Below are 60,948 nucleotides of genomic sequence, written 5' to 3'. Positions count from 1 at the left end.
CTCTACTTCTCTCTTCTATTCTAATCATCTTCTGTCTTGATCTTCTTCTTCTTCTTCTTCTTCTTCTTCTTCTTCTTCTTCTTCTATACTTCTTCTTCTTCTTCTATTATCTGTCTTCATTAGACAATTATCTGCAGAGGTCCAGCACCCTGCAACATTGGTATTAGAGCCAAAATCTGATCACATTCGATTGATTGTAGTCTAGTGTGATCTATTGAGAAAAAAATTAGCAGTTCGATTGAATTTTGGGAAAATACTGATTGATTGCAACTCAATCTGGCTCCTGCAACTAGACGAGCAATGGATGATCACTTGAAACAATTGGAGGAAAAGATGCTTGAGCAATCAAGAAGGGTAGAGAGTCAATCTGCTCAGATTGAAGATGAATCAAAGAAGCTGGATGGATTGATGAATTTGCTGCTGGAGATGAAGAATCAAATGAGGGATTCTAGTTCTGAAAACAGCAAATACAATGAAACTCCAAAAGATGGTAATGCTTCTAAGACTTTTGGGTATAATCCAAAGATTTCATTTCCAAAATTTGATGGCTCTAATAGTAGAGTTTGGATTAAGAAGTGCAGTAGATACTTTAGCCTATGTAATGTTAGTGATGAACATAAGGTGGATTTAGCCTCATTGAACATGATAGACAAGGCAGAAAATGGGTGACAAGTTATCTTTCAGTCAAAAGAAATGTGGATTGGGGTGAATTCTGTCTTGATTTGTCTGCAAGATTTAAAGATGTAAGGGGTACCTGTGAGGGGGGTCGAAAAAGCACGAGGCTAATGCGTGACCTCGTCCCTCGTGGGTGTGACGCTTCTTTTTGTCAAATAAAGTGTAATTGGATTTCCTGTGAGTTTACACCCAATTGACTAGTAATATAGGAGTCGCCATTCAGTTTTTAACGACAATGAGAAAAACTGACAAAACCCGGTCATCGTGACATAAAGGGAGTGCAATTATGTTTGACCACGACGGCCGTAGGTTCCCTTGTGATCCCTGGTGGTGGGGATCGCTCAACGTACACTCGCAGGGTAGAGATTGAGGGTTCGGGGGACTGTAACTACCGAGAGGAGTACTCGCTCTTCGATAACTCCAGAGGCAGGATATCCTTACTAGCTCAGCATAAATAATTGAAGGGACATGCGTTAACTATTAAACTAATCTGAGTTGATTTTATCAATATGCAACATATAGTACTAGATCGAACGCGATTATCTGATTTAAATTGTTTTAAGGAACCTAGCATGATAATCCAATTTCCCAAAAATATCATATTTATTAAGCGTGATCGAACAATCAGATTTTAGTTAGTTTAACAGTTCATAAAAGGGCGAGGAAAACAATTAAACCATGGAAAATGGACACATTACGACGCACCCTTGAGAGGTGCGTCACGGTTCTCAGAAAACTAACCACTTTGACTTTGCTATTTCTCCTTTTATTTAACGAATCTCAAATTATGGGACGGGATACGTTCTGTTCGATTTATGGATAGATTGCGACAGAATGCGTGATCAGTTGTGCAGCGTGAGGCTTAGGCTTAGGGGTTTAGAGTCAATACTCAGAATATAATTGTGTGTTGTGTGTTCTTTTCACGTCGAACTTAAGGGTCTATTTATAGGAAAGAGTTCGTGGAAAGATAGAATTGCAGAACTCTAATCCACGAGGAATTAGGAAAAAACACGTACCAGGTATTTTCAGCGCCCAGGCTTGGGCGCCGAAGATATCGGCGCCCAGAGCCAGGCGTTGAAAATAGGGTCTGGGCTGTTTTTCTTAGTCAGATTCGGATTCCTAGAATCCGGAGTATTTGAGATTTAATTGAGTCCTTTAGTGCGTATTAACCTTGTGACGGGATGCGTCTGGGCCCGTTACGAACTCTAGGCTCGTTAGGATTTTAATTAATACGTGACTCTTACTTTCGAATCATATTAGGAATAGGATTATCTCGCAATTTCTATCTCATTTAGGATTTATGTTGGAGTGCAACACCTAATTCTGACAGGTTTCTATCTTTTATGACTTGCCACTTTTAACAACCACCCATTACGGCAGTTACTATTTCTAGCAGGTTTCCATAAATAGCAGGTTTCGGGTGAAATGAAAAGGGGAATTGAGATTCGTTATTTTATAGGAGATGCGTTGTCAAGTGGAGATTTATGTTCTCATCATCGAACCTTCCCTTTCGGGAATGGGGACAAAAGTAGGTGTCTACAGTTAGCCCCCACTTTGACTGAGTCTTGGAATAAGACGATGGTCAAAGTATTAGACGGAGTGCGTCACACAAGCCATGGTGACCTGCTTTTGCGAGGGTCTCACGAGCCCCCGAGTGATAACATTTGACTTAAGGCTCATCACTTGGAGTGTCGACATATCCCTCACGTGTCATTGGGATTTGTCAACGGATAGTATAGAAACTTCCTCACTTTGTCATTGGAAGGATCTAAAGAAGTGTAGAAACTCCCTCACTTTGTCATTGGGAATAGCTACAGATGTTTTCGAAATCAAAGCTATAAAGTGTAATTGGGCCTGGCCAAGCCCAACCACGAGGTAAAAATGTTTTTAAAGATTCTCATTTTCAAGGCTAGTTAAACGAGAAAACCCCCTTGTTTTTATGGGACATAAAACGAAGGAAAATTCAGCACATCGCTCTTTTTTGGAAAAAACGGAAAACCAATCACATCGTTCTTTTTTGGAAAAACGGAAAACCAATCCTTTAATTTTTGGAAAAAGGGAAAACCGATCCTTTAATTTTTGGAAAAAGGGAAAACCGATCCTTTAATTTTTGGAAAAAGGGAAAACCGATCCTTTAATTTTTGGAAAAAGGGAAAACCGATCCTTTAATTTTTGGAAAAAGGGAAAACCGAAAAAGTTATCGCTGCAGCGACTAAGGACCTACGCAGCTTATGACGTAGACCCCGCCGGCTAAAGGTGGCGAGCATGTCCGCTAAGGGTGGACGCCCCGTCCGAAAAAGTGGACGAATCTTGTTTTTGAAATTTGAAAATAAGGACCTACGCGGCTTGTGACGTAGACCCCGCTGGCTAAAGATGGCGAACCTGTCCGCTAAGGGTGGACACCCCGTCCGAAAAAGTGGACGAATCTTGTTTTTGAAATTTGAAAATAAGGACCTACGCGGCTTGTGACGTAGACCCCGCCGGCTAAAGATGGCGAGCCTGTTTTATTTTGAACTTTGAAAATTTCATTTTTGGAAAACTGAGGACCTGCGCGACTAGTGACGCAGACCCCGCCCGCTGAAGGTGGGCGAGCCCTTTCCGCTAAGGGTGGACATCCCTGAATTCGTTTTTTCGATTTGGGAACTCGCGTGGTTTGTGACGCGATCTTGCCAACTGAAGATGGGCAAGTTCCTATTTCTTTTGTTCTTTGTGATTTCTTTTGAGAATTTCTTTTTATTCATTCTTGCAAGAGCGAATTCTTTCGAGGGATGCTCGAATTCAGTTGTAACCTGAACGTGGGCTGACAACGTGTTCAGACGGACCTTTGTCTTGCGACCGTCCGCTTTCGTGGTTTTGAGCTAGTCTTTATGGCTCGATTTTTGCCACTACTTGGTCTTTGATCAGAGGACCATGTACAAATGTCAATGACGACCCTTTTCTGAGGTCGAACCTGTTCTTTTGAGATCATCCAAACATGGGGCGGCGTATAGCGCAGCCCGGGAATGTGATTTTGATTGCGCGCTCTCTGTTGGAGTATAATTTTCGCGAGCCCCCAAGCACTCGGGCTTTGGTGGTCATTTTTCGCATACTTCATAATGTCTTTTAATCATGTTTGGGGTCGAGCTCGTATGTGCGAGCGACCTTTCATAGTGGTGTGCTACTTTGGCGAAGTCATGGGGTGCGACTTCAGTCTTCGGGCGACAAGGTTTAATATCATTCGGTTTAGCTTGGCCCGATTTAATCCTTTGACAGACAAACATTTTTTATTTGAGAAACCAACGACTTAACAACGTTTTTTGGTGTTTCGAAGAATGACCTTGATATTTCATATTTGTTTTGAAAAGTGTACATATATGTTTCTTGAGACAAGTCTAAGTTTCAACCAAGTTTTACCATTCATTTTTGCTAGTTGGGAGCTTAAAGGTGCTTTTGGGCTTGATCTTAATTGTACATAGGGCCTCGTGTCTAGCAACACGGTTTTAAGTCTTTTCCTGCTCCGCGTTTTGTGAAATCTGGGCCTTGGGCTGCATTTTCGGCGCCCAAGGCTGGGCGTTAAATATTTCGGCGCCCAGCTTCGGGCGCTGAAAGTCATTTCCTGGCGAATTTTGACTTTCGGATTTCTTAACGCGTTTCCGAATGGGATCAGGATGTCACTTGATGCGTTCAGCTATATATAGGGGCTAGATACGTCCCTATTTTCCATCACTCTCAATTTCCTTCTTTCTTTGCTGTGTTTTAATTAGTCCTTGCTTTTGTCATGTCGATTCCCACTTTCTCACTCCAACGGGCTGTTAGGCGTTGGCTACGGGCCCTTAATCCTACAGAAAAGGCTTTGTTGAAAGAATACCACTTAGAGGCACTTTTAGGCTTACAACAAATTAACATTGACTATAATTTTCTGCACGCAGCCCTAAGCTTTTGGGATTCCGATCATCATGTTTTTGTCTTTTGGGGCAACGAAATATGTCCTTTGCCAGATGAATTTGTTGCGATCCTTGGTTATCCTACTAATGCTACCCCTGCCACTCCTGGCACTATTGAAGAGAGTAAAACAACCATAGGGGCTTTCCTAGGACTAGATGCTAATATGCTTGCTGAAGTTGTTGTAGGTGATGAGGTTAATTTGGCAAAACTTGTAAAACGCCACTTTAGGCCTAGTAAGAATATGAACGAACAAAAATTGAATATTCGAGCCCTTGTATTTTGCTTGTTGAAACATTATTTGCTGTCGAATAACAATGGTGAGTTCGGTGACATAAGGTTGATCCCCTTGATTAGCCAGATGGAAAGTTGCTATTCTATTATGCCGTTGGTTGTTGCCGAGACTTTGCTGAGTGCGGATGAGCTGAAGAAGGATGCCAAATCTGAATATTTTAAGGGAAGCCCCCTATTACTGCAGGTAATCGATTTTTTTTCTTGCGCACGTACACATTTTTTGCATACACATTTTTTATTCGTCCTGCCTTGGGGCTGAGTTTCAGCGCCTAGGGCTGGGCGCAGGAATTTTCGGCGCTTGGTCCTGGGCGTTGAAACTGCGCCCCAGGAACCATTTTCTTTTTATTATTATTTTTTGATCGTACCCGTTTTTTGCAGATTTGGCTCGTGGAACGGCTTAGACTCTTGGAAGCTCCTGTCGATCCTAAACATTATCGCCCTATAGCCTTGGGTAACCGGAAATACTTGCACCAAGGCCAGGACGAGGCCGAATGGGCCTCCCTTTTTACTTACGGCATTTGTTCTATTAAGTGGGTGGTACCATGGTGGGGTTTGACTACTATGACGGGGGTTCTGATGTATCGTTTTATGTTTCTTTGTTGGGGCTATCTCGGCCCATTTATATTTTTCCTTACCGAGTCATGCGTCAATAGGGTTTAAGGCAGACTATCCCCTTTTCTGATACGGTACCACCTAAGGTAGCGGCCTTTTCACAAGCACGGGTCCTAGCGTGGGCTAAGTATTATGATGGTCTCCCGCGTTGGGCCGTAGCTACAAATGGCTTTGTGGGTCTTTCTGAAAACTACAAGTTGTGGATGAGCTCCGATGATAAAGCTGTGAGGACCGAGGCTTGAAATGGGGAGCCGGCTGAGCTTTTGATACCTCGTATTTGTTAGGTTATGATTCATATGACAGTTCATAAATCATGCGGAAAAACCATAAAGCCAGGAAACATATTATTTACACATAATCATTTAGCATAGTTTAGATGCATACTCTTTGTTGCGTGCCTTCCCTAGCTGCGCCCGAACCGAACAAGAACAAGTCTTTAGGACTCCAAGTGTCGTCCCTCCGTAGATAGTCCACAGCACGTCCGGATCCGCCTTAAGATTGACCAACTAGAATCGCCCTTAAGGTTCTAATATTTTCGGTTAGGTAGGCAAGAATATTGGCTGATTTTTCTGCTTAAAAATCTTAGTTTTGAATACTTAAAACTTGTTGTATAAATAATGACCCCTAGGCCTTTATTTATAGAGTTATGGAAAAGGAATCGTAATCCTAGTAGGATACGAATTAATTTGAAATTAGAATCCTACATGAATTCTATTTAATTAATTTATCCAATTAGGAATAGAAATTTAATCATACACTGACTCTTGTAGATTTAGGAATCACGCATGAGCACAAACTCACACACACACGGCAGCCACAAGGGCTGCCCATGCGCGTGCGAGCAGCAGCCCACGCAGCGCGGCCCACGCATCCGTGGCCTTGGCGCGCGCTGGGCCTGCCTTGGCTGGGCTTGTGGCGTGCGTGCTTGCTGGGCGATGGCCCGGCTTCGTGCTGGGCCTTCGTCCGGCAGGCCTCGTCCGATGCTAATTCGTACGATACGCTTCCGATTAAATTTCCAGTTCCGGAATTTATTTCCGATACGAACAATATTTAATATTTCCGATTCCGGAATTAATTTCCGTTTCGAACAAATATTTAATATTTCCGTTTCCGGAATTATTTTCCGATTCCGGTAATATTTCCGATTCTGACAATATTTCCGTTTCCGGCAATATTTCCGATTCTGGTAATATTTCCATTTCCAATAATATTTTCCGATACGTACCATGTTTCCGTTTCCGGCAACATCTACGACTTGGATAATATTCATATTTCCGATACGATCCATATTTCCGTTTCCGGCAATATCATCGTTTCCGGAGTATTCATTTCTTGCCTGTGACGATCTTAGCTCCCACTGAAACCAAGATCCGTCGGTTCCGAATATTCATAGATGGAGTATTTAATGCCATTAAATACTTGATCCGTTTACGTACTATTTGTGTGACCCTACGGGTTCAGTCAAGAGTAAGCTGTGGATTAATATCATTAATTCCACTTGAACTGAAGCGGCCTCTAGCTAGGCATTCAGCTCACTTGATCTCACTGAATTATTAACTTGTTAATTAATACTGAACCGCATTTATTAGACTTAACATAGAATGCATACTTGGACCAAGGGCATTATTTCCTTCAGTCTCCCACTTGTCCTTAGGGACAAGTGTGCATTTCCTAATTCCTTTGTCGCTCGATGCTTGCTCTTGAACATAAGGTAAGAGTTGTCATCCTTATTATGTCCAGAGGTGTTCCTCGGTTTCAGAGTTCAACTGATCAAATAAACAGATAATCATAGCCTATGATTCATCCGAGCACGGCCATGCATTTCACAGTTTCTAGCTCTCCGAGTGGCCTTGTACAACTTTTAAGCATCTCATCCCGATTTATGGGAGGACAATCCCAATCTTGCGATCTTGAGATTAGACTTCGTTTGATAGGTGATTACCTGAGCGTTGCCTTTATAGCCTCCTTTTACGGTGCGACGGTTGGTCAACGTCAAAGCAACCAGTTCTCAAACAAGTAATCTCAAATCACTCAGGTATTGAGGATTTAGTGTCTAATAATTTAATGAAATTTACTTATGACAGACTTTCATCTCTTACAGTAAAGTTTCATAGGTCTTGTCCGATACTAGTCTTCCCAAAGTAAGTATCTATGCAAATGATTATGACATTGCCATGTCCACATAGTTCAAGAAACAGAACTACTAGTCATCTTGCATTCTAATCGTCTAACGTTTTCTATGCGTCCAATTTTATAGAAAACTCCGATTAGGGACCATTTTCAACCTTTGACATTCAAGTTCACTTGATAGACATTTCTTAGTCACAGGACTGGTCCTGACAGTCTATCTTGAATATATCGTCAAGTTGAAGGGACTCATCATTTAATAAACCACAAATTAAATGGAAAAATGAATTCCTTTCATTTATTGTGAATGATTAACCAATAATGTTTTACAAAGATTTAAACTCTAAAACTTTAAAACATTAAACAGAGACATCAAAGCCATTCTCCAATATGCTTGATTCCCATAGCTGCAGTGTGCGAGTTGTGCTTCGCTTGCGGGAGAGGTTTAGTTAATGGATCTGATATGTTGTCATCAGTTCCAATTTTGCTTATCTCGACTTCTTTTCTTTCAACGAACTCTCGTAGAAGGTGAAATCTACGAAGTACATGCTTGACTCTCTGGTGGTGTCTAGGCTCTTTTGCCTGTGCAATAGCTCCGTTATTATCACAATACAGGGCTATTGGTCCTTTAATGGAGGGGACTACACCAAGTTCTCCTATGAACTTCCTTATCCATATAGCTTCCTTTGCTGCTTCATGTGCAGCAATGTACTCCGCTTCAGTTGTAGAATCCGCAATGGTGCTTTGCTTAGCACTTTTCCAGCTTACTGCTCCTCCGTTGAGGCAGAAGACAAACCCAGACTGTGATCTGAAATCATCTTTGTCGGTTTGGAAACTTGCGTCCGTATAGCCTTTAACAATTAATTCATCATCTCCACCATAGACCAGGAAGTCATCTTTGTGCCTTTTCAGGTACTTCAGAATATTCTTGGCAGCAGTCCAATGCGCCTCTCCTGGGTCTGACTGGTATCTGCTCGTAGCACTGAGTGCGTACGCAACATCCGGGCGTGTACATATCATAGCATACATTATTGAACCAATCAATGATGCATATGGAATCCCATTCATTCGTCTACGCTCATCAAGTGTTTTTGGGCACTGAGTCTTGCTTAGAGTCATTCCATGAGACATGGGTAGGTAGCCTCGCTTGGAGTCCGCCATCTTGAACCTATCAAGCACCTTATTGATATAAGTGCTTTGACTAAGTCCAATCATCCTTTTAGATCTATCTCTGTAAATCTTGATGCCCAATATGTACTGTGCTTCTCCTAGATCCTTCATCGAAAAACATTTCCCAAGCCAAATCTTGACAGAGTTCAACATAGGAATGTCATTTCCGATAAGCAATATGTCGTCGACATATAATACTAGGAAAGCAATTTTGCTCCCACTGACCTTCTTGTATACACAAGATTCGTCCGCGTTCTTGATGAAACCAAAGTCACTGACTGCTTCATCAAAACGTATATTCCAGCTCCTGGATGCCTGCTTCAATCCGTAGATTGACTTCTTTAGCTTGCATACCTTTTTAGCATTCTTTGGATCCTCAAAACCTTCAGGCTGTGTCATAAACACAGTTTCTGTTAAAACGCCGTTTAAGAAAGCAGTTTTGACATCCATCTGCCATATTTCGTAATCGTAATATGCAGCGATTGCTAACATTATTCGAATAGACTTTAGCATTGCAACTGGTGAAAAGGTTTCATCGTAATCCACACCGTGGACTTGCCTGTAACCTTTTGCAACCAATCTAGCTTTGAAAACTTCAAGTTTCCCATCCTTGTCCTTTTTCAGTTTGAAAACCCATTTGCTTCCAATGGCTTGGTAGCCATCTGGCAAATCGACCAAATCCCATACTTGGTTTTCAGACATGGAGTCTAATTCAGATTGCATGGCTTCTTGCCATTGCTTGGAGCTAGGGCTCGTCATAGCTTGCTTGTAAGTCGCAGGTTCATCACTTTCAAGTAATAGAACGTCATAGCTCTCGTTCGTCAAAATACCTAAGTACCTTTCCGGTTGAGATCTATATCTTTGCGATCTACGCGGGGTAACATTTCTAGATTGACCATGATTCTCACCAGATTCTTCTAAAGATCTCTGAGTTTCATCTTGAATGTCATCTTGAGCATTCTCTAGAGTTTGTTGTTCGACTCGAATTTCTTCGAGGTCTACTTTTCTCCCACTTGTCATTTTGGAAATGTGATTTTTCTCCAAAAAGACACCATCTCGAGCAACAAACACTTTGTTCTCAGATGTATTGTAGAAGTAATACCCCTTTGTTTCCTTTGGATAGCCCACAAGGATACATTTGTCAGATTTTGGATGAAGTTTGTCTGAAATTAATCGTTTGACGTATACTTCACATCCCCAAATCTTAAGAAAAGACACATTTGGAGGCTTTCCAAACCATAATTCGTATGGAGTCTTTTCGACAGCTTTAGACGGAGCTCTATTTATAGTGAGTGCAGCTGTATTTAGTGCATGTCCCCAAAATTCTAATGGAAGTTCGGCCTGACCCATCATTGACCTGACCATGTCTAGCAAGGTTCTGTTCCTCCGTTCTGACACACCGTTCCATTGTGGTGTTCCAGGAGGAGTCAATTCTGATAGAATTCCACATTCTTTCAGATGGTCATCAAATTCATAGCTCAGATATTCACCGCCTCTATCAGACCGCAGTGCCTTGATCTTCTTGCCTAATTGATTCTCTACTTCACTCTGAAATTCCTTGAATTTGTCAAAGGATTCAGACTTATGCTTCATTAGGTAGACATAACCATACCTACTGAAGTCATCAGTGAAAGTGATAAAGTAGCTGAAACCACCTCTAGCATTTGTACTCATTGGTCCACATACATCTGTATGGATTAAACCCAATAGTTCATTTGCTCTTTCTCCAACTTTAGAGAAAGGTTGCTTTGTCATTTTGCCAAGTAAACATGATTCTCATTTACCATAATCCTCTAAGTCAAATGGTTCTAGAATTCCTTCCCTTTGAAGTCTTTCTAAGCGTTTCAAGTTTATATGGCCTAATCGACAATGCCACAGATAGGTGAGATCTGAATCATCCTTTTTGGCCTTTTTGGTATTTATGTTATATACTTGTTTGTCGTGATCTAATAAATAAAGTCCATTGACTAATCTAGCAGATCCATAAAACATCTCTTTAAAATAAAACGAACAACTATTGTCTTTTATTATAAAGGAAAATCCCTTAGCATCTAAGCAAGAAACTGAAATGATGTTTTTAGTAAGACTTGGAACATGGAAACATTCTTCCAGTTCCAAAACTAGCCCGGAGGGCAACGACAAATAGTAAGTTCCTACAGCTAATGCTGCAATCCGTGCTCCATTTCCCACTCGTAGGTCGACTTCACCCTTGCTTAACTTTCTACTTCTTCTTAGTCCCTGTGGATTGGAACATAAGTGTGAGCCACAACCTGTATCTAATACCCAAGAAGTTGAATTAGCAAGTATACAGTCTATAACGAAAATACCTGAAGATGGAACGACTGTTCCGTTCTTCTGATCTTCCTTTAGCTTTGGACATTCTCTTTTGTAATGGCCTATTCCATCACAATAAAGACAGTTTGATGTGGACTTGTCGTGCTTTGATCTAGCATTGCCCTTGGACTTTCCACCTTTCTTGAATGGTCTCTTTCTAGCCTTGAGTAAATCTTTGGCTTCACAGTCCAGTACTATTTCAGCCTTTCTGACAAGGTGAATAAATTCTGCAACTGTTTCTTCTCTTGGTTCACTTAGGTATTGTTGCTTGAAGCGACCAAACCCACTGTGTAGTGAATTGAGCAAGACAGAGACTGCCATCCTTTCGCTTATTGGTGTTCCTAGTAGACTTAGGCGATCAAAATATGAACACATAAGATCCACATGGAACCTCAGTGGGACGCCTACCCTCTGTTTAGTGCGAAGGAGCTGAACATGTGTTTCTTGGACCTCCATCCTATAACACCTGTTGGGAGAACTAACCTTTAGACCAGACATTGATTCAATCAACTCATGGACGTTCAGGTCCCTGTCCTCCGTACTTCCACGACAGATATCCCTCAGATTTTTGATGAGCGTAAAAGGTTCATAGGCTACAAACCTTTTAGCCCAATCATCAGGGATATTGTTCAGCATGAGACTCATAACCTTTTTGAGATCCGCATCCCAGGCGTAAAATCTCTCAGGGGTCATGTCTCTGGCATAGTAGCTTGGCATGGGATGTGATAGTACATACTCAAGTCCATTGAGTTTGACTATTTCAACTAGCTTAGCTTCCCATTCAAGAAAATTTGTCAGGTTCAGCTTGACCATAAGCTCAGAACCCATGATGATGTTTTGATTGTTGTTTGCCATATTAAAAAACTACAATTGAAAAGAATAAACAAATAAATAACCATTCACAGTTTCTCTTAATAAACTTAAATTCTAGCATACATGCATAATTCAATGTTTATTAAGCATTTTATTCAAGTTATGTGTTCCGGCAGGTGTGAATAAAATGATTCCAAGATCCTAAAATCATTGAAGAACTAAGCACGGTTTGTCGACTTAATCCTAGAACATCTTAGGTAAGCAAAAGCCTTTTGCTAATAGTCTAGAAACTATTCTTGGTTGATAGGTACGTCTAAGAGCTTATTAGGAAAACCTATCGAATTTGCCACGACATAAAAGGACTCCTTACTTATATCGTTGAGTTTCACCAAAACTAACATGTACTCACAATTATTTGTGTACCTTGCCCCTTTAGGACCAATAAGTAACACCTCGCTGAGCGAAAACTATTACTAGATTGATGTAAAGGATATCCAAGCAAGTGTATATTTTGGCATGGCACCTTTTAACTCAATTTTTAAGTTTGGAACTTAAGGCTCTTACTATGTTGGTTAGATTTTAAGTGAACTAAAATCCTTAATCATGCAACATAATCAAGCTTTTGATCTCATGCATTTTAAGACATATTTAAAGCAATAAATAACTTAAAACATGCATAAGATATTTGTGATCTAGTATGGCCCGACTTCATCTTGAAGCTTTGACTTCAAAGTCCGTCTTGAAAATCTCCTTGGGAGGCACCATTTTCTTCAAATAGGATAAGCTATAACTAATTACAACTATTTGATGGTTCGCAGACCATATTTGAATTGAAAAATAACTTTGGTACTTTAGACCAATTACATTCAAATTAATGGTACGCAGACCATATTTTCTATCCTATTTGGGCCATACTAGTCACTTCATAACCTGCAAAACAGTACATATACAATATATACCATTCACCCATTCATTATCATGAATGGCCCACATAGCTGGTTAGTAAAACACATTATGCATCACGTAAACATTTGCAGCAATTAATCAAGGGCACCAATAATCTACCAATTATTCAGTCCTTATTAATTCTAATCAAGTTGTTTTAACCTTAAGGATTTGTAGACCTAATCAAGAGTTTATGACTAAAAAGCGCTCCCACTTAAACCAATAAATTCATATGCTTTACCAATTTTAAACATAAAAATGTATTTCTAGTCTAACCGGAAACATACAAATTTAATTAAAATTTAAAGCTCATATCAATTTATAATTGAATCCAAAAATTTAATTCAATTTCAGTCGTATTTAAATTAATTCATGATTTTAATTTTAGTAAAATAATTAGAATAAATAACATTTATTATAATTATAATATTCAAAATTAAAATCCAAGAAAATAATTCAAATTATTAATTTTAAAATTAATTAAAATTACGTGAACTGAAATTTTCAAATTAAACATAAAAAACGATCTAATCGTGACGCAAACACCCTACGCGTTGCACGCCCATGGGCCGTACGCACACAGCCATTGCTGGCCATGTGCGCGCAGCCCATGCGCTCGTCGCATAGCTGCTGCTTCCCTATCGCAAGCCTCCGCACGCATTGGTGCTCGCTGCGCGCGCCAGCGCTCATCGCACGCGAGCTATCGCTCGCAGTGCGCGCGCGCGACATCGCTCGCTGGGCGCGCGAGCCATCGCTCGCTGCGCGCGCGACATCGCTCGCTGGGCGCGCGACATCGCTCGCTACGCGCGCGAGCCATCGCTCGCTGGGGCGCGACATCGCTCGCTGGGCGGGCGACATCGCGCGCTGTGCGCGCGAGTAATGCTGGGCGCAGCGCTCGTGGCACGCGAGCTTGCGCTCGCTGCGCGCGAGGCTGCGCGCTCTTGTGCGAGGCAGCGCGCGTTGTGGCGCAGCTCGCTTGCTGCCCACACGCGACTGCCTTGGCTCGCCCTTCGCCCATGCCCATTCGTTCATTGCTCGTGGCACACGACACAAGGCAGGGCTGCTGCCTTGTGCTCGTGCACTACGCCCTTGCTCATTGCATTCGTGCCGCACGGGCGACGAGCTCCCTTGCTCGTCGTCGCATGCCCGCATTATACAACACCCCTTAAGGGTAACACGAAGCGTCCATTGCTTCGTGCGTGCAAGTTTTATGAACGAATCGCATAAAATTTTAAAATTTATATTTAAAATTAATGACAAATTAATAAATAATATTAATTTCATAATTTTAGGGCGAAAAAATCGAAAATTTATTATCCAATTGATTTCCGATTGTTATGGATTCAAGTCTAGGTCATAAAAATTTAAAATTTATCGTAAATTTACAATTTTTATGGTGGTTTTTAATCATAGGTTTCTAATTAAATTACAATTAATTATGAAAATCAAATTAATTCTAAATTATTCTAATTTTCAACAAATTAATCATAATTACAAATTAGATTGCATAATTAACAAGACTAGGCATTCAAACTTGTTAAACATATGCAGTAGGTCAATCAAAAATTCAAGATTTATCAACAAGAATCGCAAATATTTAATTTAACATCTTAAATTTACGAAATTTTGCATTCGAAAAAACTAAAACCTTCGAAAAGTCATAGTTAGGCTTCGAATTTGAGAATTCTGGGTTCGGCAGAAAAATGCTATTTTTGTCAAAATTTTAGAATGCCTTTTACATGCGGAATTGACACAAAAATCACTCAATTCGGATGAGTAACGAAGAAACTGCCGAAAAACTGCGTACGTATAATTAAATAAACGCAATTTGCAATTAATTAACAATTACGAAAATTAATCACCCCTTTTAATTCTTGCAAATTTGTAATTTTTAACCATGTTCATGCAATTTAGATTATGAAAATAATAAGGGGCTCTGATACCACTGTTAGGTTATGATTCATATGACAGTTCATAAATCATGCGGAAAAACCATAAAGCCAGGAAACATATTATTTACACATAATCATTTAGCATAGTTTAGATGCATACTCTTTGTTGCGTGCCTTCCCTAGCTGCGCCCGAACCGAACAAGAACAAGTCTTTAGGACTCCAAGTGTCGTCCCTCCGTAGATAGTCCACAGCACGTCCGGATCCGCCTTAAGATTGACCAACTAGAATCGCCCTTAAGGTTCTAATATTTTCGGTTAGGTAGGCAAGAATATTGGCTGATTTTTCTGCTTAAAAATCTTAGTTTTGAATACTTAAAACTTGTTGTATAAATAATGACCCCTAGGCCTTTATTTATAGAGTTATGGAAAAGGAATCGTAATCCTAGTAGGATACGAATTAATTTGAAATTAGAATCCTACATGAATTCTATTTAATTAATTTATCCAATTAGGAATAGAAATTTAATCATACACTGACTCTTGTAGATTTAGGAATCACGCATGAGCACAAACTCACACACACACGGCAGCCACAAGGGCTGCCCATGCGCGTGCGAGCAGCAGCCCACGCAGCGCGGCCCACGCATCCGTGGCCTTGGCGCGCGCTGGGCCTGCCTTGCGGTAGGCCTGGGCGCTGCCTTGGCTGGGCTTGTGGCGTGCGTGCTTGCTGGGCGATGGCCCGGCTTCGTGCTGGGCCTTCGTCCGGCAGGCCTCGTCCGATGCTAATTCGTACGATACGCTTCCGATTAAATTTCCAGTTCCGGAATTTATTTCCGATACGAACAATATTTAATATTTCCGATTCCGGAATTAATTTCCGTTTCGAACAAATATTTAATATTTCCGTTTCCGGAATTATTTTCCGATTCCGGTAATATTTCCGATTCTGACAATATTTCCGTTTCCGGCAATATTTCCGATTCTGGTAATATTTCCATTTCCAATAATATTTTCCGATACGTACCATGTTTCCGTTTCCGGCAACATCTACGACTTGGATAATATTCATATTTCCGATACGATCCATATTTCCGTTTCCGGCAATATCATCGTTTCCGGAGTATTCATTTCTTGCCTGTGACGATCTTAGCTCCCACTGAAACCAAGATCCGTCGGTTCCGAATATTCATAGATGGAGTATTTAATGCCATTAAATACTTGATCCGTTTACGTACTATTTGTGTGACCCTACGGGTTCAGTCAAGAGTAAGCTGTGGATTAATATCATTAATTCCACTTGAACTGAAGCGGCCTCTAGCTAGGCATTCAGCTCACTTGATCTCACTGAATTATTAACTTGTTAATTAATACTGAACCGCATTTATTAGACTTAACATAGAATGCATACTTGGACCAAGGGCATTATTTCCTTCAGTATTCGTGTTAAGTATGAGGGTCCTGATTCTGCCAAACCTCGTACCTATGGTATTAAGATTGTGAAAGCTCGTCCTGATCGAAAGCGAAAGGAAGTTCCTCCCCGTTCCAGTTTCAGGCCTAAAAAGATGCCTAACATGAAGGGGCCTGCTGTTGTTAAAAGAAATGCAAGCTCTCGCGGAGATCATCGCCGGAACAATGTATGGGTTAGGAAGGCTCAGCCGCCTGTAGAAACAGTGGCTAGTCTAGTTGATGATAATAATCCTTCTCCCACCATTGTCTGTGCCCTTGAGGCTGAGCGGGCTATAACTGAGAATGTTTCTGAAGCCTTGGCGTCTTTGGAAGTTAGTGTCCAGGAGCCGGTTCTTATGGAAATTGATACTGGGGCAGCGCAGAAGACTGTGGGGGTGGATCCTGCGAACATTGCCCTCTACAAGACTTTATTTGATGATCCGGAAGAACTAGAGTAGTGTAGTTCTTGCTAGGGTGTAGGTGCCCTTTATTTATTTCAGTTGTGTTTGTTTTTTCATTTCTTAGCACTTTGTTTTCCTTCTTATTATTTTTTAATAAAGGCGTATTCTATTTTTCATTTTTTGTTTCTCCCTCTTTTTTTTATATTTTTATATGTCTAACACTTTTTGCACAATTTATATATGTTTTTTTTTATTGGACCGAATTCTTGGTAAGGATTGCCTACGTATCTTGTCGGAATCAGGTCGCGAGTAGTTCTAGCTAGAATAAGTTCTAGGATGCCGGATTTTAATAGATATGCCCTGAGGTGGTAGCATATTACTTAATCGGTCAAATGAGTGAAGTATTATCATTATTTTCGCCTCGTCTACCGTTTTTTGCCGTAAGTATTTATGTAATAACGAAATTTGACTTTTTTGTATGGCTATATTTTTTTGGTAAGCTTGTTTGGATACGTGCTGTACCCCCCAAGTGTTCGTTATTTTTTCCGTTATGTGCGGATAAAATGACGAGCACTTCTAAAAATTAGGCAGGCAGAGAGTTTCAACGCCCAGGCTGGGGCGTCAAAGATTTCGGCGCCCAGCCCTGGGCGCTGAAAATGATTTGGGCGGTCAATTTTGACACTTTGCTTCACGTGTTCTTGCATTTTTTTTTCTTTTTTTGTTTTAGTGCTTTGATTTTTACTCGTATTTAAAATCAATTTTGAGGCTACTTCGGAGACTTTTTTGACTGTTAGCGTGAGATGCATTTTTGTCCGGATTATTTTTTTTCTTTTCGTGACTCGAAACAGTTTTGAGAATGGGGTTAGTGTGTGGAAGATATGAAGATTCTTGTATAGGCTTTTGGATGGGCTGAGGTGCGTGTTGATGCGGGGGGCGGTGTCTATTTTTTATGAGTTTTTTTTTTCTTGAGCAAACTTTGTATTGTTTGAATTTGATTTCTTTTTTATTTCTTTGGGTTGCGTGGGTTAAACCCTCATGTTTTGGTAATATGATAATGTGGTTTTCTTTTGGGGTTTGATGAATTTCGATGTCACGATTCAAGGCCGAGTGGGCCTTGTTTTATTGGGCCTAGAGTGGGCCACCTCTTTGCAAGTACGTTTGGTGATTTTTTTGTGTTAGAAATAAAGTTTTTTAGGAGGAATATTACGCCTTTGAAAAGTAAGGAAAACACACTGAAATAAACTTGACCTATATTCTAAGGGGTCTTAGGACCATCTAAAGTCTTTATTATTTTTCTACCAATCTAAAGAACTACTAGGCGCTTTTTATCAAGGTGCTCTAGGTGGCTCAAGCCTTGAGTTTAGTCTCGTAAAACTTTGGTCCTTCACCGGTACTCATCTTGAATTCTATTCCTTTTGCATTGACCCACTGATATGTCTTCACCCATCCGTTCTCGATCTCTCCCAGTGTTGATGCAGGAGCGATTAACAGGGTTGGATCAAAACCTTCATCTTGTAAAGCTAGGGTAGTCATCACAGTCTCGTCCTCCATAGGCCTCGATTCGTTAAACAATGTCCATAAAGCCTGGTTGTCCAATATTTCAGCTGTTTTGGTCTTGGTGAGGTGAGGTGCCTCATCCAAAGTATGACAATCATGGGAAATTTCAGATCTAGGCCAAGTCTCAGTAAAGAGGCCCTGGCCCGATATTTGAGACAGGTAGACATCTTCAGCATTATCATCCCACACACTGCACACTTCTCTCTCGATTTGATCCATAGGGACCACAGCGAGTGGTGCACCTTGAGGTGTAATGTACACCGTAGGGTCGAAGTTCTCATTTTCTGGTAGGTCGAGAGAGATGTGACAAGAGTCGAGTGGGCTCTTGTTGTTGTTGGGTTTGCCAACGTTGGGGAGAGGTGTTATTTCATCCTCTATCATATCCTGGATTGTGTTTTTTAGATTCCAGCAGTTTTCAGTATCATGCCCATTCCCTTGATAGAACTCGCAGCGAGCGCCCTCGACCCAGTACTTATTTTTGACTGGAGGGTCGGGTGTGGGGCCTATGGGCCTTAGTTTTCCCTGATTGGTTAGTCTTTGGAAAGCTTTTACTAGAGTTGACCCGAGTGGGGCAAACTTTCGACTTCGGGTCCACCTTCCCGGGCTCCTTCGGGTTACAGCATGGACCTTTTGGGCTTGGGGCATGGGGCCCTTGCGGTAGGTGCTACTCTTGTATGCAGGTTTGCTTTGTACTATTTTTGTGGGGTCATCCTTGATCTTTATTCCCATATCATAAATTATCTTGAAGGTATCAAGGCTCAAGTATCTAAGATGTTGTTTGTAAGTTGGATCCAGATTGTCAATGAATTTTTGGGCTAATTCGGTTTCAGGAGGCCAAATGACCAGTAATGCAAAATGTTTGGCTTGCGCAGCCGCTAAGGATTCGTTTTCCATTTTTAGTTGGTTCACGAGCAGGGTCATTTGGGTTATTTGGTTCTGTAGCTCTTCTATAGACATGTTTGAGGGTGCGAATCGAGTTTGGGGGAGCGGAGGTTCTTGAAATGGGGAATGACGGACGGAGCTTGGAGTCACTAAACCTGGTGTTGGCGATATATCTTCGAGACGTACTAACCTTTGATTTCCCGATCGGCATCAAGTGGCAGGACCAGTCCTATGCATAAGATAAGCTAAAGTTTAGGCCCCAAAGTTTCAAGTATTACTTAGTCTAGACTTCGACTCTCTCTATTGGTTTTTCACTCTTTCTTTTATTGGTACACTTTTTTAGTTCTTTCTTTGGTCATTCTTTGGATTTTCGAAACACTTGCCCGTGTGAAATTCATAATTATTAGCATGTTCGGTTTTTGTGCCGAACCTTGTCGTTGTAGGAGGCCTAACAACGACGCAAAGAGTTATTCTTTTTTTTGAGTCGCTTTTAGAATCGAGTGCTTTTCTTACGCCCTCGTAGCAATTCTTTTTACGAACGGTTTTTTTTGCTACGTATTTTCCTTTTGCTCGGGCACCGAGGCTGCTGCGCCTGACCAGAAGGCCAAGCCGCAACTTCAGCGCCCAGCGTAGGGCATGAGAAATTCTGGCGCCCAGCCAGGGGCGTTGAAAATGCGTCCCTGGCTGGTTCTCGTTTTCTGTTTGCGTCTACTTTGTTTATGCGACTTCGATTTAGCGTGCTTGCCTAGTAACGTCCTTACGCGTTGTGCAGCGTTTGTGGGATTCGTTACAGGCCATCCCGAGCGTCGCTTATTTTTGTGGCGATCGTTCGGGTTTGCGGAACACGTATTTCGGTATAACTCTTTGGCAAATTGGTTTATGAATGTTTGGGCAATTTTTAAGGTCGTTGGTTTTTCTAGGATAGTTTGTCACACATAATCATATATTTCGCTACACATAACTAACATTCCATCATGAGGCAATAATAACATGTCATGTAGTTTATGATAGGCTTATATGGGTAGTTATTTGCGCCTAGCTTGGTACCGCTTCTATCGTAGATCCAACACATGCCCCGGTCGAGGTAGTGTCTTCAGCAGACAAATTTCGCTCAAGAGGCCAACCCGCAAGTGCAAGCCAAGGGGGCATGCAGGCGAGAGGGACCTAATGAGCGAGCGATTGGGTTTGGGACGGGTGTACTACTAGGGAAAGTGCCGAGTGGACAACATTCGAAGCGTATGCACCCCCCGGTTGGCGATGGGTATCCTTAGTCCAACCTCCCAAGATGAAACACCAAGGGAGCTAAGATTCGTTATGCGGTTCTGTCCGTTCACATTAATATGTTGATTTTCAGGTCGTCCCAACTTGATTGGGAAATAAACGCAGGGTAGGATCGTTTAACCCTTCGGATATTTTGATTACCTACAAGCACGAGTATTTCCTTCACTTTCCCCAGTGGAGTCGCCACTGTGAGGGGGGTCGAAAAAGCACGAGGCTAATGCGTGACCTCGTCCCTCGTGGGTGTGACGCTTCTTTTTGTCAAATCAAGTGTAATTGGATTCCCTGTGAGTTTACACCCAATTGACTAGTAATATAGGAGTCGCCATTCAGTTTTTAACGACAATGAGAAAAACTGACAAAACCCGGTTATCGTGAGATAAAGGGAGTGCAATTATGTTTGACCACGACGGCCGTAGGTTCCCTTGTGATCCCTGGTGGTGGGGATCGCTCAACGTACACCCGCAGGGTAGAGATTGAGGGTTCGGGGGACTGTAACTACCGAGAGGAGTACTCGCTCTTCGATAACTCCAGAGGCAGGATATCCTTACTAGCTCAGCATAAATAATTGAAGGGACATGCGTTAACTATTAAACTAATCTGAGTTGATTTTATCAATATGCAACATATAGTACTAGATCGAACGCGATTATCTGATTTAAATTGTTTTAAGGGACCTAGCATGATAATCCAATTTCCCAAAAATATCATATTTATTAAGCGTGATCGAACAATCAGATTTTAGTTAGTTTAACAGTTCATAAAAGGGCGAGGAAAGCAATTAAACCATGGAAAAGGGACACATTACGACGCACCCTTGAGAGGTGCGTCACGGTTCTCAGAAAACTAACCACTTTGACTTTGCTATTTCTCCTTTTATTTAACGAATCTCAAATTATGGTACGGGATACGTTCTGTTCGATTTATGGATCGATTGCGACAGAACGCGTGATCAGTTTTGCAGCGTGAGGCTTAGGCTTAGGGGTTTAGAGTCAATACTCAGAATATAATTGTGTGTTGTGTGTTCTTTTCACGTCGAACTTAAGGGTCTATTTATAGGAAAGAGTTCGTGGAAAGATAGAATTGCAGAACTCTAATCCACGAGGAATTAGGAAAAAACACGTACCAGGTATTTTCAGCGCCCAGGCCTGGGCGCCGAAGATATCGGCGCCCAGAGCCAGGCGTTGAAAATAGGGTCTGGGCTGTTTTTCTTAGTCAGATTCGGATTCCTAGAATCCGGAGTATTTGAGATTTAATTGAGTCCTTTAGTGCGTATTAACCTTGTGACGGGATGCGTCTGGGCCCGTTACGAACTCTAGGCTCGTTAGGATTTTAATTAATACGTGACTCTTACTTTCGAATCATATTAGGAATAGGATTCTCTCGCAATTTCTATCTCAGTTAGGATTTATGTTGGAGTGCAACACCTAATTCTGACAGGTTTCTATCTTTTATGACTTGCCACTTTTAACAACCACCCATTACGGCAGTTACTATTTCTAGCAGGTTTCCATAAATAGTAGGTTTCGGTTGAAATGAAAAGGGGGATTGAGATTCGTTATTTTATAGGAGATGCGTTGTCAAGTGGAGATTTACGTTCTCATCATCGAACCTTCCCTTTCGGGAATGGGGACAAAAGTAGGTGTCTACAGTACCAAAACTGTAGAACAATTTAATAAGCTTCAGCAAACTGATTCTATAGAATCCTACTTAGATAATTTTGAAGATCTTAAGTTTGATGTCTTGAATACTCATCATGGCTTGCCTGAGGAGTTTGTATTAGAAAGCTTTATTGGTGGTTTGAACCCTACTGTAAAACCCCTTGTAAGAGCTTTTAAACCCACTACTATAGCTGAAGCTGTTGAGTTTGCTAGACTCCAAGAAGAACAAATAGTAGCATTCACACAAAGACCATACACAACCAAACACATTCCTTACTCACAAAAAGCTATTCAAGCTGTGCCAGTAAACACAAACAAACCCTTCAATTCTGGTTTACCTGCTTTATTACCCACCCCTAGCACAAAACCCACCAGTAGTCAACTTACTAAATTTAACCCAAGGTATATATGCTAGGAATTTTAAGCATATCCCAACAAATGTGAGAGCTGAAAAAATTGCCAAAGGGCTTTGTTATTACTTTGATGCTCCATTAACAGAACCCATAAATGTCAATTTAGGGAACCCCAACTGTTTACTGTGGAAATTTCCAGTAGTAATGAGGATAAAGACTCAACTGAAAGTGAGGATGAAGGGGATGAGCTAGATAGTACTGGAGTTGCTGAGCCTATTCTATCTCTCAATGCACTTTCTGGAAATCAAAATTTTCAGACTATGAGAGTCACAGGCACTAGGAATAACAAGATGTTTCATGTGTTAGTGGATTCTGGAAGTACTCATAACTTCCTTGGTCTTGAACTAGCTAAAAAGTTAGGCTGTGAAATTGAATCCATACCTTCTCAAGTTGTCACAGTAGCAGATGGAAATCACCTAGCATGCCAACATGTTTGTAAAGGATTTACCTGGACTATGTAGGGTAAAACTTTTACAGCTGACATGATGCTCATTGTGTTGGGGGGTTGTGACATGGTTTTAGGTGTTCAATGGTTAGCTACACTAGGTCCTATATGTTGGGATTTTAAGGCTCTATTAATGGAGTTCACAATTGATGGAGGGCAGTTTGTATTGAAAGGTGATATCCACAAAAAGTGAAAGTTGTTGAGGGAACACCATAAGCAAAACTGATTGATAATGAAGTTCAGTTATGTCTCTTGCAAGTAAGGGATGTTTCTTTCATGTCTTTGCACAAGGCAGAATTCCAGCAACCTAGTTCAGATGAGTTAGAAACTCTAAAATACAAGCATAGTGATATTTTTGCAGATCCTATAGAGTTGCCACCTCATAGGGGGGTGTTTGACCATACTATACCCCTGGAACCTAATGCTAGACCAGTTAACATTAGACCTTATAGATATCCATTGAAGAAAAGGGATGTAATTGAGCAGTTGGTTCAAGATATGCTTGAGAGAGGAGTAATACAGAACAGTGCTAGTCCATTTGCTTCACCAGTTGTTTTGGTAGGAAAGAAGGATGGTACTTGGAGGCTTTGTGTGGATTATAGAGAACTGAACAATAGGACTATTAAGAACAAATTTCCTATACCAGTGATTGATGAGTTGATAGATGAATTGGTTGGTGCTGCAGTTTTTAGTAAGCTGGATCTAAGGGCAGGGTACCATTAGTTAAGGGTGCATGACAGTGATGTATACAAAACTGCATTCAAGACACACTCAGGGCATTTTGAGTTCCTTGTGATGCCTTTTGGGCTCACTAATGCCCCTGCTTCTTTTCAAAATTGGATGTATAGTGTATTCAAACCATTACTCAGGAAGTGTGTTCTGGTTTTCTTTGATGATATTCTTGTATACAGCAGAGATAAAGAACAGCATTGGGGACATCTGGCTCGGGTTTTTGAATTGATGAGGATGCATCACATGTATGCTAAGGCCAGCAAATGCAGCTTTGCTATTCATAAATTAGAGTATTTAGGCCATTTCATCTCTGCCAATGGGATAGAAACTGATCCAAATAAGATTGCTGCTGTGGAAAGTTGGCCAGTACCTAAATCAGTTAAAGAATTAAGATTTTTTTTGGGGTTAGCTGGGTATTATAGAAAATTTGTTATGCATTACTCTTTGATTAGAAAGCCTCTCACTGATCTTCTTAAAAAAGGGGCATTTTCTTGGTCTGATGAAGCTCAAACTGCTTTTCTTTCCCTTAAGAAAGCTTTGATCACTGCTCCTGTACTAGCAGTGCCGGACTTTGCAAAGCCATTTATAGTAGAAACAAATGCATCCAATACTGGTATTGGTGCAGTGTTGATGCAGGAGAATCAACCAATTGCTTTCATCAGTAGAGCATTGGGACCAAAGTGGCAAAGACTGTCTGTCTATGAAAAAGAATTGTTAGCCATAGTGTTTGCTGTTCAAAAATGGGAACAATACCTGTTGAGTTCCCACTTCACTATCAGAACTGATCAAAGAAGTTTAAAGTGGTTGTTGCAGCAAAAAGTTTCCACTCCTTTCCAACAATTCTGGTTGTCAAAATTAATGGGTTTTGACTATGATATTCAGTATAAATCTGGAAAAGAGAACCTGGCAGCTGATGCTCTTTCAAGGGTGCCTGGAGCTTCTATTCTCTGTATTGCAATCTCTTTAGTTCAATCTGATCTAACTTCTTTAATCAAAGCTAGTTATCTCTTGGATGATGCTTTGATGAGTATTTTACATAGGTTGTAATCTGATGAGTTGGTGGAAGGGTACACTATCCAAGATGAGATGTTAAGAAAGAAAGGGAAACTGGTTTTAGGACCTAATATGGTTTTGAAGACCAAAATCATTACTTGGTTACACTCTTCTCCTGAAAGTGGTCACTCAGGGAGATAACTAACTATCAAAAGGGTACAAATCTTGTTTTATTGGAAGGGATTGACTACTGATGTTAGGAGATTTGTCAGACAATGTACTCAATGCCAATCTGCTAAGTATGATGCTGCTGCAAGTCCTGGTTTATTACAACCACTTCCAATTCCTGGAGCTGTCTAGTTTGATATCTCCATGGATTTCATTACTGGTCTTCCCAAATCTGCAGGCAAATATGTTATCTTTGTAGTGGTGGACAGACTTAGCAAATACAGTCACTTTATGGCCCTTTCCCATCCTTATACTGCCATTCAGGTAGCTCAAGTTTATCTTGATCATGTATTCAAGTTGCATGGCTGGCCAAGGAGCATTGTAAGTGATAGAGATCCAGTTTTTCTTAGCCAGTTCTGGAAAGGCTTATTTAGTCTACATGGTACTGAGTTCAAGCTATCCTCTTCATATCATCCAGAAACTGATGGACAAACAAAAGTAGTAAACAGGTGTTTGGAGACTTATTTGAGATGCATGTGTAGTGATCAACCCAAGGAGTGGTCTGCTTGGTTACCCTTGGATGAGTGGTGGTATAACACTCATTTTCACTCATCAACTCACCTCACTCCTTATGAAATTGTGTATGGGCAACCACCCCTTTACATCTTCCTTATCTTCCTGGTGAGTCATCTGTTGATGCAGTAGATAGAAGTCTCCAAAGAAGGGAAGCCATGGTCAGTTTGGTTAAGTTTCATCTACAGAGGGCTTAAGTTCGGATGAAACAACAGTCTGATAAACAAAGATCAGATAGAACATTTGTGATTGGTGACTGGGTTTGGCTCAAACTCCAGCCTTATAGGCAAACTACAGTTCAGCACAGGCATAACCAGAAACTATCACCTAAATACTATGGTCCTTTTCAAGTAGCTGCTATAATTGGTAAAGTTGCTTATAAGTTAAAGTTGTCAAATTCAGCTCAGATTCATAATGTCTTTCATGTCTCTCAGCTGAAGAAATTCCATGGCACTTTACCACTAGCTACTCATATTCCCCACTGGCTACATGGTCAGCAATCTTCTGAGCTTCCAATACCTATTGCTGTACTTGATAAACGCATTGTGAAGTTTCAGAATCATGCCCAAGTTTAGTTTTTGGTGCACTGGGAAGGAACATCACCACATGATGCTACTTGGGAGGTGGCTGATGATTTTGAAGCTAAATACCCTACTTTTGTGATGCCTTAAAACTCGAGGACAAGTTTTGTTAAGGGGGAAGGATTGTTAGGGGGAACTTATAATCAAAAGTCAACATTATTGACTTTCTATTTTGATGATCTGACAAAATTCTGTTGTGTTAGTTAGTTAGTTGATAGGCTAACTGTGGTTAAATTTGTAGTTAAAGCAAAGATGATTTGTATTATAAATAGAGAATTGTAATTACAAAGCTGATCATCGAATAAAATTACAATTTCCTATCTCTCTTCTTCTCTCTTCTATTCTAATCATCTTCTGTCTTGATCTTCTTCTTCTTCTTCTTCTATACTTCTTCTTCTTCTATTATCTGTCTTCATTAGACAATTATCTGTAGAGGTCCAGCACCCTGCAACATCTTGTCTCTTAATTGTTCGTCTCTTATGTAAGGAAGTGTTGGTGGGTTGTGAACCTTTGTATGTCTGATTTGAGTTCTTTTGCTCTCAATTTTATCATAATAAGAGAAGGTGACAAGCAGTGGCGGAGCCAGGAATTTCAGGTTGGGGGGGGGGGGGGGGGGGGGGGGGGGGGGGGCGAGAAATTTATGTCAGCTAAAGAAAAGCCAAGAAAAAAATGTATCAATTTGTCATTGTAGGGATTCGACCTTGGGTTGTTTGTGTGAAACATTGATCACTCCACCATTGGGGCAAGACAAGTTTGACAATATATATAGGCATTTAATACTAAATATATCAATATTTTTTTTCTTTGGGGGGGCGGCCGCCCCCACCCGCCCCCCTGTCTCCGCTACTGGTGACAAGGGTGGACTCCTCACAAGTCCGTGGATTTTACTCTTCACATCGAAGGGGTTTTCCACGTGTAATTCTTGTGTGTTGATTGATTTTTGTTTTTCCACATTTGATTTTAGTTGCTGCCCATTATTGGTTGATTGTTAGGTTATTTGGTTGTTGGATTATTTGTGGTGTATTGGAGTTGTATTGTGTGGTTGATTGTCTTGGAGGTGATCCTTGTGATTAGTTGATATTCTACTAGGGTCCTATCAGTTGGTATCAAGAGCAAGGTTTTAATTTGATCATTGTTATGGAGTCTACTAGTGGTAGTGGAGGTAGTTCAATGGTTAAATTGACATCAACCACTTATTCCATCTGGAGACCGATGATGGAGGATTTGTATGATCCAATTGAAACAACCACAAAAGCCGATGGCACCATTTCTAAACCTGAAAAACCAGAGAAAATGGAAGAGAAAGATTGGGGAAAGTTAAAGAGGAACACTTTGGGGACTATTAGGCAGTGGGTTGATATTAGCATTTTCAACCATGTGTCTCAGAAGTCCGACCCATATGATTTGTGGAAGAAACTGGAAGGTCTTTATGAAAGGAAGACCGCACATAACAAAACTTCATTAATCAAGAGACTTGTTAATTTGAAATTGAAAGGTGAAAAGTCTGTTTCCGAGCATTTGAGTGACTTTCGGGATATTATTAACAAGCTAACTATTATGAAGATTGTTCTTGATGATGAATTGCAGGCTTTGTTCTTGTTGAGTTCTTTGCCAGATAGTTGGGAAACCTTGGTTGTGATTATTAGTAACTATGCTCCAGAGGGTGATCTATCTTTGATGTGATCAAAGAAAGCATGTTCAATGAAGAGATTAGAAGAAAGGAGATGGGAGTTGATAATTCATATGCTCTTGTTGTTGAGATCGTGAAATAAGCAAGAGTAAGGGTCCCAAAGGTCGTGATAACTCAAAGGGGAGGTCCAAGTCTAGAGACAAACAGACTAGGACATGTCAATACCGCAACAAGCCTGGCCATATCAAAAAGTTTTGCTACCGTTAGTAGAAAGAACAAGGTAAGAAGCAAGGCTCACAAAAGCAGGGAGATGATAAAAATATTCGCAATCGCTTCTAAGAGTGATGATGAAGTCGCTTTGATTTTTGCAACTAGTGAGTGTCATCATGTAGGGAGTTCAGACACAGAGTGGCTTGTAGATTCAGGTGCTTCATATCATTGTGTTCCTAAAAGGGAGTATTTCACAAACTATCAATATGGTGATTTTGGTAGTGTGAAGATGGGAAACAAGAGCTCGGCTAGCATTGTTGGGTTAGGTGATATTCGTATGAAGACAAGTGTTGGGTGCATGCTTACATTGAAGAATGTGCGCCATATTCCTGATTTACGCCTTAACTTGTTGTCTGCAAATGTCCTTGATCTAGAAGGGTTTCGGCATACCTTTGGTGACGGTAAGTGGAAATTGTCTAAGGGCTCGATGACAGTTGTGTTAGGTTATGATACATATGAATAAACATAAATCATGCGGAAAAACCATAAAGCCAGGAAACATATTATTTACACATAATCATTTAGCATAATTCAGATGCATACACTTTGTAGCGTGCCCTCCCTAGCTGCGCCCGAACCGAACAAGAACAAGTCTTTAGGACTCCAAGTGTCGTCCCTCCGTAGATAGTCCACAGCACGTCCGGATCCGCCTTAAGATTGACCAACTAGAATCGCCCTTAAGGTACTACAAATTTCGGTTAATAGGGCAAGTGTTTGTGGCTGATTTTTGCTTGAAAATTTTACCTTTGAATACTTCAATTCTCGATGTAAATATGTGACCCTAGGCACCTATTTATAGAGTTATGGAAAAGGTCTTGTAATCCTACTAGGATACGAATTAATTAACTTAGAATCCTAGTAGAACTCTAAATCAATTAATTTATCTTTTAGGATTAGGATTTAATCATATGTAGAATCCCGATAGCTTTAGGATTCACAAACACTCACGCACGCACGAGCCGCACGCCCATGCGCAAGCCTCACGGCCCACGCACGGCGCACAACCCCGCAGCCCATTATGCGCGCGCGCCAAGGCTTGGCTGGGCCTGGCCTTGCGCTGGGCCTGGTCGAGCTTGGCGTGTGTTTTGTTGCGTGTTTGCTTGCTGGGCGATGGCCCAGCTTCGTGCTGGGCCTTCGTCTGGCAGGCCTCGTCTGATGCTAATTCGTACGATACGCTTCCGATTAAATTCTCGATTCCGGAATTTATTTCCGATACGAACAATATTTAATATTTCCGATTCCAGAATTAATTTCCGTTTCGAAAAAATATTTAATATGTCCGTTTCCGGAATTATTTTCCGATTTCGATAATATTTCCGATTCTGACAATATTTCCGTTTCCGATAATATTTCCGATTCCGGCAATATTTCCATTTCCAATAATATTTTCCGATACGTACCATGTTTCCGTTTCCGGCAACATCTACGACTTGGATAATATTTATATTTCCGATACGATCCATATTTCCGTTTCCGGCAATATCATCGTTTCCGGAGTATTCATTTCTTGCCTTTGACGATCTCAGCTCCCACTGAAACCAAGACCCGTCGATTCCGATTATCCATAGATGGAGTATTTAATGACATTAAATACTTGATCCGTTTATGTACTATTTGTGTGACCCTACGGGTTCAGTCAAGAGTAAGCTGTGGATTAATATCATTAATTCCGCTTGAACTGAAGCGGCCTCTAGCTAGGCATTCAGCTCACTTGATCTCACTGAATTATTAACTTGTTAATTAATACTGAACCGCATTTATTAGACTTAACATTAAATGCATACTTGGACCAAGGGCATTATTTCCTTCAAGTTGCTCGTGGCGAGTTGTATTGCTCTTTGTATAAGACATACTTGAGTGTATGTTCTGGTGAGCTGAATGCAGTTGAAGAAAAGAATTCTCAAAATTTGTGGCATCGAAGGCTAGGGCATATGAGTGACAAGGGGATCAAACTGTGTAGCAGGTAAATCTCTTATTCCTGTTGATGAATCAGTTTCCCTTGACCAAGGTTATTAAAATCGCGATTTAAATCGCTAAATCGTACGTTTTTACGATCCTACTCGGCCCAAAATATCTAAATCGTACCTAGAATCGGAATAAAAAAAAGCGCTCATAGAATCGTACGATTTAGCATGATTCTACCGATTTTGTTTGTAGGTGCTTTTTACTCAACTTTGGGCCATGCCCACAATCTATCGTCCATTTGTTAACCCTAGGAACTCATTTGTTTACCCTAACCCTCATTTTCACACTCTACACACTCTCACTCCTTCCTCTCACGCACTCCTTCCTCTCGTTTATGTCGCATTCTCACTTCTCCATTAACAATTTGCAAAAACCATTAATTTGTTCATCGATTTTGTGTTGTCTCCTCCATTAACAACCTGCACGTTGTTCATAGACGAGTATAACCTTTGTTTGAAAGTGTGTCGTCTTGTATTGTTCATATGCTTATTATGTATTATCTACCCAAAAATGATTGAATTTTCCATTAGTTTTGTTATTTAATATGAACGTTTTTTCCTTCTATAAAAATATCGTAAAAAAGTTAGAATATCATTTATCGCCTACTAGATGAGGAATTAACTAAATAGTTTAATTTTTGGTGTTATTTATTTAAAAATGGATAAATAAATTACACATTTGGTAATAGAATGTCATTTCCGCAAAGTTTGTAGAATCTTATGATTTTACGATTCGATTTTGACAGGCCATTCCGATTTAAAGTAGAATCACGATTTTGATAACCTTGCTCTTGACCCTTGTGATCATTGTTTGGCAGGTAAGCAGCATAGAGCTTCCTTTTCTAGGAAGTCACCAGAAGGCAAGAAAAGTTGGAGTTAGTGCACTCCGATGTTTGTGGTCCTATTGAGGTGGAGTCTCTTGGTGGCAATAGATATTTTGTCACTTTCATTGATGATGCTACTCGAAGAACTTGGGTGTATATGTTGAAGACAAAAAGCCAAGTGTTCGAGATTTTCAGAAAATTTCATGCAATGGTAGAAAGGGAGACCGAAAGAAAGTTGAAGTGTCTTCGATCTGAAAATGGTGGAGAGTATACTTCGAATGAGTTCAAGTATTATTGCTCACAACATGGCATTAGACATGAGAAGATAGAGCCCGGAACACTACAACACAATGGAGTTGCTGAGAGGATGAACAGAACCATTGTTGAGAAGGTGAGATGCATGCTTAGAATGTTTGATCTTCCTAAGACATTCTAGGCCGAAACAGTGCAATGTGCCGTGTATTTGACTAATCGATCTCCATCGATTCCTCTTGGTCTTGACATTCCAGAGAGAGCATGGAAGGGACGTGATCCCACTTATTCACATTTGAGAGTCTTTGGCAGCAAGGCATACATGCATATGCCTAAAGAGAAGAGGTCAAAGCTTGATTCGAAATCCAATCCATGTGTATTAGTTGGGTATGGGGATGAAGAATATGGTTTTAGACTCTACGATCCAGAGAAGAAGAAGGTAGTGAGAAGCAGAGATGTAGTACTTTTTGAGCACGAGAAGGGTGCAGATCTTCTGAGTACAAGGTACACTTCTACTTCAGATTTGTCTTATGATACTACTAATGGCTCTACTTCTACTCCTCTTGTTATTCATCCAACAAATGGGAATGTTGAGGATGTACTTGATGATGTACATGATGATGTTGGTGAGGTACAACCTGATGATAATGTACCAGATCATGTTGATGATGATAATGATCTTGATGAGTCTTCATCTGATGAAAAAATCCATGAGGAAGATGCGAATGAGAAAGTGGTTCATGAAGAGGTTCATGAGCAGGGGGAGCAACCTACCCCTCAAGTGGAGGATACACATGTTCGAAGGTCCACTAGAGAGTGCAAACCTTCAACAAAGTATCCAATCTCAGAGTTCATTCTAGTTAGTAAAGATGGAGAGCTAGAGAACTATCAAGAGGTGTTGTCTCATGATGAGAAAAACCAGTGGCTTGATGCAATGAAGGAGGAGATGGATTCCTTGAAAAAGAATGGCACCTATGAGCTAGTGAAGCCTCCCAAGGGCAAAGAAAGTCTTGAAAAACAGATGGGTTTTCAAGAACAAGAAAGATGGTGAGAAGATAGTGAAGTGCAAAGTCAAATTGGTGGTAAAGGGATGCAACCAGAAAAAGGGCATTGACTTTGATGAGAACTTCTCTCCGGTGATCAAAATGACATTTATCAGAACTGTGTTGGGTTTAGCAGCAAGTCTTGATCTTGAGTTGGAGAAACTTGATGCAAATACTGCATTTTTACATGGTGACTTGCATGAAGAGATCTACATGGAGCAACCTGAAGGTTTTGATAAAAAAAAGGGAAAGATAAACTTGTTTGCAAGTTGAAGAAGAGTCTTTATGGGCTTAAACAGGCACCAAGGCAGTGGTACCAGAAATTTGATTCGTTTATGACAAGCAATGGTTATAAATGTACTACAACCGATCCTTGTGTGTATTTCAGAAAGTTCTCTGGAGGTAATTTCATCATCCTTCTTTTATATGTAGATGATATGCTGATAGTTGGACAAGATGCAGATATGATACAAAGTTTGAAGAAAGCATTGTCCAATTCATTTGACATGAAAGACTTGGGTCCTGCAAAGCAAATCTTAGGCATGGAGATTGCTCATGACAGAAAAGCTGAGAACTTGTGGTTATCCCAAGAGAAGTATATTGAACGGGTGCTTGAAAGGATCACTATGAAGCATGCTAAGCCTGTTAGTACACCACTAGATACTCACTTCAACCTAAGTAAGAGAGCTTATCCTACTACAGAGAAGGAGAAAGAAGTTATGTCATCCATTCCTTACTCTTCTGCTGTTGGTTCTTTGATGTATGCTATGGTGTGTACTATACCTGATATTGCATATGCAGTCGGTTTGGTGAGACGTTTCTTATCCAATCCTGGTAAAAAGGCTCACTGGGAAGTAGGGAAGTGGATCTTCAGATACTTGCAGGGCACCTCCAAATTGAGTCTATGCTATGGAGGAGGCAAACCTATACTTGAAGGCTATACTGATGCAGACATGGAAGGTGATTTTGATAATAGAAAGTCTATCTCAAGTTATGTGTTTACATTTTCAAGGAGAGCCTTCTCATGGCAATCCAAGCTACAGAAATGTGTAGCTTTGTCCACAACTGAGGCAGGGTATATTGCAGCAGTGGAAGCAAGCAAGGAGATGCTTTGGCTTAAGAGGTTCCTTCAAGAGTTGGGTTTGAAGCAAGGTGAGTATGTAGTATTCTGTGACAGTGAGAGTGCTATGGATTTGAGAAAGAATTCAATGTATCATGCTCGCACCAAACACATTGACATTAGATATCATTGGTTGCGAGATGTGATTGAAGAAAAGAGAATGAAACTGAAGAAAGTCCACACCGACAAGAATGGTGCAGATATGCTGACAAAGGTAGTTCTCGAAAGCAAGGTTAAGCTTTGTAGTAAGCTTGCCGGGATGAGGTTTAAGTGATCATTGCATGATCGTGTCTTCCTCGTGATGGGCTGGAGGGGGAGATTGTTGTGGGTCCAACCCACTTTTGTGCATAAGTTATGTTAACACGTGTGCTTGTGTTTTAAGTGGAAGCCCAACATTCCACTTATTGTTGTGGCCTTATGTTGGGTTATGTTGAAGCTTCTTTGGGAAGCTTAGGGTAATTTGGCTGACTTGAGAGGCAGCAAAGGAGGGTGGGAAAATTAGAAAACACACACCCAAAAAGAAAAGGAGAGAAAGAAAGAAGTGAGTTCATAGCTTTGAGGGCAGCCATAAAAAAACTGTCGTTTTCCGGAGATTAAACGGTCGGATCGTGCTGATTTTTGGTCAGCTTGTTGAGGATATAAGACCTTATTTTGAACGGTTGGATCGTCGTTTTGAGCTCTTTTTTGTCCGTGGTCGCTGCTGGACAGAACCTACGTTTTTTGGTGATATTTTTCATCTCTTGTCTCTTAATTGTTCATCTCTTATGTATGTAAGTGTTGGTGGTGGTGAACCTTTGTATGTTTGATTTGGGTTCTTTTGCCCTCAATTTTATCATAATAAGAGAAGGTGACAAGGGTGGGCACCTCACAACTCCTGTGGTTTTTACTTTTCACATCGAAGGGTTTTCCACGTATAATTCTTGTGTGTTGATTGATTTTTGTTCTTCCGCATTTGGTTTAGTTGTTGTCCATTATTGGTTGATTTTTAGGTTATTTGTTTGTTGGATTATTTGTGGTGTATTGGAGTTGTATTGTTTGATTGATTGTCTTGGAGGTGATCCTTGTGGGTAGTTGATATTCTATTAGGGTCCTATCAGTTAATTGAGTAATTGTGAAAATGGTGTTCAAATACATAATAGGAAGGGCGTACGCCCATTTATATTATAACTAGTCTTATATGCACGCTACGCGTGCGAGATTATATAAAATTAAAATTACATTAGTACAACTAATCATAATAAATACTTTGCAAGAAAAATTGTTCAAAAAGGTCATGTGAAGAAAAATTAGATACAATTTCTAATTAAAAACATCTAAATAGTGAAACAATGTAATACATCTGCTATTATATGATGAAAAATCTAAATTGCAGTACAAAAGTGACACAATAAACATTTGTACGAATAGTGTGTTTTACTTTTTTTTCTCCTTTTGTTCGCAATCTATTTGGCTAATCACATGTTTCACGCTCAATGGATTTGCAATAACATATAACACATTATAGGGTTATTCTGAATTAAAATCTTTATTTGGTAATTGTAACACCCATTAAAAATCTTTGTTTTTGAATATTTAGAGTACCGTTTCCTTTACCGATTGCGTCCTAGGCTGCATAAACATAAAAATTTCCTTTAATTTTAAATATACTTATAAGCTCATCAAAATCAAAAGAGTATTTGATTACGGTAAAAAAAACTGAAACATGCCGAGGTACTAATTTTATATTAGTAGCCAAACAACTTAAAATTCCAATAATATCTCGTCAAAATGAAAAATAGTACAACTACTATAGAATTACAAAAAGTTTACTCAAAAAATGAAAAAAATGTATGGAGTACTCTAAAACTCTTATTTTTTGAGGAAGGATAAAAGGAGTACTGTAGAACCTAGGTGTTGCTTTACTTGCATTGAAAAAAGAAAACTAAGCTACGGGGTCTCAAGTCTAACCCCCTACACTCAAGTCTCAACCACTATCTCATTCTCTATCCTACATGTTTCTCTCACTCTCTCCCCCGCTTGCCGGAAACTGCCCGCAATCATCAATGCCCATGGTTGCTTCTCTGTCGCCGAAACTAACGCCGGCATTTCACCACCGTTCTCCGTCATCGGAGTACAATCGACTTCAATCAATTACTAACGTCGGCATTTTACTCATGCCGGAGGAGGCGTCAGCGGAAAGATAGTGAAGAACATGCAAGTTTCAACTACTCGGTATGCTCGGCCTTCTCCTCTGCCTTTTCCCCCGCCTCCTCCGCCTTTCGACGACCCTGAAAACCCTAAATGGCTTTTCGGTTTTCTTTATCATGTAAAATTCTTTACTTCTGGTGCTGGAAAGATTCTTTCGTTTTTCGGCAATGATTACATCGTCGTCCTCCGACGACAATTCTTCTAGTAATTTTGATGTTGTTGAATTTTGAGGATTTCTTTAATTGATTTTGCTGAGAACAGGGATATGAAGGTGGAGAGATAATTTTGATGTTTTGATTTTTATATAAATGGAGATGTTGTTTGATTTTGGGAGAATTTGTGAGTCAATTGCAATCAATTACGCAATCAATCAGTCAATTGCCATATTATTATCATATTAGGCTAACTAAATATGGACATCGCCAATCAATCAATTATGCCAATCAATCCAGTTTATTCTCTATTTTGTAATTAACTAATTAAATTTGTAAAGTAACCAAGAGTATTTATGGGAATGCATTTATGTGTAACAAATCAGTTGACTTTTTACCCATTACATTGCCGGATTTTATTAATGATAATTACTTGGGTTTCCTAATTTGAAAGATTGAAGCAAATCAACAGTTTTTTAAATTAGTAAAGAATCACAATTTAATTTCAAGCATGATTTATGTATGTCTGACTTATATAGTTTTATGGTTTTCCTGATTTGTTAATTGAATTGAATTGTGAAGGTGTGTGAGGGTATTATCGTCTATTCCTAGGGGGACACGAAAAGTGTATTTACTCATTTATCCCTCCCCTCTTCCCTTATGTAATAGAGAAGATACATACATCCAATTTTTCACGAGTTATTACATAAACCATAGGCTTATAGCATATTGCAATACAACTGGATAAACATCATGCAGCAGCATATACACCAAGAATACACAGATAAGTTCAAACAGGCTCCAGAGTAAAAAAAATGGTCAAATAGATGTTTGCGATTGCAATGTTGTAGCGTGATTGTTCTCAAGATCAATAGATTGTCCTCGGAAGTAAGGATGCAAGTAAGGAACTCCTTCCAAATACAGAGGGGTCTGCATTTCTATCAACCGAGAGATCTACAATTAAAATAAAAATAAAAAAGCCTTGGGTTAATCTAGTTAATTCAAGCATTAGTTTATGCATGGCAACATATTCTAGGTTTCCCAATGACAGAATTAAAAGAAAACCGTCAGTTAAAACAAGGACAAAGAAATACTCCATAGTAGAACATGCATTTGTCGAAAATATTGTGTCAGACCTATTTGAAAAAAATATATAGTTGATGTTAACTACAACAGAGAGGAGCTCCAGTAAGAATATTAGCCTACCAGATGTGTCTGACACGAATCAAAATAGAGGGGGTACAAGTATCCACCTAGTTAATTAATAATTATGGATTAATAAGATGATCTTGTTTTGCAGGATTTGCCCTCAATATTGACTGAAGATATTTTTATCCTTACAGAGTTACAGACTCGATAAGGATTCTCTAGGTAAGTAGGTATGATTTGCATGATAAGTAACCACTTACAGCTCGACGGAAGGCAAACATTTCTTCTTGTCCAGATAGTAAAGATATTATGCCACTCGGGGAACCACCAGAACTCGTACTGCCTTCTGCTAAGACATCCCTGCGAAGCTTTGAACCTTCCATCTCTGTTTCGAACTGGAAACTGAAAGACAAACCCGTTTTCTGTCAATAAATGCTTCTCAAGATAATCCTTCACAAGTTTCATAGTATAAAATATTCTCAATTTCCTTTCCAGACGCCAACTAGCTAAGTCCTTCAACAACCAAGTTTCTAAAAGCACTGGATCAAGAAAAATACATATGTATGTTTTATGATCAATTTAGTTTATACTTTCTTGATATGTACGTATAAGCCAAAAGTTGCAGAGGCTATTATGAACTATTGTAATCTATTCATTGGTCAATCATCATGTGACATTCAGTTCAAATCAAGACACTTAAACAGTTAAACCTCAAGCACCATCTGGCTTGAGGCATTGGCTTTATAGAGCGTGCCTGATGCTCACAGCTGATACAGACATACTGTTGACATTCCCCAGTCAGAAAAACTAAATTATTTTTCAACAACCTCAGATTGCGTATAAAAACAATATTGGGCATATATCAAGCCACTTAGGATGTATAACATGGATCTTGGCTGTGACCTGTGGGCTGTGGGTAACTTATTTTAACGGAAAGGCCAAGGGAAATTGCAGAAAACAACATTACAAGAGTACAAGCAGGAGCTTAGCATTTCAATAATTGCATTAATTCTTGAATGATAATAGCCAACATTAGTTCAAGTCAGTAGTATCAACATCCCAAAATGTAACTTGTAAAAATGAAAATCCCAACTGTTGAAATTCATTATATAATACCTGAAAATTGTTAATTAAGTCAAAACATGAAAGATCAAGATACATTTAAGGCCTAAACTGACATTTACCAAAGAAATTCACAAAGTGCGAAGCTAGCACTTGCCTTTCCATATCAAAAAGAGTTCCTTCTTCGGTTCCTTGGAAAAGATCATCAATGGAACAGGCAGCAGAACAATATAGGCGACAATGATGATTGTATAACTCATCTATGAGAGTGATAAATCTCCGTGCCTGAAACCATAACATTTGACATAGCCAACCATCAACTCTACTACTCAACATGAACAGTTGTCTAGAGGCTAATACATCAAGTTTAGTATTTGACACAGTTACTGGTGTGCTAAAGTGCTAAACATATTAAAGCTATGTTACTCAGAATCTCGGGATTGGCCACTAGTGTTTCATGGGTATGTCTCCATGAGCCAAACTTGGATTTCACGAAATTGTGTCAAGTATCCACATCCATGTCAACCATCCAACACTTGTTAAATCAATTTTATACAAACACGGTATGGAGGTAGTACACTCAAGACTGGAAGCACACCTTTCTTAGAATAGAGGAATTAAATTAATATGCGTAACTAGTATGTATAGGCGAATATGTAGTTTATTAGTCATGATTTAAGCACATAAGTGAAGCCACAGCTAAAATAAAGCCAAAATGATTAGTTCTTCAGGGAAGATCCTGATTCGGTTTCTAGATGTTCAAATTGATCCAATGTTCCAAATTGATCAGGCTTTTAGTCATTAATATTTTAAAAAGAAAATATTTTACCCATCAAATCAATTTTAGCTACAATGTGGCACATGGAAGGGGTAAGCAATCCATACCTTGTCCCTAATACGCATGCTCATTGCTGGTATGTCAGATATAAAGACAGTGTGGTAATTATTAGCAACTGCAATATAGTCTGCTGCCCCAACCTAACAACAGTAACAAACAAGCGTTGTTGGTACTCAACATATAACACTACTCCAAAAGCAAAAAATATTGACAATAGAACAAATTGCACGGATCTGTAATCAGTTTAATAAGTTTCCAGATAAAAGGCAGTGAGAATATGGAAAGCAGGTTCTGGTAATTTTAAGCACCTAAATGCTTCAATTTCAAAAGGCCAGTGCAAGCACTTTCAGTTTTTCACTACTTCCAGCAGAAACTTTCCATGTAAACAACATTCTAGAAAAGCCTAACATTGCTATTTTTAAATTAATCATTTATCACTCCTGCAGCCAGTAACATCTTATCAAGTCCTCATGCCGGAGAATAAAGGAAAATGAGGGAGCATAAGCTCACCGAACAAATCCCAGCATAAGTTCCCGTATACCTAACCAATTAGCATTAAGTGGACTAGTGGAGTAGCCCACTAGGTTTATTGATTGAAGTTGCAATGCTTATTATTTTCATTGCGTGACAACCAACTCTGAGTGATAACAAGAAATCCAAGAAGAAATCCAAGAACACCTATACTGACACATTTATTCAACCCATATCTCCTACATGTGTGAGCCCATACATTCCTCTAGTGTACAGGGACCAAAGGAGTACTAAAACTACACAATGCCCGTTTGGTAGAGGGTAATATAAGATGTCAACCGTAAAGAACTTATATAGTTATATGTGAATTTATTTGAAAAGTCTCATGCTATTGTCCAAGGCAATGCTTGTCACCTTGTTCACCCTAAAATATCTCTTTGCTTCGTAAATTTCCATCAACTTTAAAGGTGGTATCAAGTGGTGTACGGGGTTGTATAAATAACATCACCCAGATCAAGCCTATAAGCTAGGACAAAGCGGGTCGCCAGAGGCCAGCCTAAACCAATGAGGCAACGTATGGGCTCACACATTATCTAGCCTATTGTCAGTAAACAAGTGTTATTTATAGCCTATAGGCTTGGTCTAGGTGATGTTATTTATAGCCTATGCTATTGTCCAAGGCAATGAAAATGGTGCAGTAGCCAATAAGCTATATATATGAATCTATTGGCGTGTATTTTAAATAAAAGGCAATTAACTAAACCTGACAAAGACAACACCTAATCTATTACATTATACTAAAACAAACACCAGGAATAACACGTGTCACTTCCTGGTGAAAAAAATTCCCGCCAAAACCTTTTTTTCTATATTTATTCATTTTTTTGTTTGAACAACTTTTTATGGAAAAGATTCAGTATATTTGACTAAAACTTTATTAATCTTTTGAGAATCTGTCAAAATCTTTTGTACTGCATGCTATTTTACCTTCGAACAATTCTTTGTTACTCAAATATTTTATAAAAAAAATGGTCAATCTGTGAATGCACGGGACCTAATCTAGTCCACAATATATGAAAGCCGAACATACCAAACACATAGGACTACATCAATAATATTTATCAACACTCTTCTAAGTGCTTCTTTGATTGACATACAATAACATGAGAAGTAGAAGTTTCTAGGAAGTGGAGGAACGTGGAGTTGTTTGGTTGGCCGAAACATGGGAATAACATGGGAAGCTACACACCTTAGAAAGTTTCACTTCTCACAAAATGGTGAAAGTTGTTTACCCTACTTAAGTGAAACTGTCCACTACTTCAACCAAAAAATACTTTGCACTTCCTAGGAATTGAAACTACATGGCCGAGGAAAAACATTCCTTTGTTCAACCAAACTACGAGCACCAACAAAAATCCCCTCATAAATGTAATTCCTGATTGGTAAATTGTTACGTCCTTGGAAAATGGCAAGTCTAGGTGTTCTTAGCCTTTGGGAAAAAATAAAAAAATTCCGCACATCTCAATGTAAAGACAATTAATGTAAAATGCATTTATTCACTGCTTTTAAAGAACTTTGAAGTAAGCTATGTTTCCTTTGAGATGGACATGGAGCATAAACTACTGTAGTATAATGTTATGCTTTCTTGTGTTGTGACTGGGAAAATGGAAGTAGCTTTCAGAATTAGTTAATAAGTCAGAGAGCTTTCTTTCTTGTGCTCACCATATATAGAATCACGTAGGTGGCATTTTCCAAGGGTTTCGTTGATGGACCCCTAACCCTCCTTGGTTGTACAATGACTTTAGTTACATTATTTATCTTATTTCATTTGTTATGGAAGCTCTCACATAATTATAAGTTAATAAGTCAAAACAGGATCCAATGAAATATATACTACATGCATCATGAGAATGATAAGACTTCAAATAGAATGACCATAAAATACATGCCTGATGATAAAATTAAGACAGCCAACATAAAAATAAACAACAATTGACATATTAACTTTTAATTATGTGAGAGCTTCAAATCGACTAAAAAACAGAAAAAGGCAGCGAGAGAAGTAAGTGCATAGATCAAGACAGGAGCATCCCCACTCAAAGGTAAAAAAAAGACATGTGCACCCCAGAATACCAAGCAAGAAAGCAAATATAATTTACCGCTCGACCACAAAGATACTCAAAGGAAAAACGTGCAACCCCATTGCAGCTTTGGAAAACATCTAAAGTCCTGCAAACACAAGCATAATTAATCAGAACAGGTGTTACAAAAACATCATAATAGACTTGGAGAAACCAAATACTACCTTCCAAACATCACTTGGATTGTCTTAGTAGTCACAACTCCTCCATATTCGTTGGTGACCTCATACCACAATTTGTCAAATTCCTGCAGTGCCTTGCTATCTAAAGGACATAAGTAGTGAACCTGTGAATGGAGATACCTGAAGTAAGAAGGGCAACTATAACCAATCATGCGAGGTAGAGTAAAAGGTCCTGCATGAGTAAACTACAATGAAGTACAAACCAACTCTCGCCTTTTTACTGGATGTCTGAGCAATAAGTCGGCGATAATCAATCTCACTACCGATTGAAACATTCTGGCAATGTTCTTCCAACTTCTCAACCAGCTTTAGGAAGATCTCCTTCTGCATTCCATCCTGTAAATACAAGATTTTCAGGGTTCAAATATGTGAGTTATATCATGCATTCCTCAAAATCCTCCAGAACAGCCATATGTGTTTTGCACAACAAAGATTAAGAACGGTAATTTAAGTAAAATACGAAATATTTGCAGAAATAGAGAGGAAGAAAAAATAAAGTGTTAGCCTGTTATGATAGAGAAGGAAAAGGATTAATGGATGGTAAGAGAAGAGTAAAAAGGTTTTGAGTTTGATTCAATTACAATTTAATGATATCACAAATTCCAAGGTGACACGACAATCAGACCATAGATCTGGTGTTGCAAATGAAGGTATAACAGAACAAAAGAAAGTCCAAAAACTTAAATCACTGTATAAAATACATATGTTCATTGTGTCCCAACATTGTTTTTCAGTTTCCAAACATGAAGAATCATGAAAAGACAAACAAATTAAAATGCAAAATAGACGTTTCTGAGCATAACAAAAAAACACAAAATATCACCATTAGAAGTGACCACAAGATCAACAACCACCCAAAAGGCAGAAAGAAAACCCCTTCAAGTTACAAGACTACAATGCCTACCTGATTCAAGTCTCTGGGAGCTCGATTACTGGTGGCTACAAGCACAGTTCCAGTGCTCAGTAATCTGCTAACAATTCCAGACAAGGTCACAATAGCAAATACATCAACAGCCTGTGGTAAAGAACAAATATTACAAGTCAAATAAGTTGCAAAATCAACCTTGCTGCCAAGGAACACATCTTATGAGTTGCATATTTACTAGACAAGAGATTACAATCTCATTTCCAAAGAAGTTAAGTAGGATCTCAAAAGCTTCACAAACAAGAAAAAACACCACAATGACATGGGACTTTAGTGTGATATTTAGGTAACTTTGCACGATGCATACCAAATTCAAACCTTTCTCTATTGTACATCAAGGTGGGAAATGCAAGACTCCTGTTAAGAATTTGTAAAACCTCGAACTAAAATATTCCGTCATAGATAATAGGACCATAGGACGGATTTATGTTTTAGGCATGGATTTTTTCACGCATGACTCATGAGTGCTGGTGCCTAAATCTAACTACATGTCCGAATAGCCAAGGACAAAAGAGAAAGATTTGCAAGGAACTCAGGGCATTCTAGATTTAGCAAATTGAACTTTGAAATTCTCCCGCTATTACCCTTAATCCCGTCATAAAAAATCCATAGAAGACTACTCCCTCCGTATTTTTTTAAGAGTTACAATTACTACTTCCGGGCGTAATTTTTTTAGGAGTTACAATTCCATTTTTGGTAACTTTTACACATACTCCCTAATTGTTTATTATTTCCTATTTTTCTTTGGACCCACTTAAATCATAAATAATTCATTTTTGGTAACTTTTACACCCCTCTTGCATTTTTTCTATTTCTTTATTGTCAAATACCCCATTTGCATCATTATTATATCAAATTAAACTTAACTTCCTTATCACTTGTTTCGGTCAATATATTACTCCTAAAAAAATACGGAGGGAGTACATTGGTATTTTGGAGTGCAATAATACGAGTAGTGACTAACAGTGATGATATCTTACCTCCATTGCTTAAAATGAACCCCGATTAATTGGGAACAGCGTTCAATATACCAATCATTTGCCCAAATTCAAGGGCAGGAGTTTAGCCAAAACCAGCACCAATACCCACTGACAACAATATAAGATTATCAAAATACTACTCCCTCTTTTTATTCTTTCCACTTCCCTTTCGTAATATATTTTTTATTCTTCCCATTCTACCCTTTTCCTCACAAAAACTACCCATATGGCTCAAATGACCCCAACATTAACCCTTGTTCCTTGGTAACTCCTCATGTTGGATTACTGTGTACTAAGTAATGCAATCAGCTTAGTGTAGCAGCTGTGATTAATGCAAGTTGTAACTAACTTTTGCTGACTCATCACCACATCAGCATAAATGATTCACTAAGAATCAGTTACATATTGTAACAACTTTTAGTACATTCTAGAATTATGCTAAGCTATAAATACTACTTGTAATAAGCTTGTGATTATCAATCAATACAATTTCTAAATTCTGTTTTCTTCCCCAAATCTTATCATGGTATCAGAGCAGGTCTGATTACCTGCGTTCTTCCTGAAAATTCCGCGAAAAATTCTTCTCAAAATTGTTCCTAAAATTCGATAAAAATCACAAAGTGTCTGCTGATTCTAATCAGAAATTCTGAAATTCTTTTCTGTTGATTGTCAATTTGTTGTTTGGCTATCGTTTTTCTGGTTGATAACTTCCTGGAAATTGTTAATTCTTCATCAAAACACTGAGAATGGCTGGTGAAACTGAATACAATGAGGATCTGAGAAACAATGGAGTTCTTCCTCCAAATCAAAATCCTGCAAGCATATACTACATTCATCCATCAGATGCTAATACTGCACAGCTTGTTTCCTTCAAATTTAATGGAGAAGTTTTTGCTGGATGGAAAAGATCAATGATGCTTGCATTGTCAGCAAAGAATAAGATTGGATTTGTTGATGGCAGCATAGTCAAGCCAGTTTTTGATACTATTGAGTGCAAAGCATGGGAGAGGTGTAATGATCTGGTCTGTTCAATGATACTGGGAAATCTGAGTGAAACTTTGGCTAAAAGTGTGATGTTCTTGAAGTCAGCAAGGGATGTTTGGCTGGATCTTGAAGACAGGTTTGGTTTCACTTCAATGACACAAGTTTATTCACTAGAACAAAAACTAGCTGAGTTGAGTCAAGGAGATAAGTCAGTGTCTGAATTTTTCACTGAGATTAAATCAATCTGGGATGCAATTGAGGAGGCACATCCAATGCCATATTGTACTTGCAATAACTGTACATGTAATGTCACCAAGAAGTTTTTCCAGAGGCAACAGGAAAAAATGGTGATGCAGTTCATGATGAAGCTAACATATCAGTTTGCAACAATCAGAGGAAATGTGCTGATGGTGCCTACTCTACCAAAGGTTTCAGAAGCCTACAGGTTGTTTGCTCAAGAAGAGAGACATCAAGAAGTTTCAAAGAATGTTCAGTCCACAGAATCTATGGCATTTGCTGCAGAGAAAAGGAGATTTGGTGGTGATCATTGGAACAACAAGAGTTATAAAACTCAAGCAACAGGTTCTCATTCAGCCAATTTTCCGAAACCAGTGCTTAGTAAAGGGAAACCAGGATCTGGATATTTTTGCACACACTGCCAAATACCGCCAAATACCTGGACACAGTATTGACAGATGTTTCAAGATCCATGGTTATCCACCAGGTTTCAGGAATTTTAAGGATAACAGAACAGCTGCACTATCTTTTGATAATTCTGAAGCAGTACCTACTAAGGTTGAGCCAACAAATACAATCTCTGTGGATCAATACCACTAGTTGATGGAGCTGCTAGGCAAGCAACAGCAACAAGCACAAGGAGCTCTAACAACTAATCAAAACCATAATGCAGCACTGATGGCAGGTAACATCTGCTTATTGTCTCATTCCAATTCTAAGTGGTTGCTTCATAGTGGTGCATCAGATCACTTTTGTTGTGATCTTTCACAATTCACTGCTTATAAAACTGTAGAAGATAAATCTACCTACATCACTATACCTAATGGCAGCAGAGTTCCTGTGAAACACATTGGATCAGTTGTACTCAATGATGAGATCACTTTGCATAATGTCCTGCATGTTCCAGAATTTAAGTATAATCTGATTTCTGTACACAAACTATGCAAGGACCTAGATTGTGAAATGCATTTTACTCATGAAAAATGCTTTGTTTGCTGTCAGAAAGGGAGGTTGATTCCTCTTGCTGATGTTAGTTCTGGTCTATACAATGTGGGAGAACAACAATTAAGAGGAGCAGTTCCTGTGGAGTCACATGTTTGTAATGCAGGTTATTCTTCAGTCATTGACAATGCAAAGTTATGGCACTTGAGAATGGGACACCTACCTTTTAGTCAGCTGAAACATATAGACACTAATTGTGAAATAAGCCCTTGTATGCAGGATACTATATGTCAAGTATGTCCTGTAGCTAAGCAGAATAGGTTAAGCTTTCCTCACAGTAGTATTAAGTCTAAAGCTCCATTTGAGTTGATTCACATTGATGTTTGGGGACCTCATTCTGTAAAAACCTCAACTGGATGTAATCAATTTTTAACCATAGTGGATGATTTCAGCAGATTTACATGGATTCACATGTTGAGAAATAAAAAAGAAGTAGTTCCTGTTATGACAGATTTTTTGAATATGGTTCAGACTCAATTTGGTGTATCTGTCAAATGTGTTAGGTCTGACAATGCCAAAGAGTTGTGTGAGGGTGAATTGAAACAGTTGTATCTTAAACTTGCCATTCTTACTCAAACCAGTTGTAGCCACACACCTCAACAGAATGGGGTGGTTAAGAGAAAACACAAGCACTTATTGGAGACAGCAAGAGCTCTTTATATACAATCAAGGGTTCTATCAAGGTTTTGGGGAGAATGTGTCATGTGTGCAGCTTATCTCATCAATAGAATGCCTTTGAAAGCTATTAATCTTGACACACCTTATTTCAGAATGTTTGGCATTGTTCCCAATCTCTCTCACTTGAGAACTTTTGGATGCCTCTGTTATGTTTCAACTTCTAAGGTTGGCAGAACTAAACTTGACAGCAGAGCATCTCCATGTGTGTTTATGGGATATTCAGTTTCTCAGAAGGGTTACAAGGTGTTAGACATTGATGCTAATAAGTTGTTTGTTTCCAGAGACATTCAATTTCATGAGAAACACTTCCCATACCATCTTTACACCAAACACAAACCACCTACTTCTAATTACACCAATGCCATATTTCTTCCAGCTTTTGCTTCACCACCTTTATTTGATACTCCTGATTTCACCACTCCAGAGCATATCTTTCCCACTTCTCATTCTATACCTAACACTCCCACTTCCTTCTCTTCTCCTGTTTCTTCTTCCCCACTAGTTACCTCTCCTACTGATACTGGATCAACATCATCTTCCAGTCATAGTACTCATAATGAAGAACAAATTGTTCCCTCCACACCTATGAACCCCATTTCTACTGTCACTCCTCCTCTAATCCATCCTAGACAGTCCACAAGAAACCCCAAACCTCCTTCTTACCTAAAAGATTATATATGTCACACAGCCACCTCTCAAGATCATATTCATGATCTAACCACCACCCACTGGTGCAATCTGGTATCTTACATCACATTTCCCACAGATTTTAAAGCTTTCTTATCTCAAACTTGTGATATTCAAGAACCAGTGAATTACACAGAAGCTGCTAAACATCAAATCTGGGTGGAAGCTATGCAGAAGGAACTAGAGGCATTGGATCACAATCTCACATGGGAATTGGTAGAATTACCAAAAGGAAAGAAAGCTATAGGTTGTAAATGGGTGTTTAAAGTAAAACTGAAGTCTTGTGGTGCTTTGGAAAGGTGCAAAGCAAGGTTGGTAGCTAAGGGATACAACCAGAAGTATGGGATTGATTATGAAGAAACCTTTAGTCCTGTGGTCAAAATGAGTACTATAAGATGTCTCATTGCAGTTGCAGCAAGTAAACACTGGCCACTTTACCAACTTGATGTAAACAATGCATTCCTTCATGGTGATCTAAAGGAAGAAGTATATATGCAAGTTCCAGAAGGCATTCCTAATCCTACAAACAAGGTCTGCAGATTACTCAAATCTATATATGGTCTAAAACAAGCATCAAGACAATGGCATGAGAAGTTAAGAACAGCTCTTGAACATCAAGGTTTTATTCAGTCTAAATTTGACTACAGCGTGTTCATTCACAGAGAAGGCAACCACATCAATATTGCTGCTGTGTATGTAGATGATGTCATTCTTACTGGCACTAATCCACAAAAACTTGATGAGCTGAAATCTCACTTACATACAGAATTCAGCATCAAAGATTTGGGGAGACTAAATTATTTTCTAGGCATAGAAGTTGGGTATACAGATGATGGTGTCATTTTGAGTCAAAAGAAGTTTACTAAAGAACTTCTCTCTGACTGTGGTTTTGATCTCACCAAGAAAGCCATCACTCATTTGCCTTTAAATATCAAACTTACTGCTACTGATGGAGATTTATATGCTGACACAGAGAAGTATAGGTCTTTGGTTGGGAAACTCAATTTTTTGACCCATACAAGGCCAGATTTATCTTATACAGTTCAATCTCTGAGTCAGTTTATTCAAACTCCTAGGGAATCTCATGTAGCTGCTTTACAACATACATTGAGATATGTTGCTCATACTGAAGGACAAGGGATCCTACTTAAAGCTGCAAACAATATTACTTTACAAGCCTTTTCAGACTCAGATTGGGCAGCTTGCCCTGATTCCAGAAGATCAGTGACAGGCTATGTATTGTTACTTGGTGGATCACCTATTTCTTAGAAGTCAAAGAAACAAACTACTGTTTCTAGATCTTCAGCAGAAGCTGAATACAGGGCCATGGCAGCAGCAGCATCAGAAGTCACCTGGATAGTAAATCTCCTAGCTGATATGGGGGTACATAATTTAAAGCCAATTTCTTTACTTTGTGACAATCAGTCAGCATTGCACATTGCCAGAAACCCAGTGTTCCATGAGCGTACTAAACACATAAAAATAGACTGCCATTTTACAAGGGACAAAGTTCTTGAAGGGCTCATTCACCTCACTTACTTGCCTACTCAACAACAACTAGCAGATGTGTTCACCAAGCCCTTGCCTTCTGCTCAATTTCAGCTGTTACTATCCAAGATGGGATTGTCTTATTCTTATCCCCTTCTATCTTGAGGGGGGATGTTGGATTACTGTGTACTAAGTAATGCAATCAGCTTAGTGTAGCAGCTGTGATTAATGCAAGTTGTAACTAACTTTTGCTGACTCATCACCACATCAGCATAACTGATTCACTAGGAATCAATTACATATTGTAACAACTTTTAGTACATTCTAGAATTATGCTAAGCTATAAATACTACTTATAATAAGCTTGTGATTATCAATCAATACAATTTCTAAATTCTGTTTTCTTCCCCAAATCTTATCACCTCAAAAGCATGTGGGAAGAATAAAAAACAGAGGTAATTAAAATTTTGTTTGTTTTTCAAAAGATGGAAGAGGATAATAGAGTGTTTTCTAGAATTTCAACCTAAAACCTATAATTGCAGGACTAGGAAGATTAAGTTTAGTAGTTTAGGATCTCAAATGGAATTTAACATACTTCCTCATGTAGCTGCAGTTATTATCTTTTACTAAGGCTTAACCTAAATTGTATATCACAAATTCACAAATAAAAGTAAGACTTATCGTTCGGTTCTTTGCTATCGGTTGGGTATTCCGTTGTTCTCTGATTCGACGTCGTGTTCTGCTTGCTCTCGGGTTTTCGATGGGGACATTTATGGGGATCATGCCGTGTCTTGTGCTGAGATTGTGGGTATTAAACATCGACATAATGTTGTTCGTGATACCCTTTTGGATATTTCCTATCGGTCGGGGATTTCTGCTCGCAAGGAGGTTGATGTTGGGCTGACTAGTGAGAGCGATGGAGCTCTTCGTCCTGCAGATATATTGCTTTATTCATGGGATGGCGGTCTAGATGTGTGTGTTGACTTGACTGGGTCTTCCCCTATGACGCAATCTGGGTTGTCAGACTTCGTTCCGGGTCGGGTTGTGGCGGTTGCAGCGTAGCGGAAGCAGGATAAGTATGCGGCGCGTTGTAGGGCTTTGGGTTACGGTTTCTTTCCTTTTTCCTTCTCTTCTTTCGGGGAATTAGAGAAAGGGGTTGTTTCGTTGCTGAAGCGGGTCCAGACGTACTCCAGGGCTCAAGACATTGGGGCACGGGCAGCTGCCCACATTTTCAGCAGGATCGGGTTCGCCATAGCTAGAGGAGTGGGGGCCCAGATTGTATCTCGGCTCCCCTCCAACTTCTTGTAGTTCACTTGATCTTTGTAGCTTGTTAAGCTTGTAACGTTTTGGTGTTCTCCCATAATAATAATAATAATAATAATAATAATGTAGGCATGACAGTTTCTTAGTTGAAACCCGATCCCCTAATGGTATGAATATAAATGTCAATAATCTTACACCCGTAAAGGACAAATCTGAGAAGGCTGAAGGCTCCGAGGTATATGTATGAAGAGAAGCAAGAAAAACAACCCGATCCAATCAGAATTATAATTAAAAATTCTCCCATCCCAATTGGTAAAGAATAAAAAACTGAATATTGCAAACACATTTTTAAGTTCCATGTCCCAGTGAGTCCCAAGTTTCAAAATAAGCACAAGATTGTAGAGGCATGCAATCATATCCATAAATTTCCCCACCATGTAAATTCAAGTAAAATCTCACAACACCATTGAACATCATAAGATAAACTGACCTGTATCTCATCGAAACAAAGAATGCTAGCTCCTCTTTCACCCACTTGCTGCCCTACCAAAAAATTATCCGCCACAGCAGGAAGAATGTATTTAAATTGCATTTCTTGCTTATATTGTTCTTCTCCAGCCAACCATTCTTTGACTTTGATATCAAAGGGAAGGTTCATAATCCAGTTAGATATACTAGACTGCGAGGGTTTTTCTTCCACTTGGCGCTTCCAAATTTTATGCATATGTTCATTAATTTCTAGCATAGCCTGCCAGTAAAATGGTCATGAAAAACAAACAGCTTAATGATAATGCCGGCTGTACCCAAAAGCTTTTCTTCTCTATCTCTTTCCTTTTTTATACCTCATGAAAGTGAAACCTTCTTCGATGGTTAATAACCCCTTCTGTTGCACTGTAAAACATGTCCATGAGCATAGTTTTTCCTGCAAAGATAGACAGAAATTAGATGAAAACAATTGTCTCTTAAAACACTACGGGCAACAAAAAAAACAACTTATCTAAGCAGACAGAAAAATACAGCTTACCACTTCCCACATTTCCATACAAATATAATCCTTTTGGCGCCACAGGAGCAACAGGACGAGGACCAATCAAAGAATCTAACTTCCTCTCCCTGTTCAGGTATGAAACCCACTTTCCTACTCCTGGTTCTACATCCTGAGAATTCCTTCTGAACCAAAAGTACAATTTCATAAGAAAAAGGCAACATATTGGTCATAATTAGAAATCATTGAAGTACTCCATATGTAAAAAAAAGAAACCAGTTCAAGTTCTCACACAGTAGGCAAAATGGAACTTTACATGCACCCTACCTGAAGTATTCTACAGAGAAACCAACCAGCTATTCCTTCCCCACTCCCAAAAAAACACAGGAAAAAGAGAAGGACAATCACAGTGCAATTAGGAAAATTAATTTAGCACAGTGTGAGCACAAAGACAGTATTGAGCATCTCTCTCTATCCCACATAATAGATATTAGTATTCCACCAAATAAATGGCATGGGGATCTCTCTCGATCCCCCATAATAGATATTAGTATTCCACCAAATAAGTGGCATGGGGATCTCTCTCAGTCCCCAAAATAGATATTATGAACACAGCGACAGGCAATAAAAAGATAATCCATACAACAGTTCAAATTGGAAAATGACTGGAGTAATAAACAACAAATATGCTTGCATTTCTGTGACAACACCTGAAAAGGAAATTATTTCGTGATTAAATTTCCCTAAAATTATTTCCAATGAAGGTTCAAGTCATTCAACAACGTTTTATTCGCTTACAAGTCACCATAGGAACTACTACTGCCTTTCCATACAGATATTATGAGTGGTTTCGAAATAACATTTCGATGCAAGATATGGAATATACTAAGCATTTAATAAATGTAATAGACATCTTTTATGCCAGAACAAAAGTTGAAGATATCACAAGATGTTCAACTGTATGGAGTACGGACACTTGCGATCTTTATGGATAAGAAAAATAGAGGAGGAAGACGGAATGATAACAACCACCAAGGTATCAACAATAAAGTAATCAGTGTCCTTAATTGAGGAACTCCCTTTTCTTTCTTTTCTTTTTAAAAAGGAATGAAACAATGAAAAAATAGTAGCAGGGGGTATACAAAATTAAGCATAGCACAAAATAGGAAGCAGCTAATAAATGGAGAATCGTGTACACTTTTTCAAGACATCTCAAACGCATCAAATATTGAAACGCTGACATTAAACAGTATGCCTCACCGGGTCGCCCAAGTTTCAACCAGCTTATTACGCTTCTTCCGAATTTCTGACCACACACCGCCCTCTTGTTTGCGTTGTGCCTCCTCCATTAGAATCCGGCGATGCTCTTCCCCCCTTTTCTTCTCCCAGATTGATAGCTTTACCTGCAGATAGAAGTCCAAAACAGGCATAAACATCAAAATTACATTACTCTCACCATCACAAACCATCACATATGTAATACATCAGCCATTTGGCATACATGATATTCTTTCATATCCTTCTCATAGTTCTCCAACCTTCCCATAAGATTTTCCAACTCTGAAGCGACTTTTTCTTGATATGGATCATGCTGTAACTTCCCTTGCTCAACCAGATTCTGGTACTGTACCAATGGTCCTGCATGAGTATCTCTAGTCAGTATTATTCCAAAAACATCGACTTACTACCATAAACTCACAATAACAACTCAACCACAAACCAGTTGAATCTGTAAAGACAATCGAGGCAGTATAAACAGGAGTTTTACATTTTTCGTTATCCAGTCAACTTACTGATATACTGTGCGAAAGACTGAAATATACCAATTTGACTCTGTATGGCAACACTAACTACATACAACTGAAACTGATAAGTTAGCTGAAATTGTAAAAGTCGTAGATGAAATTGATAAGGTGCGCTGCTGAAAAGGATAAGGTACCTGATTAGATAGACGAATGTTTGGTAGAAGTTTAATGGTTTAAGGAGCTGAAATTTTTTAAACAATTTTTAAATGATAAATTAAAGGTAGATTACATGAAATTAAGTACCAATTGAAAAGGTATTCAAAGTAACATCTCAATTTAAGTTCATTTTAGGACCTTAAATTCTAATTAAGGTGCTTGCCAAGCCACTCTAATCTCTTATGGTGACTTAAAATTAGCACCTTATTATTTAAGATGCCCAAAATGCCATGCCAAACAGAGCCGAAGTTTTGAATTTCTTATACAATCGGAGAAACAGGTCCAAATATTGATCCATCTCAGATTCAATTGCTTCTGCTACGATAAACAAAGCATCCCCTGTCACGTAGAAGCGCAGCATATAAAAGGAATATGTGGAACTGAAAGGGTTTGATGACTCAATCAATGAGTTACAACGTATGTCAAAGAAATGACATTCCTCACAGGCAAATGTTGAACTATTCTAGTCATGTCATGCCCATGAATAATGGAACATCTAAATTCTAACGTACGTTTAGTTATCATAATCCTCTCATGGAAAAACAGTCCTTATTTCACTTCAAACAAGAATTTGAATTCAAAAATCAAAACATTATGAACTTGATAGTTGACACCATTTTGGATTGGATTGTGTTGGACAGTAAGGACAGCAGCAGTAAGCTAAGCCACAGCATTACAAAGCTGGTCTAGCATACACTGGATTGAAGCTCTTCTAACTGAATTGCTGAGCTGTCTTCTTACACTGTCAGCGTGGTTGTTTGTACCATTGCATTATGATTGGCTGTTAGGATTATTCCTGCCTTCTGATTGGTCATGCCAGCAGAGAGTATTCAGAGATTCAGACTATGTAAGGAGCTTATGTTTTCCCAGCTTTCTACTTCATTAATTCTGTAATAGCTTGAACTCTAAGCAATTCTCTCTAATTCCGTTTCATCTCTTAGCAGCTCAGTTTATAGCTGCCACATCTGTGTGTTCTTGTTTTCTGCTATACACTACTAATTTCAACCAACTACATATTCAGATGAAAGATATGGAGATGATATGATTGAGTATCAACAACAGTTCTATCCTAATGAGAAAGAACAACCACAGAGCCAGCGTGGTTTCCCAACTGCTAAACAATGTACACAACTGTTGAGTCTTCTGAGCAAGCAGCAGAATGAACAGATACACAGTTTGAAGATGGTGACACATCTGACCATGCTTTCATGGCAGGTAATACTTTATGTTTCCTCACTTGCTCTCATTCAAGTTGGTTGCTAGATAGTGGTGCCTCATATCATATGTGCTCAAGTCTTAGTATGTTTGATCATTATTAGTCTGTCAATGGGATTGATAAATATATTGCCATACCTGAAGGAAGAAGAGTCTCAGTGCATCCAAAGGAACAGTGACGTAAATGAGAACATAAAACTGAAGGGTGTCCTGCATGTTCTAGAGTTTCAATACAACTTGTTACGTGTGAATAAGTTGTGTTCAAATATGTAGAGCACTGTCTCATTCATTGCTGATAAATGTTTTATTTAGGGCCATTCAATGAAAGGGCCATAGGTTCTTGGTTGTATGAAGTCTAGTCTATAGAATGTGGATGCAAGTGAAGATAAAGAAATTAAATCAGCTACAACTTGTCTTACAGCCTCTACTACAATCAACACTGCAGATGCTAAGGTTTGGCATTTAAGACTTGGTCATAAGCCTTTCTTGAAAATGAAGCATATCATTAGTAGTTTGGCCAAGTTTACATATAATGATAGTATTTGTCAGATTTGTCTTGCTGCTAAACAACCTATTAGTAGTGCTAAAACCTATTAGTTAAATCAGCTACAACTTGTCTTACAACCTCTACTACAATCAACACTGCAGATGCTAAGGTTTGGTATTTAAGACTTGGTCATAAGCCTTTCTTGAAAATGAAGCATATCATTAGTAGTTTGGCTAAGTCTACAATATAACGATAGTATTTGTCAGATTTGTCTTGCTGCTAAACAACCTATTAGTAGTACTAAAACCTCTAAGATGTTTCAGGTGATACATTTAGATACTTGGAGTCCTTACAAGAACAAAACTCATAATGGTTGTATAATGTTTTAGATTATAGTTGATTACTTTACTAGAACATGGACTTATCTCTTGAAGTCTGAAACCGATGTTGTTTCTATTATTGGTTCTTTTCTGAAAATGGTTGAGACACAATTCAATGCTAAAGTATTCTGTGTGAGGTCAGATAATGCTTTAGAATTATGTGAAGGAGATATGAAGCTGATATTGTTAGCAAAGGGTATAGTGCATTAAATTAGCTGTAGTGGAATACCCCAACAAAATGGTGTTGTTGAGAGAAAACATAAGACAGCTGTTGGAGACAGCAAGAGCATTACATTTTCAATCTAGATTGCCTTATCAAATATTTGGGAAAATGTATTCTCTTTCCTCTCCTCTCTCTTCTCCACAGACAACTCCTCATTTCACTCCCATCTCTTCTTCTCCATCTCCTCCTGCACCAACTCACAATCTCACTCTTGATCTCACTGAGCCACCAGTCAGAAAATCCATCAAATCCACCAGACCACATAAACCACCTTCACCTTCCTATATGGATACTTTCAGTGTTTTACTGCAAAACACTGGTGCAATCTAGTCTCTTATACTAGTTTTCCACAGAGTCATCATCCACTGGTGACGAAATTAGAAAATCTCATTGAGCCAAAAACTTACAAAGAAGTTGTTCCAAGTCCAGAGTGTATAAAAGGCATGGAGAAAGAAATTGAAGCTTTACTGGAAAATCATAAATATGTCCATTTCCGATAGAGCCAAAGATTCATTTGTTCTTTTGGCTGTAGGATGTAATGGACTAAATCAAAATGGCTCTTAAAACCTCTTCGCTTCCTTTCCATGAAGTAGAAGATGGTCGTCCCGTTGTCGTCCCGTTATCGCTTTTGGGTCAATTGGAAACAACCTCTCTGCAAATGCAGGGGTAAGGTTGCGTACACCCGACTCCCCCTTACCCCGCTTCTTGCGGGAGCCTTTTTGAGGCAATGGGGTAATGATAATGATGATGATGACTGGAAAATCATAAATGGGATGTTGTTACTTTGCCTAATCGTAAGAAACCCATTGGTTGTAAATCGGTGTTCAAGGTCAAACTCAAAGCTGATGGGAGTCTTGAGAGATACAAAGCAAGGCTGGTAGCAAGGGATATACACAAAATATGGCATAGAGTTTGAAGAAACCTTTTCTTCGGTGGTGATAATGGTCATTGTTAGATGTATTATTGCCTTGTCAGCTAGTATGAAGTGGATTATCTACCAACTGGATGTGAATAATGCTTTTCTTCATGGAGATCTCCATGAAGAAGTGTACATGAAGATGCCAGAAGGAATCTCAAACCCAGAGAACAAAGTATGGAACTCAGTAAGTCTTTATATGGTCTTAAGCAAGCTAGCAAACAATGGTTTGCAAAGCTCCACAATGAGTTGCAGAAACAAGGCTTTGTACAATCAAAGAATGACTATTCTCTGTTCATCAAGAGCTCACTTTAAAAAAGCGCACCCAAGGCACGCCTAGGCGCAAGGCTCACCCAGGTGCAGCCTTCAGCTCCCCAGGCGCAGCGTTGTCCAACAGGCGCGCACCTTCGTGCGCCTTTCAACGCCTTAGACAATGCGCAAGGCGCAACACCTGATGGAGTGATTTTAACTCAGAAAAAGTTAATTAAGTCCTTGTTGAGTGAGTGGTTTTGATGTCAAGAAATCTGTTTCTACACCTCTTCCTATTAATACAAAACTTAATGTTGATGGGGGCCAACTGTATGACAATTGACAACCCTGAGTTGTACAGATGCTTGGTGAGAAACCTTAACTTTCTCACTCACACAAGACCTGATCTTTGCTTTACGGTTCAGTTGTTGAGCAAGTTCATGCACATGCCGATAAGTGCCCCAACAATATTGCCCCATGTTGGGGCACTTATCGACAAGGAATCTTGGTCAAAGCTTCTTCTTCTCTCACACTCCAAGCTTTTTCAGACAGTGATTGAGCAGCTGGTCCCAACACCAGAAAGTCCATCACAGGTTACATTCTTCTATTTGGTGATTCTCCTACCTTTTGGAAGTCTAAGAAACAAGGTACCATTTCCAGAATCTCTTCTAGCATTCCTAGGGCCGGTCTCTTTCTTCCTCCCGTGAAGCTGAATACAGGGGAGCGGCTACTTCAGAAGTTACTTGGAGGAGTTTGGTGTCAGTAATCTGAAGCCAGTAACCTTATACTGTGACAATCAATCTGCAATCTACAATGCTAAAAACCATGTTTTCCATGAGAGTACGGAACACATTGAAATTGATTGCCATTTCACTAGGGGCAAAACTGAATTATGATTGTTTGTACCATTGCATTATGAATGGTTGTTAGGATTATTCATGCCTTCTGATTGGTCATGCCAGCAAAAACTATTCAGACTATATAAGTAGCTTATCTATTTTCCTAGCTTTCTACTTTATTAATTCTGTAATAGTTTGAACTCTAAGCAATTCCTCTAATTCCATTTCATCTCTTAGCAGTTAGCAGTTCATTTATAGCTGCTAAGAATCATATATGTGTGTTCTTCTTACTGCTGTGCACTACTGATTTCAACAGAGTATAGGACAAACTCAGATGTTTCAATAAGTTTATCCAAAGTATGGCAAGAATTTCGATTTAACCATTAACTTGTCAATGTATATGGTTTTACAACATAAACTTACTATTAATAAGAGTCGTTCTTTCGCCTTTTCTAATTACTCCATATTACAACTTACATTTGACACATATACTCATATACTTGTTCAAGTGTCGGTCTCAACTATTTTATGAAAGGTTACCATTTATAGGTCCAAAATGAAGTGTTTAATCGTTCACACCATATTGAAATGTCGATCATCCGACAAAAAGTACTGGACGTAAAATGAAGAGGTAGAGTAACATAGCGAATCACTATGAAACAAAAACGTGGCACTCTGTACAACGTAAAAGCTACTACTCCATATTAACATTACAATGAGCCAAAAATTAGGTTTTATAAAAATAAAAATAAAAACTCGAATAATCATCACACTTAACATTCTATAATTATGCGGAAATTTAAAAGACAGGAGCTAGAGAATTGAATTACCTGGTCGCGTAGAGTAGAAGCGGATGAATTTGTGTCGAAAATTGGGATCATGACGAACAGAAACATGCGAGAAGATGTTTGAAATTTGCGAAATTCGTCTGATCATTTTCAGATTTTCTCTCTCCTACCTTCCAATTTGTTGTGGATTGAGGTTCCCAGTTTTGAGAATTTCTTTCTCTTGGGAGAACGAGGTTGCAGGAAAAGTGCAACATTGATGATGTGGCCTCTTTTAACACGGTTAACGTGTAATGAATATGATGGTTAAATAAAACGTTATGAAAACGGTTGGAGGGAGAATGTGAGAAGCAAAGATGTTATTGGGCCGGGTTACCCAGGGCCCGTTTTGACTAGTCACTTGACTCACTTAGTCACTTTTATGGGTAAATCGGGTCAACTCAATGACAATCAAGCATGGACCTCAACGCGCGGATGGTGAAGGGGTGTGCACGTAGATCTACGTGCACCTGCATCAAAACACAAAAACATTAAAACAAAACGCAAAAAATAAAAATGAACGATTTCCCTAGAAATAGCTAAATCGAAAACTAATTCCCAACTTGCATTGGTTTAAAAACTAATTCTCATGGTACCGTCCACGTAGGATCGGGTAAGAGCTTCGTATAATTTTTAAAAAAAAAATTAACATAAAACCGCCAAAGTTATTAGCGGTTCATATATTAGAATCGCTAACACCAGTAGCGGTTTATACTAAAGAACCGCTACCACTGTTAGTGTGGTAGTGGTTCTTTAGAATAAACCGCTACCACGGTTAGTGGTTCTAATATATGAACCGCTAATACCGTTAGCGGTTTTATGTTGAATTTTTTTAAAAAAATATAAGAATCTCTTACCCGATTCTACGTGGACGGTACCATGGGAAATAGTTTTTTAAACCAATGCAAATTGAGAATTAATTTTCGATTTAGCTATGTCTAAGGAAATCGCTCAATAAAAACTACGCAAAAGCGAAAAAGAACGTAATAAACTAAACAGAAAGAACATAATAGAGTAAACGAAAAGAACATTAACCAAAGCCTGAGAAGAACACTAATGTTAAGATACCAAAGAAAAGGTACAAAAATGAAAAGAACATATTATCTCTCCTAATTAACTATAAAAAGAACAACTAATCCTTACTTTTAAAAAGATCATCATGTGAAAAACGCAACAGAAAAACAACAAAAAATAATAATCAAGTATCGATAATATTTTTAAAAAAATTAAAAGAACGGTAAAAAAATTTAAAAGAACACAAAATAATGAAAAAAAAAAAAGAACAACAACTTTTTTATAAAACACAAAGAACAAAATCAAAAGAAAAAGAAAATAACAAAAACTCAAAAAAAAAAACAAAAAAAAACAAAGAAAGGAAAAAAGAACAAAACATGTGAAAAATAACATCTTCTGTTTCCTTATCAAACAAAAGAACAAAATGAAAGGGATGAAAATAACAACATATCTATGTTATTTTATTAGTTGTATTTGTCCTTTTCAAAACATTTAGTATTCAAATTAAAAAGACGAAAACGTATATTCTAAAATTCTAAAATGTTCTAGTTATATGCTGAGTGAATATAAATCATCTCCTCTTTCTCTCTCTAAAATGTATTTCTAAAATTCTAAAATGACTAATGGTTATGATTCATAAGTACAATTATTATATATATAGTTGCTGAAAATTAGAAAATAAAAAAATAGGAATTAGAATCAAAGAAGAACAGAGAAGGAGAAAGGAAAATTTCTTAAAGAGTGCATAATGAGAACTGTGCACGTGTTTTTATTTTGTTTTTTTAACAAAATATTATAAAAGAACAAATGACTAAAAGAACAAATAGAGAGACTAAAAGAACAAGTCAAGTACCTTGTCCCACAATAACATATGATTCTACGGATTTTTCATGAAATGACCCCGAGGTTTACGTTAATACACCAAATACCCATAATGTTTCCAGAATGCACCAAATACCCCCGAAGTTTAAAACAATAACACCAAATGCCCTTAATGAGCATTTTCCGTCCATTCCTTTAACTCTCCGTTAAAATTAAATTAATTTTTTTCCCTTTTTTTCCCCTTTATCTCTCTGTCTCTTTCTCTTTCCTTTTTCAATCTCCATTGTTAACCCATTATTTCACCTTCACATTCCTTGAGCTTTTTGAAAATCCCCACCCCCATTGCCTCCCCTTTCAAAAATTCAGATTAACTCAAACTAAGACAAACACATTCGATTTTCGCACCTCTTCAAAAATTCACAAACCTTAACAAAAAAAAATTGATCCCCAAATCAGCAATATTTGGGGATTTCAATCTATATTTCCCAAACCTGCAACCACCCTCTTCTTCTTCTTTTCTTTCTTTAACCCAAAAAATTCATCCAATAAATCATATATGGTGGGTCTTCTCAATCGAAGATCGAGGGTGAAGAAGCTCCACCACCGTCGCAGGCTCCACCATCGTCGCAAGCTCCACCACCGCAATTGAGGCAATTACATCGCAAGCTCCACCACCACCGTCGCAGGCTCCTCCCTCTCTCTCCTCCACCACCTCCTCCCAAATCTCTCTCTGTCTCTGATTTTCTCCGCTGCTGCGCCGGTTCTGCAGATAATCCTAAGCCTTCCGAATGTGTTTGTGGCAATTAATTTTTTGGGGTTTAATAATATAATTAAGTGGACACTTGATTAATATGATGGTGAGGAGGATGAGAGATGCGTTTTAATGGTGAAGAAGAAGAAGAAGAAGAAGAAGAAGAAGAAGAAGAAGAAGAAGAAGTGCAGTAGAAGGAGAAGAAGAAGAAGAAGCGCAGTAGAGGAATAAGGAATGTTTGGTTTTTTTTTTTTTTTTTTTTTTTTGTAAAATTTGGGTTTTAATTAGGGATGATCCCAAACAAAGAGTTTTGGGTTTTTAAAAAAAAAAAACGGTTTTTTCATGAAATGCCCCTAAGGTTTCACGAAACGCACTAAATACACCTGCGCGTTTCAAATCACATAATATACCCCTTTTTAAACTTATTTGCACCAAATGCCCTTAAATATCCTTAATGACTAACGGTCGTTAACTTCCGTTAGTGTTAACCTCTAATTTCATGTAATTAACTCTAGCTAACAAACAACTTATTAAATTACTATATTACCCTCCCTTAATATCTCTTCCATTCTCTCTTCTCAGTTCTCACTCTGCTCAACTCATTTTCACTCATCCCCTCCACACCATGGCAGCCTCTTGCTCCTCCTATCCACCACTACAACCGTTCACATTCTCTCTCCTGACCTCGCCTGACCCTTCGCCGCCCTAGCCACCGTCTCGCTCACCACGACCCACGGACCAGAAACACATGCTACCACTCCTTTTACTTCGATCTCCTCCTGCGCCTAGCAACCACCACCACTAGCTTATTGCCCCCTTTCTCTCCCACCTTCTCCTCCG

The 60,948-nt window shown here is 39.0% G+C and overlaps 2 protein-coding genes across 3 annotated transcripts; one reads left to right on the top strand and one right to left on the bottom strand.

Annotated features, from left to right (window-relative positions):
- Window positions 1–300: 300 nt before the first annotated feature.
- On the top strand, window positions 301–25,907 carry LOC110793394 (uncharacterized). Its single transcript, XM_056834226.1, has 10 exons — window positions 301–580; window positions 22,050–22,410; window positions 22,528–22,810; window positions 22,883–23,039; window positions 23,126–23,579; window positions 23,715–24,547; window positions 24,665–24,726; window positions 24,832–24,913; window positions 24,998–25,440; window positions 25,548–25,907. Exons 1-10 carry the CDS (start codon window positions 301–303, stop codon window positions 25,905–25,907), a joined length of 3,315 nt encoding a protein of 1,104 aa, XP_056690204.1.
- Window positions 25,908–35,970: 10,063 nt separating this feature from the next.
- Window positions 35,971–57,740, bottom strand: LOC110793393 (uncharacterized). Of its 2 annotated transcripts, none has more exons than XM_021998267.2 (14): window positions 57,528–57,740; window positions 51,929–52,065; window positions 51,688–51,830; window positions 50,467–50,609; window positions 50,285–50,364; window positions 49,933–50,190; window positions 42,103–42,213; window positions 41,412–41,534; window positions 41,181–41,302; window positions 41,035–41,104; window positions 38,452–38,544; window positions 37,724–37,851; window positions 36,765–36,906; window positions 35,971–36,309 (listed from the first exon to the last, which is right to left on the bottom strand). In XM_021998267.2, exons 1-14 carry the CDS (start codon window positions 57,631–57,633, stop codon window positions 36,175–36,177), a joined length of 1,791 nt encoding a protein of 596 aa, XP_021853959.1. In that variant the 5' UTR covers window positions 57,634–57,740; the 3' UTR covers window positions 35,971–36,174. The 2 variants fall into 2 exon arrangements, with proteins under 2 accessions (XP_021853959.1, XP_021853958.1); XM_021998266.2 differs by having other exon boundaries at window positions 50,467–50,612; window positions 57,528–57,739.
- Window positions 57,741–60,948: the final 3,208 nt, after the last annotated feature.

The sequence above is a fragment of the Spinacia oleracea genome, chromosome 1 (assembly GCF_020520425.1).
Source record: "Spinacia oleracea cultivar Varoflay chromosome 1, BTI_SOV_V1, whole genome shotgun sequence".
NCBI lineage: Eukaryota > Viridiplantae > Streptophyta > Magnoliopsida > Caryophyllales > Amaranthaceae > Spinacia > Spinacia oleracea.
This window is presented reverse-complemented; position numbering and strand designations above follow the sequence as displayed.

Bases quoted from the DNA above. Each gene is read 5' to 3' on its own strand.
- LOC110793394 (XM_056834226.1), top strand. From the start codon at position 301: ATGGATGATCACTTGAAACAATTGGAGGAAAAGATGCTTGAGCAATCA. The intron at 22,411-22,527 runs GTATATATGCTA...ATGTCAATTTAG, and splicing joins CTTACTAAATTTAACCCAAG to GGAACCCCAACTGTTTACTG. The intron at 24,727-24,831 runs GTTTTGAAGACC...TTTTATTGGAAG, and splicing joins TGGTTTTAGGACCTAATATG to GGATTGACTACTGATGTTAG.
- LOC110793393 (XM_021998266.2), bottom strand. From the start codon at position 57,633: ATGATCAGACGAATTTCGCAAATTTCAAACATCTTCTCGCATGTTTCT. The intron at 42,214-49,932 runs GTCAGTTTATCT...TCTTTACCACAG, and splicing joins TTTGTTTCGATGAGATACAG to GCTGTTGATGTATTTGCTAT. The intron at 41,303-41,411 runs GCGAGAGTTGGT...CTCCATTCACAG, and splicing joins CTCAGACATCCAGTAAAAAG to GTTCACTACTTATGTCCTTT.